The sequence below is a fragment of the Urocitellus parryii genome, chromosome 8, assembly GCF_045843805.1.
Source record: "Urocitellus parryii isolate mUroPar1 chromosome 8, mUroPar1.hap1, whole genome shotgun sequence".
Taxonomy (NCBI): Eukaryota; Metazoa; Chordata; class Mammalia; order Rodentia; family Sciuridae; genus Urocitellus; species Urocitellus parryii.
In genome coordinates this window covers 40,344,773-40,414,413 of record NC_135538.1, presented here as the reverse complement: position 1 = coordinate 40,414,413, position 69,641 = coordinate 40,344,773, and the positions used below count along the sequence as shown (strand labels likewise).

General features: G+C 35.9%; 2 protein-coding genes and 1 pseudogene across 4 annotated transcripts; 2 read left to right on the top strand and 1 right to left on the bottom strand.

The window, feature by feature from the left end:
* The first annotated feature begins 31,923 nt into the window (after positions 1 to 31,923).
* Positions 31,924 to 35,767, top strand: Fabp7 (fatty acid binding protein 7). The gene is made up of 4 exons (XM_026381375.1): positions 31,924 to 32,100; positions 32,555 to 32,727; positions 33,279 to 33,380; positions 35,563 to 35,767. Exons 1-4 carry the CDS (start codon positions 32,028 to 32,030, stop codon positions 35,611 to 35,613), a joined length of 399 nt encoding a protein of 132 aa, XP_026237160.1. The 5' UTR covers positions 31,924 to 32,027; the 3' UTR covers positions 35,614 to 35,767.
* LOC113177023 (small nucleolar RNA U3) lies at positions 34,235 to 34,363 on the bottom strand (annotated as a pseudogene).
* A 2,113-nt stretch (positions 35,768 to 37,880) lies between the features above and the next one.
* Smpdl3a (sphingomyelin phosphodiesterase acid like 3A) lies at positions 37,881 to 56,339 on the top strand. 3 transcript variants are annotated; one of them, XM_077801712.1, is made up of 8 exons: positions 37,881 to 37,928; positions 43,033 to 43,246; positions 44,310 to 44,454; positions 49,013 to 49,109; positions 50,982 to 51,151; positions 51,508 to 51,688; positions 53,270 to 53,394; positions 55,523 to 56,339. In XM_077801712.1, the coding sequence occupies exons 2-8, from the start codon at positions 43,233 to 43,235 to the stop codon at positions 55,838 to 55,840; spliced, it is 1,050 nt and encodes a 349-aa protein (XP_077657838.1). In that variant the 5' UTR covers positions 37,881 to 37,928; positions 43,033 to 43,232; the 3' UTR covers positions 55,841 to 56,339. The 3 variants fall into 3 exon arrangements, with proteins under 3 accessions (XP_077657838.1, XP_077657839.1, XP_077657837.1); XM_077801713.1 differs by having other exon boundaries at positions 37,888 to 37,906; XM_077801711.1 differs by lacking the exon at positions 37,881 to 37,928 and adding an exon at positions 37,936 to 38,174.
* Positions 56,340 to 69,641: the final 13,302 nt, after the last annotated feature.

Genomic DNA, 69,641 nt, shown 5'->3' with positions numbered 1-69,641 from the left:
TGTGAGAATTCCTGAGCTGACACTAGGGGGTGCCCTCACCACATCTCTTACCCACAAAAGTCCAATTTAAGTCAAATTTGCCTGAGGTTTCCAGCTTGTGTGTTTTACTAACTCTGCTACAGGAGTTGGTCAAGATTATTGCAAAAACAAAACAATAACCCCCAAAATGCAGTATTTTCAAACACATCTTTCTGAGAGACAGTTTAGAAATGAAATTAAAATAGAAAGTGTTCTAATCCCTGGCTAGTGTTTTTTGTTTGTTTTGGTTTTGTTTACCCTATATTCTTAGGTACCAAAAGATGGTGTTGTAATACCCTTATTCAGACTATAAGAGCTACGACGACTTTTTCTTCTATTTAACAGAGTGTTTCTTTTTCTGTATAACAGAGCCAACTGGATCCTTTAATAATAATAATAATAATAATAATAATAATAGTAAAAGATAGCTATGTACAAATGTTTTATTCATTAAAGCCAAGTTACAAATAATTAGGAATTCTCTAAAATCTTAACAATTCAAAAAAGGCCTTTGATGTCTTTCAAGTTAAAAGTGTTACTTTCATTCATGACTTTTAAGCTTTGAAAAGTCCCTGAGAGCTTAAACCAAAGTAAATGGTATGTGATTGTGTGGCTTTATTCTTGACTTAATTTAGAAGATCTTCTATTACATTACAGTTTCCCCTTCTGCTTTGGAGAAGGATGGGTCACATAAAAACAGAATGGAGGTCAATTAAGTGATTATTCCCGGTCTTCCAAGGTCAGGAAGGGAAATTGGGAACATTTTTTTTCCCACAAATCTCACTGTATATTGTGTGGGAAAGTTGATGCACAAGGGGTCGCTGCCAAGTAGTTTTGGCAAGGAACTGCTGCTGGTAGGAGGCTCTGGGCACAGCTTCTGGTATCTCTGGAGTCTTTTCCATGGACAAGAAGATCCTTGCTTAGTGACAGGCCACATGTGACAGTGAGGGAAGGGACAGATAATAACAGCTAGCATTTAATATACATTAAAAAACTGTTCCCAGTGTTTTATATTTACTTAATCTATTTAATTCTCACAATAGCCTCATACATTAAAAAACACACCCAGAGAAGTATTTGCCCAAGTTTATTCTAGTAAAAGACAAAGTCAAGTTTCAAAGTGAACCAGGATAGCTTCAAAATCTGTGCTTTCAATCACTAAGCTCCATCATCCCTTCAAATGACAGCAAAAGTGGTCACTATATGCCATAGTGGTTTCGCTGCCAGAAACTATTCTGAGAATTTTACCTATGTTGACTCTTAATTCTCACAACAATCTCATGATGTGGATATTATTATTGTCTCTATTTTAGAGTCAAGGAAACTAGCATGGGTCAGTTAAAAAGTTAAGGAGCTGAGAGTGTGCTTAATTAAAGAGCAAGCTGCTTGCTATTGAAGTCCCCGTGAAGGCTACTGAGCAGGTGCAGACTTCAGCTCTGTTTTCCCCCACCTTGGGTTTCCTTGGGTTTCTCTTACACGTCTATTGATGCCTCTCTCTCCAGGCTTCCTTGAATTGCACTGGCTGTCTTTTAAGGGGTTGTTGCTCCAAGCATGGCAATGAGCTTGGTTTTGGTGACTATTATAGGTAGGATTTCCAAAAAATATAATACTAAATATATACAGAAAACAATACACACTTGACTCTCTCTGCCCTAAGGGCTGCACTTTGAGAAAAGTGCTCCTTTACAACATTCTGGGGGCAGCTTCACAGATGCTTACTTGTGTCCAGAAACCAGCCTGCTCTCCTTGGATATCCTTCCCTCTACCAGTTTTCCTGTGTAGTCACATAACCAAGATGGCCTTGAGTCTCCTTCTCAGGTGTTGTTCCTACTAGATGGTGATTAACAAAAGAACAATCTTACTCTTCTAGTGAGAACATCTGCTTCCCATAGCAATGAAAATTTAGGTGATTCACCAAGAGACAGTGAGGTAGAGGTTGTTTCACCACAGGGCACAGACTGAGGAAGATACCTTACCAGTCACTTTGCTTGTAGCAGAAAATAAGGCCCAATGGCTGGTTGTTCTGTCACCATGTGTAAAAGAAAATTCAAGAAGAACAGTTCTTTTCCATTCACAGGTTCTTTTTTAATACAGTGTTTTCTTTCTCAGAGCTTTAGTTTCTTTATATGTGGATTGAAGTTATTGAAAAAATCTTCCAAATCCAAGTTCAGTCTCTGATTTGTGGGCTCATTTTAAAAATTTGAAGGAATAAAGCTGATTATTAGCAAAAATGGCATATGTACTCTTAACTTGCAAAAAAGTTATATATATATATATATATATATTTTTTTTTTTTTTTCTGTAGTACTTATTTCAGTTTTCTAGCTGAGAGGAGAAAGGGCAAGTTGTGTGCAGGCTCCCCAATTGTATACTCTGCAAATGAGTGATATTTCTCAGCATTCACTGAAGATATTATCAGAATTCCTACTGCAAGTGGTTCTATATGACATTTTAACTTCCTCAGTTTAACTCGATATGTGTCTATTGAGTGCCTTTCTGAAATGGTCCCCATTCTCTCTCTTCATTGTTTCTCCAAGATAGGGAAACAATTACACACTGACACATGTTAGACTTACCTATCTTACATGCATTTTTTCTTTTATTTGTGCATTATAGCTGTACATAATAATTGTGTTCAGTTTGACATAATTATACATGCATGGAATTTAATTTACTACATTTCAGTCCCCAGTTCCCTTCCCTTTCCCTTTGCTACTCCATCCCCATTCTCCTTCTTCTATTCTACTGGCCTTATCTTCCACTCATTCATATGTTTTTAAGTGGTGTTTTATGGATACACATAAAGATGGAATTCACTAGTATATTTACACATGCACATGGTGTAATTTTGAAAAATTAATTCTGCTTTTCCTCCCCTTTCCCATTTCTGTCCCTGCTTAATATTCTACGCCACTGATCTTCCTTCTATCTTTACCTTCCATGCATTTTATACTATGTTTTGCTTGGTAACAAATCTGCCCATTTCAGTGGACAGAGAGCATAGACATTTTCCTCCTTTAATAATTTTAGTCTTAGAAATACTCTTTCTCACCCCATTTACTTCCTAATCGGAGGTTGCTCTGGAGTTACCATCCTTCAAATCTTCTGGTCTTCAAATTTGTGTCTGTTGGGACAAGCCCCGAATGGCTATAGTTAGATTCCTTTGCAGAGATTTCCAGTGGACTATGTTGAAATGCACACATTTTTATTGTGCATCCAGGGTTGGGACCTGCCTATGTTATGGTTAGTCAAGGCCAGAAACACTCTGATTCAGTGTGTATATGAGATCATACACATGAACTTGTGAGTATGTGCCCTATTATGTAACCTGTTGGTCGTGTGCCTTCTTTGGTTGGCAAACAAAGAGCCTAGCGGGAAACATGGAACTGGCTGGGTGCTGAATCTGAAGCTGGAGGCAGAAGGCTGTTGCCACCTCTGAATAAAGCACATCTGCTATCCTAACTGTGCCCGGCATCTTCTTCCACCTGCTAGAATCCTGGAAGCTTTCCTGAGACTGAGTTCCCACAGGACTCAGTCTAAAATATAACAAATGGTCAAAGATAAAAGAAAGGAAGCCATTAATGGCTGCCTTGGTGGAGGCTCTTCTAAAGCCTTGTCGCTTCCTTGAGTGTAGGACCAGCCACAGATGAGATGGGACATGCTGTGAGGTTCTCATGATGACAATGAGACATGCTAAGTGGGGGCATTATTGGGTGTGGTAATCTGGGGGGCGGTCATAGAGGAAGAATAAACATAGGTTTTTAGGGTGAAGAGATGGAAGGAGTGGAGAGTTTCAGATAGGAGGAGAAGCTCAGAAGAGGTAGCAATGTACAAGGTATATTTGTAGAGAAGAGGATGGCTGGCATTTCATTGAAGTGCAGAGAGCAGAGGGAAATCAAGGTTTGAATGAGGTTCAGGATAGATTCTAGAAACGCAAGAAAGGCTGGTTAAGGCATCTGGACCTGATCCTGCAGGCAACAGAAAAGTGAAAATATTTCTACCTTATTCTTTGTCAATAAATGTGAAATGGATGGCAATTTTAAAAAACCAGCCACCTCTGTGAAAGAGAGTTCCACATCAGAGAATAGATGGGAAGCTGTAAGAAAACTTGATTCAAATTAAAAAACAAAACAACAAAACCCATCAATTCATCCAAGTAACTTTGCTCAGATTCACATATTCCCCTCCCAGAGGATTTCATGTGCTTTCAGTATATCTCACTCACCCTAGGAAGTGATCTGCTAACAAAAGCAATCGCTCCCCAGATGAAAGTTTCTTGTTCTCTATTTTTGGTATTGTTTAAGAAATACCACTTCAAATTCCCTCAGCTTTCAGAGAAAGGAGGTACAAGGAAATTAGATTCCAAACCATCGTTGCCTTTACTAAAGATGTCTGCATTTTAATATGCTGGGATAAAACCATGCCCTGGTAACAGAAGTGAGAGGAATTTCTCCATTCATGGAAGGTCTTCTGTGGATTTTTTAAAAAAGAGCAAAACAGTAACCAGATGGTAGTTGACAGGCCAACTCTAAAGGCAAGTGTTTGTTTCCATTTATTTCCTAAGGAAAAGAAAGATAATTAAAAGAAGAGAAGAACAAAATAGAAAAGCAAGAGAAGAAATACTAAAATATATAAAAAGACGTGAATATGAATGGATATTGGAAACTAAGGAGCAAAATTAGTAAATACTTGAAAAATAGAAAATGAGAGGAAATAAAATATAACTGCACAATTTTTCCCAAATGGTTGCCTAGGAAACTTAACTAGGCGTGGTTCTTTCTCTGCTGAATAATTATTAAGGGTCACACTGAATTTAGTTTCTTGGTTCTACCAGTAACAACCAGAAAACAAACAAGTTTTAGGCATAGTAGTTATGAGCACCATATTTTCTATATCATGCTTTTATCAGCAGAAGTGGTCAATTTCAGCAGTTATGAATGTAATAAGAGGGGAATCATAAGATTGAAGCCTAGGAACACAGGCGGGGTGAAACTTTGAAAATCGAGTCAGTCTGAGGTGGCGATTAGTATATGTAATGACAAGTTGTAAATTGTGGGAAAACAGGCTCAAAGTCCATTTGGCAATGTGATTTAAGAATTATAGCTTGCCTGGTATTCTGTTGAAAATCATTTTTCCATGTTAAAGAACTTGGTACACCTGAGGACACTTTGTGTGGTGCCCGATTTTCACATTACACTGCAGTCCTTCATTTGCCACAAGTGTTCAGCCCTGTGGATCCTATTACTACTCTTTTCTTTTTAATTGAACAATTATGAAGTCTGGAATGCATCCAAAAATACCTTCCTGCTCCCATTTGAATTTCTTTTTTTTTCTACTATTCTATTTGCAGAAAAAATGTGAATATAATGTTTCTATGAATAAATTCATTTCTAAAACTTGGTCCCTTTGTGTTTTAGAGTGTATGTGTGTGGTGGGGAATGACTGAGAGGGGACAAGGACCTCAGGTAGCAGGGGTTGTTTTCCAGAATCACTTACACCATCTCTTTTCCTAAAAAAAAAAAAAAGAAAAAAAAGGACTTAAGAGTGTAAGAAGATTGCTGTTGGGTGGGATAATACGTCAGTTAGTCTGTCTGTTTTACTTCGTGTTAAACACAAAGAGGTTTTCTGTTAAGAGAAACCGGAAATGTTATATCCTCTATGATGGGATAGAATGAATCCTAATATTGTAAATATTTATACTTATGGACAAATTGGAAAGGCATAATGTAAAACAACAACAAAAATATCTCTGGCTTTTAGCAAACATTTGGAATTTCCTCCTTGGAATTCATGTTAAACATTCACTCATCTTTACACTGACATTATCTTGTTTCAACTATCAGAAAAAAGAAGCAAAGTCATGGAAGTTCAGGACAGAGCAAGCAGCAAAGCAAATGATTTATTCAATCCTTAGCCATCTGTTTGGATAAAGGTAAAAATCATTTCCAAAACAGAAAAGGCACAGAGAAAGCCAAGAAAATCATGGTGAGTTTTCACTCTGGTTCTATTTATATATCCTACTGATTCTAGGAATAACACTAAGTTCGTATCTCTACATATCTTACATCATTTCAGCATAGTTTATGTATATACATATAAATTTTTTTCTAGATATTATACTGAGCGAAACAACCTACATATTTCAATTCTAAGTTAATCTCACAAAAGAGCAATAAAATGTAATTCAAGAATAATGATTATAATAATGCAAATGATTTTGAAAGTGCCAATAAAATTTGGCATTACAATGTTAATATTTCTTATCTGCTGACTTCCAATTCATGCTCAGAGATTAGAAATTAGCTGAGCCTGTGACCTTGACACTCTTTTTTTTTTAAGAGAGAGAGAGAGAATTTTTTAAAAAATATTTATTCTTTTAGTTTTCAGCGGACACAACATCTTTGTTTGTATGTGTTGCTGAGGATCGAACCTGGGCCACACGCATGCCAAGCGAGCACGGTACCGCTTGAGCCACATCCCCAGCCCAAACTTGACACTCTTAATATGCTATATGTATCAGATGATCTTTCACAATTTTATTCTGACATTGCTCTATAGGTTTCAGTATTTAAGAATTCCTTATATAAAAATGGGGACAATATTTACAATTATATAGACAATATAAGACAACAATTTTTTAAAAAAGCATTAGAATTCAAATTGAAAAATAAGGAACAAATTGACTTGCATTCTGCTGTCATATATAGCAAATTAGAATAAATAAAATAAAATAAAAAGAAAAATAAAGGATAATACTAGAAAACAGTTCAGAAAGAAGAAAAATGTTTGAAAAATAATAAAAATGTGAAAGGAACACAAACTGTGTGTGTGTGTGTGTGTTTGTGTGTGTTTTCTGACTCTTAGCTAAGATGAATATGGTGCAGCAGTTAAGTACATGAGCTCTGGAGGTATACAAATCTAATTGGAAGTGCCATTCAATCACTTACAGGTTACTGGTCCTGGACAAGTCTTTATTCTCCCACTGTAGATTTTGAATAACTATAGCTCCTACTTCATAGGGTTATTAATGAAGATTTAAATGAAATACTGTAATACATAGTGAATAGCAAATATTTAGTTAAATTGTTATAAATTATTACCGCTTATGCAATAGCACAGCTATTTTAATAGGCAATTGAATAAATGTATTGATGAAATATTTAGTAGTATTTTAACATGGTTTTATTTTTAAAAACACAGGTATGAATCTAGCAATTTGAGTTTGGGAACCACAATGAATTAAAAGCTCCTAAATTTTTCCCTCATCAAAGGTTACACACTTTAAAGCTGTTTTGACTAAATATCTCATCCTGTAAGAAGAATGCACATATGTATATACAGTACACACACACATACATATATAGGCATAGTTTTGACTCACTATTTCATTCTATGAGATAAATGTGTATCACATAGGTATATGAATATATAAAAATAAAAATCAAAATGATTCAAAAATTGATGTTTGGTAAAGGGAATGATTTACCCCTATTGTAAATTATGCATCTAATTTTGAAAATATAAACATGATATTCTGTATGTGAAAATTAAGAAATTTATTTAGTTATGTTTTCTGGAGATGCATTAAAGATTTAAAAACTTTTGGGTAATGACCACAAAATTCCTGACTGTATATTTATAAAATATCTAATGCTCATTAGTTTAACTCAAATTCAGTACATTATATGATTTGTCAGCTGGGGATGGAGTTCAGTGGTAAAGCACTTGTATAGCATGTGCAAAGCCCTGTGTTCAATGCCCAGTATGGCAAAATAAATAAATAAATAAATAAGCTTTATAATGTAATAAAATATATAATGTAAACTATACAATGTAAATACATTGAAACCTTCTAAACATCTTCAAATAAAATAACTGAATGATTCCACTACAAAGTTTATTTTTTATTTAAGTATTTTAATATTATAGAACAAATTATTTCAAGTTGAAGTTGTAAGAAGCATATCTTTTAACTAAGAAAACACCTTGTCCATAAGATGAATCATGCACAATGAAGCTACCATATAGTAATAAATCTTTATATAACCAATATTTATATCAATGTCATCTATATGTCCCTTTCTTTAGTATCATGTAGAATTTTTTGACAATTTATTTCTGAATAAAGGATTTCCAATTAATAAGATTTACTAAGCCTAAACTCCATCCTAAGTTTTTAATTTTGGGGGAGAATGATGGCATACCTGTATTTTATTTATTTATTTTTATTATTAGAGCTTAATGATTATACATAGTAATTGGGTTCATTCTGATACATACATAATACATACATAGAAATCAATTTCAGTCCATGATCCTCCCTTTTCCCTCCTGTTCTCTCCCTACCTCCCCTACTCATAGGTTCTTCTACTCTACTAGACTTCCTTTTGTCTATTAATTTATATTTGATTGGTTCTTTATATAATTTTATTCTTCCTTCCCCCTTTCCTTTATTTTACTTTAGTTTCCGAATAGCGGAGAAAACTTTTGATCTTTGAGTTTCTGAGTTTGGCTACTTTCACTTCGCATGGTATTCTCAATTTCCATCCATCTACCAGCAAACAGCATTAACTTCATTCTTTTAATGGCTGAGTAAAACTCCATTCTATACTTATCAAAACAGCAAATCAGTAAAAGACAGACCTTACTTTCTGAATTCTGAAAATATTTTATGATGTTGCCCGTATTTATTAAAGAACAAATGACCGTAATGATAACAATGGAAGGTAAGAAATGATTAGCATCCTCTCATTACATGAATATATATGTGAACGTTTTCATATTATTTAGGGGAAAGAATCATGTCTCTTTTTCTTAAGATCTAATGCTCTATCCTTAGTGAGAAAAGTAAAGCAGGAGGCATCATAATACCAGACATTAAATTATACTCCAGGGCTATAGTAACAAAAACAGCATGGTATTGGCACCAAAACAGACATAAAGATGAACAGAACAGAATAGAAGACACAGAGACAAACTACATACATAAATACAGTTATCTCATATTAGACAAAGGCGCCATAAACATACATTAGAGAAAAGATAGCCACTTCAACAAATGGTGCTGGGAAAACTGGAATAAGATGTACTCCATGTTTGTATAAATATGTCAAGATATACTCTACTGTCATATATAACTACAAAGAACAAATAAAAGATCTAATGTTCTGATCATAGAAGGACTTTTAACCCTAAATATCCATTAACATGACTAAGAGCATATAAGATTCAAGGAATAATTTCTCCATATATAACCTTGCCTATATCCTGAAATGAAAGGCAGCTCTATTTAAATTCTGAAAATGTCTGTAGGTACTTATGTTTACTAATATCATAGATAAGCATTGCTTTGAGTTCAGGGAAGCTTTGAGCAGGAGAGTCATTTATCTCAGATAAAAGACAATTTTGTCAAAGTTTTTATCACAGATAGGAAGAATGCAGTATTTTTTGCATATAAAATATTATTTTCTATAACACCAGGCATATTGGTTCTTTTTCTTTGTCATTTGTGGTTCCAATACTAACCACAAGTCAAAACGGCATTCACAACAGTTGTTCCAAGGAACATTTTATAGTATTAAGCAATTTATATTATTTATATTATAGTATTAAGCAATTTATATTATTTTTAGATGTAACATGAATTGTAATACCAGTTCAACTAGTTGAAAATTGAACCCTAGAGTTGTGAGCAATTTCTAATGTTCTGCTAACTGCTGGGTCAGAAGACAACTCAACAAATTTTGCTACCTCTTTTTCTACCTGGTAATTGAGGTAATTCTTCATCTCTCAGATCCTTCCAAATTTATAAAAGTATTCCGTCTTGAACTTCTACCCTGAACTAAGCCTGGAGAAAAAGGCAGATGAAGGACATTGAGTGAGTCTCCTTAGGGACTCACTAGCTCCCAAACTCTCTGGTTTCCCCCTTCATCTGTCTTCCTTCTCTCATTCCTTTGCTCCAGCCCAGATCTTTTTTTTTCCCTATGGAGTTTACACAATCAGAGCTGGGGAACTGAAATTTTTTTTTTTTAGGTCCATTAGTTATGCCCCTAAATCCCCAAACCAAATGCCTTGGCCTCTATAACTGACAATCTACCACCCATCTCATCTTTCTGCCCCACCCCCACCTCTTGCTTTTCTCTGTTGGCAAGCCTTCCCTGGCAACTTTTCTAATTTGCTAATTTGATACAGAGAAGGCCAAAGAGCACAATCAATGATGTGAATTTCAAAATATTATTTTATTCTAGTAATTCTGATTTCTAAGAAAGAAAACTGAGCTCTCACTGGATGTGTTCATGCCCATCAATCCCTAAAAGAGTCAGAAACAATTTTCTGTACAGAATCTATTGCACAAGATTAGTGACTCCCTCAATCTGGCATGGTTATGTGGTTTGATGAGTGACATTTCCTAGTCCTTCTCCAGGGTGAAGCCACGACAGTGGTTTACAAATGCAATTCATTTAACTGAGGTTGCAGTCATTTTACAGAAACTTTCTCTCCTCTAAGTACTGGTCTAAACTCCTTTTGCTATCCCTCCTTACCTTTCCTGAAGATTTTGGCCATGATGCAGTCAGTAGATCTTTGTGAATAAAACCTAAGGAAATACCTTGCATAAAGGGTGAAGAGTTAGCATTCCTTATATAGAGAGTGCAATACAGCCAATTTCCCAGACTAAAGTTTTAGCCATATCTATTCACTCTATGTGGCTAGTTTTTTTTTTCTTTTCCCCCCATCAACTGCCTAGTTGTAGAAGGTATTTGTTTAATTTAGACTTGTGAGTGTCAGCGGTTCCTCTCTGATTTGTTGGATCCTCTAAACCTGTATGGGTTTGGTTGCTTTTTAGCTGTGGTTTCTTTTTAAGAGCCCAATTAAAAACAAAATTCTGTTTTGAAGAAAGATGCTTATTTAAGGTACAGGCTTAGCAGCTTCTAAACAAAAATTCTCACTGGCTCTACCATTGACTTCAAACTCCCCATCCACAACAAGATCTGTCCCCCAGTATGTACCTAGACTAACAGTATTTATGTCCTGTAGGACAACTGGGGCTCTGTCTTACTGTATTTCTGTGGATAGTTTTTTGGTTTTTTCTTTACAATTCAGAACTTTAAAAATGGGCTTTAAACATAATTTTCACCATTCCTAAGTGTTTTTCATTGATTAAGGGACTGAACCTCTGTGGCAATTCTTTCCTCAGGTAGATTCCCATGTATGTACCCAGAACATTCAGTTAATTTGCTCAGTGGCAGCCTCATCACTCCAGTGGTTTATCTGAAGTTGGTATTGACTTCAGAGTCAGCCTCAACTCCACATTTTCATAGGCAGCTCTTCCATATATGGGGTACCACTGTTAGCCCTCAAGACTCACTTATACAATACATGTAACTTTATTTTTTTAAATTCAAATATCTGCAATTAGGAGACTCACAAAGTGGATTCTACTTTGTCTTGGTCAAGTCTAGATCATTTTAATTCATTCAAGGTTTGTCTATAGCTGATAAATGTATAATGTTTCATATGAAAATCAGACAACTTTTCTCCATCTTCTTCTCTCACAGTTTCCCCTCTTCAGTGACTTCCTTCCTTCCTATTTCAACTGAAGCAGTGTCTCCACTCTTAAGGAACTCCTCCCCTGCACAATAGCTCTCAGACTCTTACCTTCTCCAGGATGTCTCTCTTACATTTATCTTCATTTTCTTCATTTAACCTGAGGCCTTCAAGATCTTAGACTTTTGTAGTTCAAAGGCTCAGGCCTTATCAACTCAAAAGCATTAACTTCTAAATTTCTCCCCCTCCTCTGCTTTTCGGTCATAGCATTGGGCTTCTCTAAATCTAGTTTGAAAAAGGAATTGCCAGACTGAAAATACTTTGGTTAGACAGTACAAGGTACATAACTATTATAGTTTCTTTTCTTTCCTTTTTTTTTTTTTTTTTTTTTTGGTGGTGGTGGGGATTAAATCCAGAGCCTTGGACAGTAATTCTAAGTGTGTGCTCTACTACTGAGCAATGTCCCAGCTCCCATTCCACTTTGATTTACCATGACACTGTGACTACTTCCCATTCCAGGATCTAAGGGAGCCTGGGAGGGTCCAGTGCCACTGCTGAGATCATCACAGCTCTTCCTAAAAATGGGCAATGAAACCATATCTGCAAAGGCTACCAGGGACCAATCATTGACTTCTCCCTAGGAGATGATCATTAGAAATAGTCTTATCACCCCTGATACCCAAGCCTCTTGGATGATCTCTCTTAACTCATATGCTCATCTTCTATGGCTCCAATATAACTCTTTTCCAACCCTATCTTAGTTTGTGCTAATAACAAAATACCTGACACTGAGTAATTTCATAAAGGACAGATTTTTGTTTCTCTTTTTTTATAGTTCTAGAGGCCAAGAAGAGCACCAGCATGTTTGAAGTCTGGTGTAGGCCTATTCCTCACAGGTGGTGCCATCTGGGTGTCCTTACATGGCAGAAAAGTGGAAAGGAGTTGTTACAGTTTAAATATTAGGTATCTTCCAAAAGCTCATGTGTTAGACAATGCAGGGAAGTTGGAGGTGAAATGATTGGGTTACGGGAGTTTTAACCTAATTAGTGCATTAATTCCCTGATAGGGATTAACTGGCAGGTAAAGTGTGGCTGGAGGAGGTGGGTCACTGGGAGGTCCTTAGAGTATATATTTTGTTCTTGGAGAGAGGAGAAGTCTCTTTCTGCTTCCTAGTGCCACGTCCTGAGCTGCTTTCTTCGGCTATACTCTTCCACCATGATGTTCTGCCTCACTTCAGGCATAGAGCAATGAAGTCAGCCATTTGTGGATTGAAACCTCTGAAACTTTGAGCCCCCCAATAAAGTTTTTCTTCTCTAATTGTTCTTGTCAGGTCCTTTGGTTATAGTGGTGAAAAAGCCTACTAAACCAAGAGCAAACCTCTTTCCTCAAGCTCTCTTACAAGGGCCCTAATCCCATTAACTAGGATCCTGCCCTTTTGATCTCCTCTACCTACCCTTCAATACCATCTTAATACCATCACACTGATTATTTTTAAACATACAAATTTTGAGGGATACATTAAAACTATAGCAACTCCCCTAAACTTCACGGTGCCAACTTACAGGAATTAAAAAGCCATCATGAGCAAAACCCTCATATTCTTGATCACTATAACTGTATCACTAAAAGATTCTCATTCCCTGACAATGACTTATTTTCTTTTCGGTTCACTACTTCTATTAGTGTCACTTCTACAGGGCTGTGACTCCCAGAGGTCTCTCATAACTTCACCATCTCTTTGCTGTATCCTATGCCTGTCAATTCCTCACTTCTATTAATGCTTGGCTTATATTCCAGGACTCATTGCTATTAGCCCTCATATATACCAGGAAGTCTTGGCCCTCCCTTCTCCATTATTCTCACCTTATAAAACCAAACTCTAGTAAAATCCATTCTTCTTCCTATTCTGAGCTGTACTTGGATGACTTAAAAACACAAAATTACTTTGGTTGTTTTTGTGTTATTATTTTATATCTTACTACAATGTGACATGAACTATTACATTAAATATATATATATATATATATATATATATATATATATATATGAGTATTTATTTTTATTTATAATCATGATTTTGAAGAGGGACCTGTCGTGAGTGAGCTGTCACCAACATGGACCAGACATGTTTGTGTTTTGCACAAAGGCAGAATTTATTGGATGACAACAAATTCACAGCCTACACCACTTTCATTGGTGCCAGTTTACTGAATATTTGTGAGGCACCTGATAGTCCTAAGTCAGGCAAACACAAGTTCTTTTATTCTAGTCTTAATTTCTAATATTTGTAATATTCAAGTCACACACACTTTAAGCAATGATATATAAACAGGTCACAGAAAGACTAAGAAAGGGTTAAAGCAGCACAGGGTTACAGGATGCTGTGCCAAGAGCACAGGCAGAGAGAGAGTCCCTGGAGGTGGTCAGATAAGGATTTTAACAAACCGGTTCTGCAGAGTTGTCAAAGCACAACATCTGGATGGATGGCTGTGTCACTTTCAGAGTGTCAGCTCACAGTGCCAGCTTGGAGTGGGCTGTGTATGGTCATCACAGGCAGGAGAAACTGCCCTCTGTTGAAGCCTGTGGGGGAAAACGTCAGATGTTCGTTACTGTGTCAATTTTCCTGGTCAAGCCTTGTGATGTCTGATTGATCAGATGATGGGATCAAGATGCCACCATGTAAGTCTCAGAGGGCTCCTGCTTTTATGAGTCTGGAATGAGAGGTTCTTATCTGATGAGATTGTTAAGCTTCTATATTTGCTGTTTGTATAAAGAACTTCTAAGTTATTTATCCATTTGTGCCTTACAGTGGAGGTGGCGTTGGGCAGATGGTGGTTGTTTGCTTGTATAAAGTGTAGAGTCATTCTACCTCTGTGCTTATACTCAAGATGGAATTGTTTACAGCAAGCTTCTGGTTACAAAATGGAATAACTCAGGTTTAGGCACACCCTGAGAGTTGATGTTCTGTACATCAAAGAGTAACTCAAAGCATGACATGGCCTACGGTCCCCAGGATCTCAACACTTTCAATGTCTTATATTTCCTAAATGAAATCCTTTCCTCATTCTTCATTCACTCAAGCATCTTCTCTTCCTTAGTATGCTAATAAAGTTGCTTCCAATTTCAGTGAGAATATAGAAGCAATCAGAACAGGACTTCTTCTCTCTCCCATCAGATCACCTACACACATATCTGTGGCAATATAGTCTGGGCTCTATTCTTATCTAACCCCTTCTACTTACATCCTGGGCCTTATGTTCTCTTGCTCAGTAAGTGCATTATGCTCATTAGCATAACAACATGCTTTCCTATCAACCAACAATAGCAACAAAAAGGCCCCATGACTCCACATAACCTTTCAACCACTGCCTCACTGCCCCAGTTTCTAAGTCCTTGCTTATGACAAAAGTCCTCAAAGGACCTGCCTATACTCACTGTCCACTTTCATTCTCTTTAGTTTCTCTCCAGCCTATTCTTCCAGCCTATGGAAATCACTGTTATCAAGAGGCATCAGTGACATCTCTGGTACTTAACCTGGAGACCCACTCTCTCTTGTCTTACCCAACTCCTCAGGAGCACTTGATAGCTACCCACTCTTACTTCGAGCAATACTTTTTTGGCTTGTCTATATGGCACTAGCTTTGTTTTCATCCTGCCTCACTGGCTTTTCTAAGTCTTTGAATTGCTTCTCTGCAGGTCCAGAGTCACTCCTTGGAATTTAAATTCGTAGATGATCTGAATTCAGTGCCATAGCTTTAAAGTTCAATTATATAGCCAGGCCTGGTGGGGCACACCTGTAATTCCAGGGGCTCAGGAGGCTGAGGCAGAAAGACAAAAAATTGGAAGGTAGCCTCAGCAAATTAAGGAGAACCTGTCTCAAAATAAAGATGTTTGTGGGTCAAGCTTACTGGTAAAGCATCCTAGATTCAACTTCCATGCCATAAAAATAAATAAATAAATACCAGTTATATGCTTCTGGTTGCTACTAAATGTATGTATTATCCATGCTCTTCAATCTGAATTCATTCTCTTATTAACTCTAGATTTCTATGTTCAAAAATCTTCTTCATAACTACCTTTAGTTTCCAAAAGAGAAATACTGATCAATCCCTTCAAACTGTCCCCCCCCCCAGTTTCTTTAATGCTTTGAATAGAATTACAGTGCAATTGACTGTTCCAGCCAAAAAGCTTGTAGTCTTTCTTGACATCCTCCTTTCTCTCACATGGTACAGTGAAGATCAGCATCAAGGTATGCGTGCTGATGCCAGAGAAGATGACTGGGAAGAGATATTGTGATACTAACATGACAACCTTTTTGGCCCTGGCCCTTTCAACTCATTGCTTGTCCTCAGATATTAAATGCAATGCCACAGAGAAGAAGGAGAGGAAGGAAATTCTTGAAACTTAATTTTTCAAAACCTTCAAATTACTTAATAATCATAAATTATATTAGGCTTTCAGAAAAGTAACTAAATAAAATGCTATTAGATAGAAAGGAAATTTGAGTTAGTAATTAAGTTCAGTTCCAGAAAAAAACAAAAATGAACATTATTATATGTAGGCCTGGACTGAAGATTCATACCTACTATCTTTAAGGTTTCTCTCCTTTTCATGAGGCTTATGAGTTTTTGTTCATGACTGGTCCCTTAAGTAGGTGAGGGGGAGAGTTAGGGCTGCACAAATTCCAGTGATCTTGTAAATGATCTAATAGAGCATCAAAGTACTAGTATGTTTATTAAATTTAATTCTATTTAAAATGAGATCCAACTTAATCTTTACTAAGATATATACATGAAAGGGCATGGGTCCTTTGACTCCGGCCTATGTGATACTGTCAATCATGAGATGTCCTTAGGGTAGAGAAAGTGATAGAGAGTGGCAGTCTCATTTTTCATCCCATTTCAGTTCACTGTGACTCATTGCATTGCATGAGGGCCCCATTGGGTGAATTCATATATAAAGTACCTATTTTATTTAAACTTTGTGAAATGAGACCAAAAAAAAAAGTCTAAAAACAGGATGTTGTGGTTTGAAAGTGAAGTGTCCCTCAAAAGCTCACTTAGGAGACAGTGCAAGAACATCCAGAGGTGAACTGATTGTGTTAGGAGAACCTCCACCCAATCAGTGAATTAATCCCCTGATGGGGATTAACTGAGTGGCAACTGAAGGCAGGTAGCATGTGGCTGGTGGAGGTGGGTTATTGGGGCATGCCTTTGGGAGTATATATTTCTGCTCCCTGGTCATCATGTGAGATGCTTCCCTCTGCTATATTCTTCTGCCCTGATGTTCTGCCTCACATTAAGCCTGAAGAAATAGAGCTGACTGTCTTTGGACTGAGACCTCTGAAACCGTGAACCCCCAAATAAACTTTTCCTCCTCTAAAATTGTTCTTGTCAAGTTTGTTTTTTAGTCACAGCAGTGAAAAATCTGACTAAAATAATAGGGTGCAAAACAATGTTAACGTGTGTACAACTTAACAAAGAATGAATACTGATATGTCTTCCCAGTGCAAGGTTTTGTTAGTCACATTATAAAGTATAAATTCAATCAGTATAAATTATTTTAACAAAGAATAACTAAAATTTCACAATACAAGTCATCTTGCATACAAGCATTCTATACAAGTTATCCATTATTTATACCCAGGTTTACTAAAGGTAACTCTCACCCTAAGTGTGAAATTTGGCCTTGAAATAGTATTTAACAACTTTATGAGGCCATCTGCGATGAGCAGAACAATATAATAAAATTTATTTATTAATCTATATTTATCTCATCCTTTTTGTTTTATAATGTTCACATTATGTTAGTATAATATATGCACATAAATTTTAAACAAATATGCATATGTTAGGTGGACATTTTTTAATCTATCATCTGAAACATAAATAATATTTAAAGACCTCTGCTCAATGGAACAGCAATTATCAGAGTTGCTTCTAAATCTTAACAGAAGAAAATGATAGAGCTACACAGGTTCAAAGAAGTTACTTAAATGACAAACTCCCTTGAGACCAACATCAATTTCTTTTCTTGGGTTTTTCCTTTGTAAAGTTACAAAGCAAGGCAACTAGTTTTCATATACTCAGAAATGAGTTCCACACCTTCCCGTGCATTAGTTCATTCACATATACTTATGAAACATATTCTTTATGTACAGTATGACAGTGCAGAGCCCAGAGGTTCCTCTTGGGAGTTTCTAAATCAGGCAACAAGAATTCTTGGCAACAATTCTAAATTGTTCTCAGTATTTGGCCACCATCTGTCCCCACAGGGTTTGCCAACTATGCAAATCAAATTACTGGAAGAGGTTTGTCTTACTAAAAGTTAAAAATCTAGACATGAAAATTAATTCTAGTCAATTTATGACTTAAAAACTTATTTCCAAAGGCTGGAAATGCAACTCAGTAAGAGCACTTTCTTAGTATGTGCAAGACCCTGGGTCAGATCCACAGCACTGCAAAAACAGACACAAAAAAAGCATCAAAAAGACATCCAATTAAAAAAAAATAAAGACCATTTCTCTTCCTCTTTCATTTCTTACCTTTCTCTTTTAATAAAACATTACAAGTTGTCATAAACATTTAATATTAACCAGGACTGAGAGGATATGAGAATGATAATGGCTAACGCATATTGAGTAGTTGCTGTGACACCATTCTAAGTGTTTTATTTGTAATGACTCATTTAGTCCTTACATTTACATTGTATGATGGTCACATCCATTTAAAAAAGACAGTAAAAAACAGAAAAGTTTAACAAAATTAATTTTTATATGGTAAAGAATGCAAAGAGGCAGGATTTAGATCAGGAATTGCTATGCTCTAATACTCTATCGGTGGTTCATGAGGAAGTGTCATCTTTTAAAACTTTTTAAAGATATAATTTATATATTACATAGATTTAGCTTGATATAACTGCAGCCATCTTGAGTTGTAACCACCATAATGGCCTGACGCAGTCCAGCTGCAGCAAAATAACCAGGGGATGACGAGCAACTTGTGTAGGTTGATACAGCAGGAGTGGGAGCCGTTTATTGTAGGACAACAGAGGTATTTATCCATTCCACACAGCTTATCTTAATTAACATAAACTAGATACAACAGTCAACCAATAAGGCATCTCCACACTTAATGGCTCCCTGGAGTTACTTCACAAACCACTCCCTCTGGCAAAATGCCAGGCACCATCCTGACTTGTTTATAGACCCTAACAATGGCCCCTGAGTAATCTTGTTTTTTCCTTCATACTTTCCCAATAAAACGTAAAACCATTAAAGACATAAGTGGGGCTTTATAACCAGATCCTGACTTTAGGGATGTGCCTGACTCTTCCACATTATCGTAAGATAAATAAAATGCATTTGAGCCACTGTTGCTTTTGTTCATAAATCTAACCTCTTCCTGAGCCAAACTGTTAGAATACAGCTGGTCTTATTGCCAAATCAGGAGCATACTTCAGTCAGCAAGTTTCCTGTTCTATCCTGGATCTGATTGCCTCTTTCTTTGGACTCAAAGCACCTTGGGGCCACTCCTCGGGTACTAGGACTGGGTTGTTCAATAACACATATAATAAATGGACTCATTTAAATTGTACAGTTTGGTAGTTTTGACAAATGTATACACCCAGGTATCCAAAAATATCCCCAATCAAATGAAAAGCATTTCTCTCACTCTAAAAGTCCCTTCATGCCCCTTTCAAGAAATAACACTTGAATAATTGACTGTTTTATCATTAGAAGATGTTCTTCTTGGCCACTTCATTGTCCTGAAGTCTACCTTATCTCATAATAATGTGACCACTTCAGCTTTCTTATGATTAGCATTTGCACAGTATATTTTCTATACATTTACTTTTTGGGGGATTGAACACAGGGGCACTTGACCACTGAGCCACATCCCCAGTCCTATTCTGCATTTTATTTAGAGATATGGTCTTACTGAGTTGCTTAGCACTTCCATTATGCTGAGGCTGGCTTTGAACTCATGATCCTCCTGTCTCAGCCTTTAGAGCTGCTGGATTATAATTATGTGCCCCTGTGCCCGGCTCTATACATTTCCTTTTAAGAAATGTGGCTTTAAAGTAAATATCTTATGAACAACTTACTTGGGAATTGTATATGTGTGTTTTTTTAATCTGATATTTTGCTCTTTGTTTTATACTTTATTTCAATCTATCTTTTTTCTTATTTCCTTCTGTTCCTGCCTTCTTTTTAATTAATTTGATTTTTAGCAGTTTTTAGTAACCACTTTTGGCCTATTAGCTATATTTTATTTCATCAGACTCTGAAAAATAAGACTGGGGAATAACTTACATTCATTGTTCAACAGAGCAGGTGTAGTTTTTGGAGATATTTTTAGCTGTACTAAGCAAGCACTCTACCACTGAGCCACATCTCCAGACCTTGAACTGGTCATTTGAAGAACAATTCATCTTTTCTAAGTAGCTTTTTTTTTTTGAGCACAGCATATGTCATAGTTTATTGTAATATTATATTGAATTGATTACATTTATGTGATTTCTAAGCTAAACTTACCTTTATTTACCTGAGAACTCAAATGTTGCTGTTTTAGTTCCATCTCTGCTCCCCAATTCTTTTCAAAGGCTAGACATGTTTTCTATCTCAAAGTAATAATTCAGTAGAATTGTTTTGTTTGCCTTGCCTTAGAATCAGGAGGACAGCAGGTATTTGCTTCTGGAGAAATTAGGCAATGTTTTCTCACAAGGGCACTATTAACATACACAGGGCAAAGATCTCTTTGCTTGTCAGATAGGGTTTCCATGAAGTGAAATTTGAAAACTAACCAAATAATGCAGAAATGCCAGAGTTCTGTGATATTAGAGATAGAAGGAACCTAAGAGAGATGATCCCAAGTAACCTATCATTTCCAAACTGTGAATCAAAAGATTAGGTTATCTAAGGATACATCCTGTGCTTTGAACCTGTCATTAATCATTCAAAATCAAAACAAGAAAATCTTTTCAAAATAGGATTTTAATATAGGGCAGTCAGAGATTACTATATTAATTAATCTAAGTACTAGATTTGAACAGATTTAAGATTAAAAATGCTATTCTCTAGGTTGTGGAGTTTTGCTTCATGTTTTTTTCTGTTTAATTTTTTTTTTTTTTGCAACCCAAGGCTGTCTTGAAGCGAGTAAAAAGGACTGAGAACACAGACTTATATGTACAAAATATTTATTGAAAGAAATGTGAAAGTTTTGAGTACATGGAGCCACAGCTTCATGGTTGCTAAATTGGAAGACTGCATATAATAATGACGGAACGCTTCCTGAAATAATGTATAAATTTTAACTCAATTGTGATCTGCTAAAGTTTTGAAAAGAAGATTTTCAAAAGAAATCTTAAAGAAGGCATTGGCCAATTGTTTACCACCCATTTCCTCTTTGATAAAAAACTGCCTGTTTTCCCCCAATGTTGTAAGTTACAACAACAGTAATTGTGAACATGGTTTAAAAAATGAATCCAAGATTATCCCCTTTGGAAAAGGATGTATCCTATGTGTAAATTGTAAACCACTGCCTGAAAGTCTTTGTCATTGTTTAGAATCTGGACTTGATCCTGAGGATTTTGAAACATGACAGCAAACCTTGATCTCATCTCAAGTGGAAACTAAGCTGCCATGCAATCAGACTTCACTAGAAATACAATTACTGTAGAATAAATTGGGTTACCAAGTTCATTGCCTGATGTGTCTCCTCCTGCACATTGTAATACATGATAAACATTATAATAAGAATCTCAGTGGGTTGATTTTCTCTTTCTCCCTTCCTTCCTTCCTGTTTCTTTTTCCTTGTTGTTTTTATTTTTTTCTTTTTGTTTTGTTTTGTTGGTTGCTAAGGATGGAACCCAGGGCCTTTGTATGCTAGGCAAGTCCTTTACCTCTGACTTACATTCAAGATTTTTCTCTTGAAAATCAATACATCTCCAAATCAATGTATTGATTTTCAAGAGAAAAATCTCTTTTACATTCACATATAATGAAAGGAAGTAACCCACACTTTTTCAAAACCTTTGTAACTGTTCTAGGTTTATTGAGTATCTAAATGCTACAATGGAAAATGTTATGGCCAGTCCACTGATTTTTATAAGATTTTATGTATCTTTTTCTCTGATTGAATGTTTATTGGACTTTTTCCTTATTTTATATATTTATAGTTGCATTTCATTCAATGTGTCCTCTACTTTTTTTCTTTATTTTCTTTTTTGTGTTTGCTAAATATATCCATGAATTTCATTCTGGATTTGATTATTTTCTTACTTTTTTAAAAGTGAACTTGTATGTGTGTGTGTGTATATATATATATATATATATATATATATATATATATATATATATATATAAAACAAAAAAACTAAAAACTAAAAAACCTACTCCAGATTGCTTACTTAAAATGAAAAGTTTTTTTCTCAGAAAGAGAAACAATAAGAGAGGTAAATAGGGAGCCTACATCATGGGAACAAATTTTTACTCCTCACACTTCAGATAGAGCCCTAATATCCAGAGTATACAAAGAACTCAAAAAATTAGACAATAAGATAACAAATAACCCAATCAACAAATGGGCCAAGGACCTGAACAGACACTTCTCAGAGGAGGACATACAATCAATCAACAAGTACATGAAAAAATGCTCACACTCTCTAGCAGTCAGAGAAATGCAAATCAAAACCACCCTAAGATACCATCTCACTCCAGTAAGATTGGCAGCAATTATGAAGTCAAACAACAAGTGCTGGCGAGGATGTGGGGAAAAGGGTACACTTGTACATTGTTGGTGGGACTGCAAACTGGTGCGGCCAATTTGGAAAGCAGTATGGAGATTCCTGGGAAAGCTGGGAATGAAACCACCATTTGACCCAGCTATTGCCCTTCTCGGACTATTCCCTGAAGACCTTAAAAGAGCGTACTACATGCCACATCCATGTTCATAGCAGCACAATTCACAATAGCAAGACTGTGGAACCAACCTAGATGCCCTTCAATAGATGAATGGATAAAAAAAAAATGTGGCATTTATACACCGTGGAGTATTACGCAGCACTAAAAAATGACAAAATCATGGAATTTGCAGGGAAATGGATGTCACTAGAGCAGATTATGCTTAGTGAAGCTAGCCAATCCCTAAAAAACAAATACCAAATGTCTTCTTTGATATAATGAGAGCAACTAAGAACAGAGCAGGGAGGAAGAGCAGAAAGAAAAGATTAACATTAAACAGAGACATGAGGTGGGAGGAAAAGGGAGAGAAAAGGGAAACTGCATGGAAATGGACGGAGACCCTCATTGTTATACAAAATTACATATAAGAGGTTGGAGGGGAATGGGAAAATAAATAAGGAGAGAAATGAATTACAGTAGATGGGGTAGAGAGAGAAGATGGGAGGGGAGAGGACGGGGGGGATAGTAGAGGATAGGAAAGGTAGCAGAATACAACAATAACTAATAGGGCACTATGTAAAAATGTGGATGTGTAACTGATGTGATTCTGCAATCTGTATTTGGGGTAAAAATGGGAGTTCATAACCCACTTGAATCTAATGAATGAAATATGATATGTCAAGAGCTTTGTAATGTTTTGAACAACTAATAAAAAATTAAAATTAAAAAAAATCAAATGTTAAAACTTTAAAATTCTTTGTAGAAAATATGGGTGACTATGTTTTGGACCTTGAGTTGACTGTTTCCTTAAATAAAAACACAACACACATTGACTCTAAAGTAAAACATATCAACACATTTTGACAATATTAAAAGTAACAACTTTTGGTCATTAAAATTGCATTAATGAACATCAAAGTAAATGGAATATATTCATGTCACCTACATTCTACAAGGATTAAGAATAAAAAATAAGAAACAGAATCAACTCATAGAAAAATGGGTATACAGACAGAGATTGCAGAAAGGAAGAAACCAATCAATAAAGAAATGTTGAAGAACATGAAGAAATGTTCACCTCATAAGTGACTAAGAAAATGCAAATCAAGAAAAAAAATTAGATGTCTTTGCATATGCATCTGATTGGACAACATTAAAAAGCTACCAATATTAAGTACTGGGAAAATGTGAATTCATTTTGGAAAAAAAAATTTGACATTACCTTCTAACACTGAGTATCAACCTATAACTCAGCATTTCCATTTCAAGCTATGTACCCAAAAGAAAGTATTGCACATGTAAGTTAATTCCCAGAATATTATGCAACAGTAGTAAATATTTTATAGAAATTTTAAAAACCCCTACATTAGTATAAATATTTAGGAAAATATATCGCTGCATGAAAATTAAATGAAATCAAGAAAATGTTGAACATGAGATTCTAGAAAATGATTACTTTGGGAGGTAGCAGGGAAGTGGATGCAAGAATGTTTTCAGAGCCCCAGGCTTTGTTTTTGGAGAGAGAGTCACATGTATTTATTATACCAATGAAAACAATTAATCATGTAATTTAATAAGTAAATGAAAATTGATATTGTGTGGACAAAAAAGATTATAATATTGACCAAGGAGCATAACTAATCTAACTTTATAGTCCAGGTAATAGCCAGATTGCATAGAATTTTCTTTTAGAGGAGAACCTTTTATTTGGAAACACTTTAAGGACTAGTTGATAATACCAAGATTATGAATTAATATGGGTCAAGGAAATAGAAGATATGACTGTATTACTTGAGCTTGGAAATGAATAGAAATTTAGTAGTAGTAAAAATTATGGAAAAGAGAAAGATGTTACTATTTAAACAGTTTTTGGTATTTTTGCAGTATAAACTTTGTCTTCCTAAAACATTAGAAAAATGTGCCAAAGTCATAAAAGCCTCCTGTCAGTTGTTTTCTCTGGGGAAATGAAGAAAAAAGACAGAGTTCCATATCTTTCTGACATGATACAGAACAGGTTGAGCACATCAGAGTGAGGCAATCATAATCGGAAATTTTTTAGCAGCAGAAATCTGAAAGTGACTCTTGAAAACTCACCTTAGGGAATTTGAAGATATTGTGATGAGGACAAAGGCATCCAAGAGACATGGGAAGGGTTTTCAAATAATGTTATCTGACTTCAATTTCATTTTATAATCTCCAAGACTCAGATGTTTTCCAAAATCCCTTATTTATAATTCATAAATTATATATATTTGTGATATAAATTATCATATATAATTATAGATTCATATCTCATTTTAAGTTTTACTTCTAAAATATGTAAATACACAAAATACATTCTTATATATGTGCCACATAGAAGTTTTTCCTTAACTGATTAATACCTTCTTATAGGTACCAGAGTGGCAGAAGAAAATACATTCAGTGAATGTAACTGAGTTCCAGAAACACCTTAACCTATAATGATTTTTTCATAAAATCCTTCATATTTATCTATGTCTCAGTTTTTCCAAGTGGATTAAAAACTAATACAGTGAACAGAAAATTTTTGAAATGCCATTATTTTCTTAAGAGTCCCATATGTAGACTCACCTTTGACCAAATTGCTTGGTATAAAAGTTTGTAAAGTCATTTAAATATGCTTAAAAACAACAAGAAAGACTCCTTCAACTGCTCTTTTCAGTTTCAAAACTTGCTTTGGAAATGAAAAAGAAATTAAGCTAATGTCCTCATTTTATTTTGTTATTTTTATGTCACTGGAATTTAAAGATATAATACTATGCTTTCTAGTCAGCTAGTGGAGGAAAAAATAATTACAAATTTCAATGACCTGTTTAAAATTTATGATGATATTACTGTTCAAACTATATTGATAGCTGCTCCAATCAATTATCTTTAAAATAATGTATTAAAAATACTAAAACTTTAGCTGGAAAATATTTACATAAGGGTTCTATTTCTTTTGTAAAATGAGTGTGAAAATATCTTACTCATGGACCAGATGAGGATAAGTCTTTCCAATATTGTCAGAAATGTCACCATAAAAATTAATAAAGTGCTGATTAAACTTTGTGAATCCTGCATATCTCCATTATGATTGGAGATAGCCTGGATTGTGGCACAGAGCTTTACATGCTAACATTTGTTTAATCTTAGGAATAGTTATGGGTCATGTTTTTTCTTGCTAAATATCACATGGCTATTTAATGCAGAGGCAACTTTTTGTTAAAAGTTGTGCACTGCATGCCTGTAATCCCGTGACTCGGGAGGCTGAGGCAGGAGGATTGTGAGTTCAAAGCCAGCCTCAGCAATGGCGAGGTGCTAAGCAACTAAGTAAGATCCTGTCTCTAAATAAAATACAAGATAGGGCTGTGGATGAGGCTTAGTGGTTGGGTGCCCCTGAGTTGAATCCCCCAGTACTCAAAGAAAAAAAAATCACACTATTTCTGCAATCATCTGAGGGCCAAAAGACTAGTAGCATCACTAGACTTGTCCACTTTAGTACTTAGCATTAAAGAAATATTAAAATTCAGATTTACTAATATGATTCTGACAATTTGGAAAGGACTAGTTTGCATTAAATGCATTACATATGTAGAATTTTAACCTAAGATTTCCATACAAATTCCTGAGCCCCAGGCAGTCTATATGAAAACCTGTCTGGAAAAATTTAGAATTTGCATAATTATGCCTCTCTACAGGTGTTTCTAATGATCATCCAATTTTAAGTACTACTGCTCTACAACATTTCTGGACATCTAAGACCTCTTTATTTCTTCATTGTCCCCCTTAACAAACATATTTAAAACCTATCCAAATATTTCTAAGTAATGGATGAGTGCAGTTGATTGGCTTGTCTGACCTATGCCCTGCTTCTTTCTAGGTCCTCTCTGCAGAACCACTGAGCAAGCAACATCTCCAAATACCCCAGAGTGATGTAAGTTTTGCCTATCATACATGCTTCTTGTGTAATAGTAGAATGCAACTAAGTGACAGAGAACACATGCAAGACATCCATTTGCTGTTGAACTGGACCCATGTGGTGTGATTTTGAAATCAATATTTCTAAGGGAAATTCCCTTGCTCCCAGATGAGAACTGAAACAGGATATTGCTAAAGCCAGCAGGTGGAGGCACCTTCTCTTGATTCTCCAGCTTACTCAAATAGTTGAGATCACTGTCGTCTTAGCAGGCCAATTTCTTTGGTCATGTTCTGAGTGTGTTTCTAAAAGCTCAGTTTAGCCTAATATCTATTCCTTTCACTGTTCCAATAGCTTTTTAAGCATCTAATTCCCTGTTTTAGGTTCAGTTTCTCTGTTAAAAATAGCAATGGTTTCTTTAATCTTCAATTGATCCTAGGTTAATAACTTCCTTTACTAGATACCTGTCTGGTAAAACAGTGCTTAAAGCTTACTCCAAAGTAAGATTTATGTACCCAGTAAACAGCAGAAATTTCAAGGACTATAAGAAGAAAAAAATATATATAGGTTTTGAAGTTTTAGATTTACAAATCATAACCACTCATAATAAAGACACCAAAAGATCCACTCAAAGGACGGTTTCCACGCAAGCTCCTTGGCATCAGGTTTCCACATATGACACGGCATACAACTCTTCTGTTGCATTAGTAAATTCATCATGCATTTGAATGTTCTCCCAGACTATCTATGTGCTTTCAATTCAAAGAAAAACTCTAAAAATCTCTAAATTCTTAATTTTCTCCCAACAGGAATATGATACAGATGAACACAAAGCTTCGATATCCTGCCTTTGGGTCCTACTGGTTGCAAAGTGAGGAAATGTTTGGATGAAGACTTGGAAAAGAGTACGTGGACAGGAGTTTAAATTCTTACAGTTTGAAAGCTCTGTTTCTCTTTGTTCTATTTGTTGATCGTACTCTATGGACTTCATATTACACTAGACAATGGCTTTGGAAAACACTGGGGAATAGAATTGACACATCCAGGAACTTGTTCTCTTACAAGGAAGAAAGATGTTTAGCTAGTGATTACAAAGAACTTAATTCAAATTGTGATATGTGTAAAAGATGTAACAAACAGCATGGATGACATAACCATAGGATTCAGACTAATCTTCCTGGAGGAAAGCATATTTGAGCTAAACTCTAAAAGACAAGTGGACAATAATGAGAAAGCTAGAGAGAAGAGTTTTCTTGACAGAGTTGTGGCTTATCGATGGTCTGAGGAGGGAAGGTCCTGGAAGTCTATTGTAACAAGACTGGAATAAGAACAGTTCTCACCTGGGATACTTTGTCAGATCTGGAAGCCAACTCCAGCCCTCTTTTACATTTTGTGTTTAAGAAAACATGGAGAATAGAAGATGTAGATAATGGTAGGGAAATAAAGGAAAAGCTGCTGGAAGTGGCAAACAGAAAACGTTTCTCCTAAAATTCTTCTTTTCCAGGGTGTGACACTGGGAGATGCTTTTTTCCCCCATATCTAGTCCACATTTTTTTTTAAAGTATAATACGAGAAGAACTTCACATCACCAAGGGACAGAGAAGCCATTAGTTTTCCCTTCACTTCCTCATACTCATGAAAATTCATCACCATTATTGTATCAACTCCTCCTGGAAATTTGGGATCCTCATCACTCCTGGCAAGAGCTGGCTTAGCTGGTTAATTGTGGGGGTGGGGATGATGAAAAGTGTGCACAGGGCAGACTGGTGAGCCTTAGGGTACGTCTGTAACACTGTATTGGTCTGATGGTTTTATCTGATCTTATCTGTGACCTATAATAGGAGACCATCCTTGTGTTGTCACAATACATTTCTTTGTACAGAGATATTCCATTAGTATTTTATTCAATATAATTTGGTAACAACAACAACAAAAAATTTTTTTTAAAACCCTAAAGCAAGTACTTTGAATGTTATTTAATTAGTCTTGGTGTATACCCTTGGGTTATCTTGCAAGAAATAGTGTCATGGCCTTGGTTGGCTTACTTTGCTCAAGAACAGTATTAAAAATTTATCAGCAATCTGTTTTCTTAAGAAGGAAAAACTGTTAGAAAGAAGGCACAGTCTCACTTGGAGATTTTGCCAACATATCTCACAGCATCTTCTCTCCCTTTGTTCATTCTATTTCACTACTTAAAAACATAAATCTTTATAATAGATTATTTAGAGTCCTTGTTGCCATTAGTTAACACGCAAAGTAAATGGTTTCATGAGAGAGATCCAACCTTTCTCTTCTTAAGCTTGAGGATGCATGAAAGTCATATTAAAACCACACAGTGCTCCCAGGTTTAGTAAACTTGGAAAAAATATTTGTTGAATCCTCCTTAGCACAACAGTCTCCGTTCTTTGACTTTTTCTTCTATTTAAACCCTCAATAATCAGAGCAAATAAGCTTTTATTTGAAAAAAAGATCATTCTTAGGATACTATGTAGTATTTTTTAAAACTAATTTAAATTAGGTTAAAAATGTCAGAGGGGCTGGGGATGTGGCTCAAGCGGTAGCGCACTCGCCTGGCATGCGTGCGGCCTGGGTTCGATCCTCAGCACCACATACCAACAAAGATGTTGTGTCCGCCGAGAACTAAAAAATAAATATTAAAAAAAAATTCTCTCTCTCTCTCTCTCTCTCTCTCTCTCTCTCTCTCCTCTCTCACTCTCTCTTAAAAAAAAATGTCAGTTTAAGGAGTCACAAAATATTCAACTGGCTTTTCCTAAAATTTCTACTATGGACATTGGTATAGCAATTCTTAGTTTGAGAACCTTTTCCATAGAGAATGGTTCACATAGATAATTAGTCTTCTGAATTTTCCCCCCAAAAGACAAAGATGATCTATTAAAAGCATGACTGAGGCTACTGGAGGTCTATGGTTCAAGAGCTCAAATGATGTCAGAGGGTTTGACTGTACAAGCTTTGCTTCCCCTGGGATTGTTCCATTTCAGGCTTTTCATGACTGCTAAAGGCATTTTCAAATCACATCACACGACACCAAGTTCATGTGCCCTCTCAGGTTCAGGGGGTTCCAGTCACTGCTGGAAACTCTGGGCTTCTGACCAGCTTTTCTCATCTGCCCACTCACTGCTGCTCAGGTCTGATGGCATCTGCCCTGTGACCAGGCATGGGGCACTACCTATTGTAGGCAGTGTTTTATCTACAGCATTTATTGCTTTAGGTATATGGTATGTGAGCCACCATTTGGATTCTTACTCTAACTCCTTCAAACATCAGGGGCAGAACTGATATAGACAATCTCATTAATTTTGGTCTTTAACCTGAGAACAGGAAGAATCTATCTGAAGGAGTTTAAGTAACAGAGGGACAAGATCAAATTTAGATTTTTAAAGATAACTTTAATGTGGTAAAATTAACATAAAGTCATTTGTACTTATTTAATATGTATTCTTAATATTTTTTAAAAAATATTTTTCTTTAGTTGTGAATGGGCACAATGACTTCATTCTATTTATTTCTTTTTATGTGGTACTGAGGATTGAACCCAGTGCCTCACACATGCTAGGCAAGTGCTCTACCACTGAGCCACAAATCCAGCCCTATACTTAATATTGTTGACACATCAGTGAAACCATTTTAGCAACCAAACAAATGAAGAAAAATCAAAAGAAAGAAAAATTTTCAAAACACATATCCAATAATTGACATTTACCTAGAATATAGTTACATAAAGAACACTTCAAGTCTGGTGGCAAGAAAACAAACAAACAAACAAAAAAGAATTTAAAATAAGTCAAAGTTTGAATAGTCACTTTGTCAGAGAACATGTACACAAGGCAGAGAAGCACATGAAAAGATTCTCAATACTATTTGTCACCAGGGAGATGTAGATCTGTACTTTAAAAGGTCACTTGGACTCCAATATAGTGAAAGGACTAGAAATCAGGAGTGGCTGCAAAGGACAGTGAAGAGGTTATAGTCATACAACTAAACTAGTGAGAGCCAGTGCTGTTTGAATTAGATGGTGTTTATGGAGATGGAAGGAAAACAACAGAGAAATATTCAAAAAGCAAAAAGAGGTAGACATTGACGTTGAAATCCATCTTGGAGATTAAAGTTTTAGAAATGATGTATATTTTTGGTGTTGTGTAGTTGGGATGATGGTACTATTCACATATGCAGTCCAAATTAGAAGAAGAACAGGTGTGGTGAACGCCTCTGAGCTTCTGGTAAGCACCTTTGAGATAGCAAAGTAGAAGCATATAGCTAGAAATTGGTTATATATGTTCTGAGTATCATCTCTTGTATTTGGTGAGGACAGAAGCAGATACATAGTGGTCTGTGGTTTAAGTGATGTGGGGTGAAGAGCAGGAATTGCTAAGTCAAAATCCTTGAGGGACTGAGAAGGTCATGTTCATCTCTGGTCTACATGTGCAAAGCAGGGAGCATATCCAGGTGAAGAGGAGTTTCAGATACCTCCTCTAACTACTCAATTAGAACTTTTGAATTATTTTGCCATTCTTGGGGTACCCTGAGACAGGACAATCTGAAACCTAATTTCTCCCTGGTTCCTACCGCTCCTCCCTTCATTGCTCATTGCTTCCCCTCATTTATAACTCCTAACATGGACACAGATTATATTTATGTAGATGTGGTCTCAGGAAATCAGAAGGTCCTATAGTGCATGTCGTTTAAGATCTTACTAAATGATCTTCTGTTCGATTCTTCCACTTGGATTCTATAATCTGTTAAAGGAGGGGGAAAAAAGAACCCTCTCTTTATTTCTGTACCTCATTAATGAGTCCTAACCATACTCTTCCTTAGATCACTTTTCTATTCCAGTCTGGTTCTCACATTCTTAGAGGGAACAATGAGATCTTTAAATTCACTCAGTTTGTGTTTCGAAGGGGCCAGATTTGGTTAGCTTCCATTGATACTCAGCATAGTCTTTGAGCAGTACATCCAGGGAAAGCCTTACACCTCCTCCCTGGCCTCTTTTCCCAGTTTGGCATATTCTAGCCTGCATTTTGCTCTGCCTGTAAATATAAGAGAAAATAAAGTATACTATTCAGACTCTTTTGTCTGAAAACTCTGGCATTTCAGTGGTTTTCTGTAAGGGGGGTCCTCATTTGTAACCAGCTTTGCCATTAACGGAAATCAATCTGAATGTCCTATTGTGCATCTTTTTTTCTTTTCTCACAGTTGGAGATTGCCTTTGCCAAGTTTTTTTTTTTTTTTTTCTACTGAACCTGAAAGACCCTCTCTCATCTTCTCTTTCCCCTGCCTCCAGTCCCACTGAAACCCTGCAGAGCTTTTTCAGGCATAAGGGCTGCCCTGTGTCCATTGGGAGGAACTTGACCTACTCTGCTAACCCAGTGGCCTGAGCCAATCACAAAGAGGACTGGAGTCTTCCTTCCCATGCCCTCCCCCTGGAACAGCCTACTGGAAAAAGACACACTGGAAGAGTGAGTTTGCAATTCAATTCATTGGCTTTTTGCCTGCTTATTTTCTAGATAAGAAGGCAGGAGCTGCTGCTGCTGCGGTGCAAAGGGGTCTTCTGAACTGCAGTGGCAGAAAGACCTGAGACCCTCTGTGGCTTAGCTGCTTTCAAAGCTAAAGGAGGAAAGGACAAGAATGGTGGAGGCTTTCTGTGCTACCTGGAAGCTGAAAGACAGTCAGAACTTTGATGAGTACATGAAGGCTCTAGGTAGGTAAAAATAAGACTTGATATTTTCTCCTTTCAACCTGCAGCTTCTGACACTTGCAGATGTCTCTCTTTATCCATCTGGTCAGCATGAGACAGACAGATCACATTACCCTAATTTTACACCAGACTATACATTTTCCACTGAATGGATTTTTTTTTTTTTTTTTTTTTTTTTTAATGTGGCACTTGCCTGCTTTCTTGTCCAGGGCCAAATAACAGAACATTTGATGTTCTGTGGAGGACAGGAAGCTTCTGTGACTTTTTCGGTTTTTCTTCAGCATTCATTTATTACAATTTGTGCCCAGTAGTTGTATGATTAATGGATTAATCATTAATCATATTGTAATGCTACTTATACTTTAGAACCTGGATTTCAGGATTGAAAAGCAGATTTCTGCTTTCTGAGCTATCTTGGAATTGCTGCTGACCATACTGGTTCCTTTTGCTATTTTAGGTGTGGGCTTTGCCACTAGGCAGGTGGGAAATGTGACCAAACCTACAGTGATTATAAGTCAGGAAGGAGACAAAGTGGTGATCAAAACTCTATGCACATTCAAGAACATAGAGATTAGTTTCCACCTGGGAGAAGAGTTTGATGAAATCAGTGCAGATGACAGAAGCTGTAAGGTAAGAGCTGCTGCTTCTCAGTGTGGGGATGGGGACAGGGGTTATAAAAGACAGATTCCCAAAGCCTGTTTGTTTTCTGAAATTGGAAAGTAGAGAATGTTTCAGGAAAAAGGACATCTAAAGTAGCGTTCTGGTGTGCATAGGTTGTATCCTGAACAAGGAGTAACTGCTCACATCGCAAACCTGTTTGTCTAACACATTTTTGACATTTTTATATCAAACTAGTATTTCAGAAAGTATGGAATCAAGTTCATTTGAAAGAAAGACTGTGCTTCATTTCCTCTCTCTGATTGCCTCTGTTCAACTAACTAGTTTGACTCATTCTAAGGTTTTTATTTCTAGCCTGAAGTTTTTGAGTCTAGATGCATGCATTTCAATCAAATTACAAATAGTTAGAGTTTACATAATAATGAGTCTAGAAGTAACAACTAATTGGATAATTAGTCAATGATAATTTATTCAATTATACTTTTTCCTGTCATTTGACTTCTGTGTCAGAAATCTGACTTGTATATCTCTTGCTATACTCTGCATTTTGTTGTTGGTCTCAGTCTGTTGTTAACCTGGATGGAGACAAACTCATTCATGTACAGAAATGGGATGGCAAAGAAACAACTTTAGTCAGAGAAATTAAGGATGGCAAAATGGTTGTGGTAAGTGATAAGTGATAATCCTCCACTTTCCATTTCCACCACCTCTTCCCACCCTTCAGCCTTCCTCTTTTCCTTCCTTTCTTCAGTTTTTCCCTCTCTCTTTTTTCATAACATTATGTCACTACCGAGATTTTCAAACAATGTATTAAACAGGAGAAATGAAAAGATTCTAACTAATTGCTTCCTCAGTTCAGCTTCTTTGATTGAAGACAGTCAATTCTGTGTACCTTAAAAAGCAAAACAAACGTACCCTTGTTTTACCCAGTACTGTGTGTCAAAATAAGAATTTTTATAGGATTACTGTGAACATTTGATCCTCAAATAAAATTTAAACATAAACCAATAATTATGAAAATATATACGGATGATTTATGTTACAAAACATCAAACATGCTGAATCTTGGAAAAGTTACTTAATAATTCCATAATAAATAAGACCTTTAAACATTTTACATTTTAATTTATAAAGATTATAGAAGTCCAGTGTATATGTTTAGTGTCTAATAAAAAACTATAATGAAAAAATTAAAAAATCTCTTTAATTTCTTATGTGAAAACTATTTTGATGTTACTTTTTTTGTTCTTTTTAAAAAATGCATAAGGTGCTTTTTAAATATATATATGTTCAATACTAGGCAGGCATGTAAACATTATACAATAGGAAATAATTTACAAAGAAGTTCCTAATGATAGAGTAGCATCAGAAACTGAGGAAGATGTTATACCTTGATCCAGCTTTTCTCAGTCCTTTTTATGCTAAATAATGGTATTTTGATGATACTGACATATCAAGTTGGTTTATTCCTTTGTATATGTGTATGTGGTGGGGGGGTTGCTTTACATGTCCCTATTAAGCTAATAACAGAAAGGTTTTTTGTTGTTGTTGTTGCTATTTAAGAAAACGGATTGTCTTCCTCTTGGCTACTGTACTCATAGCGGTTCTAGTAACAAACTATAGAAATGATCCTTGAAAGTATAGGCTTCTACATATTCATATTTCTTTACATGCATGGAAGTAAGGGTGAGAAGTATCGGGACAGTTTTTCTAAAATGAAAAAAGATATATGCCCACATTTTCCTGCAATGACCAACAAAAGAAAGGATTCATTTATTCTAAGAAATCCAAACAGAAGTTCTCTTTTATGTTTTTACTACCATTTTTTTTCCCTGACTGTAGAAAGGAGAGACCTCAACTCTGGCACATTTGACTGTCATCAGGCAAGACTGAGTTCAGAAGTGTAGATTAAAAGCAATGGATAACCAGGGCATGCTATAGCTTTGAAAATCAGGTCAATACTCAAAAATTATGAGCACGACATCTTCCCTTCCCAAATTTTATCAAGGTACATTATGGCTTTTCTTTAGGTTGGACTTGACATCAGAGGAGTAGAGTCAATGGTTCACATGATACCCAAATGACCACTTAGGTTTATATAGGCTAAATAAAAAATGACAAAATAATGAGAACATCTGTATAGTCACATTTTCCTGCTGATTTTGGAATGAGGCATTGCAAATACCATTAGTGTAAATGATGGGATTGTCTCACAAAATGATCTAGATATGAATTGAAAACTTCTATGAAAACCTATTATATACATATTATTCACATTTGATGCAGAGAGCCAAGAAAAAAGTGAATACACTCCATTTCTCACCTGGTCTTTTCCCTCTCTTCTTCTCCTCTGTCCCCCCCACCCCCACTTTTCCTCTTTGCTTTTTCTCCTTCCTCCCTTAATAATATTATGTCACTACCAAGGTTCTTTAACAATACATCAGGCAGAAGAAATGAAAGGATCCTAGCTAATTGTTTCCTCTTCTCAGCTTCTTTGATTGCTCCAGTTACCCTGATAACTTAAAACTGAAAGAAGTCTTTTGTTCTGAATTTAGACTGTGAACTCAGTTTTTGGTCCATTTTCATTTTGGAGATGTGAAAAATGTCTACTTGTTATTCACACATTGAAAAATGTCTACTTGTTATTCACACATTAAACATCAAGGTTTCTTTTTGTTTTTTTTTTTTCTTTCTGTTTTAAGAAATTAAGAGTTTTGCAGTATTTCATATTTGTAAATGTCATTATTCTTTTGTGTAGTAGATAAATCATATACATGATGATCTCTAAAAACTCAACTATGAGAGTTCCTGTGTAAAAAATATTTGATTATCCTTTAAATCTTTCAGACTCTTATTTTTGGTGATGTTGTTGCTGTTCGCTACTATGAAAAGGCATAGAAAAGTTCCTGCTCTGGGCTGGAGAAGCTGTGTTATCCTTGCTATTGCAGTAAGCTGATCACTAATTGAAGGTCATCTTTGGTATGAAGGCAGAAAATAGTGACTTAAAAACTTGATACTTCAAGCAACTATCCCAATTTTGATATGTAAATTTATCATGGTTTATAATTTCCATTACAATTTTATCATAATTTTTTTATATAAAGTAGTGAATACATTTTATGATTTCCTTTGGAATGCAAATCAAATTGAAATAAAAATCTTACTCATAAAATTTTGTAGTTTTTAATGTCATTAATCTGTCTAGGAATTGTGTATTGGAGAGTTTTAAATAAATTAACCATTCTTTTTTTTGGAGGGGGGGTGTGGGAGGGAGGCTCCTGGGATTGAACTCAGGAGCATTCAACCACTGAGCCACATCCTTAGCCCTATTTTGTATTTTTTATTCAGAAACAGGGTTTCACTGAGTTGCTTAGCACCTCACTTTTGCCAAGGCTTGCTTTCAACTTGTGATCCTCCTGTCTCGGCCTCCAGAGCCTCTGGGATTATAGGCATGCGCCACTGGGCCTGGCTTGCTTCCTAATTTTTTACAGGGTAGTTGCAAATTCTTTTCCTTCAAGCCAAATTCTTTCATAGTAATCTGTTAATATGCTAATGTCTCTGGTTTCTTGCCGGCTGCTCCCCTACACTTAAGATAGTTAGAGGAAAGGAAAACAAGCCAAGACCAAAGGTAATTTGACCAACAGGCTTGGGAAGAATATTTCTGAAATTCTGTCTCAAAGATATAAACTAGTTTAAAAGCTATTTTGTGAAGCCCAATCATGCCACTGGCAGCCAGTATCCAGAAGATTCTGCTCTTTTTTCACGTTTTCCCTCCCCCAAGTTCACACACATACCTGGGAAATGGAGAAATACAAATATAGGCCTAAGCTTGAGGAGCACTGCCAGGAATGTTGGGACACTATAGCTGCCTGCTTTAGAGTAAATAAGAAAATGAAAGAAAGTAACACTTCTACTTTTTAATTTTAATATCTTTTTAGGGGTGCAAGCATTTTGTAGGTTTCAAAATAGGTAAGACTTATTTTGTGTTTACTAACTGAACTATTTCACAACCAATTTACTTCAAGTACAGTGTGTTGAAAATTGGAGAACATGAGAAAAAAAATCAATATTTTTATAATTTTCCCTTTTCCTATTTTTTTTTAAAGGTATTCTCTCAAATTCACCAGTTTTTTTTTTTTTTTTTTTTTTCCTTTTTCCTGCCCCACTTTCCCTCATACTCCACAGGATGAGAACTGAAAAACTGCAAGGACCATTTTATCTGCCATTGGAAAGCACTGTTTTTTGAATCATCTGGAAGCTGAGGCTGGGTTTAGGCTGCCCTGGCCAAACTTAAAATTGAGGAATGAGGTGCTCTGGTTCCCATTTCAAGCCGGAGACACACTTTCATTAAACTACACAGGATGCAAAACAAGGTTTTCTCTGATGGGAAATAAATACACTGTACAATATTTTTTATGAGGTTAGTAATTCTTATGGTATTTTCCTATCCAAAGAAATTCCATGACTTATAACTATTAGCATTATCTTAGAGAGATCAAGATCCTCATAAATGGTAAGAGAAAGAGCACAGGATATGTGCCTCAACACAGTTGGCAGATTCTGACTTCTTTGCGAAAGTGTCTTAAAAAATTTCTTGGAAGTGTAAAATCAGCTGCCTCTGTTCATTCTTTCCATACATCTCCAGAATTCATACAGCACGATTCAGAGACAATGGTGTCAGTTGTAATACATACATTAATTTCCAACAGAATGGAAAGGTGTTGGGATTGGCCTAAATGGGAAAAAATACATATATACACACATACAATACAACCTGGAGCCTTTGAGCAGTGGTCTTCAAGCATCGCTGACAATTAATTATCACCTGGAAGGCATGTGAAAACAAGCTTTGCTGGGCTCCCCTCCCAGAGTCTCTGATTGGTTAAGTCCGGGTGGGGCCTGGGAATTTGCCTTTCTAATTAGAGTTCTCAGGTGCTACTACTCATCCTGCTGACTCAAAAACTGCACTTTGAGAACTACTGCGCTATCCCAAACTTCTGTTGGCCTAGATTGATCAAAGCACAGTTCAGGGCTCTCTGCAAGGCTTTTGCTAAGCAGCGTCCTCTATTTAGGGCCTGATGGCATTTGAGGAAGATGATGTGTGTGGGGTTGGCCCAAGAGCATTCTTTCCCAGACCAGTCACTGACGCTAAGAAACAGGAAGGCTCATAATCACAACACAGCAGCTGAAGGTCAGGAGACCCGACTCCTTGGGTAAATCTCTATGCACGTGATCGGCTGGGCGTCTACACCCGCGCCTTCTCTGCCTCCTCCCCACCCCCAGGCCTGCCGGTCCCAGTGGAACCGCACGACAGGACAGCCTGAGCCTCCCGGGTCCGCCGCATGCCATGGCGCTGCTGGGCGCCTTCCTCTGCTGCGTGCTGGCCGCCTGGCACGGCCGCACGGGCCTCGGGCTGCCCCTGGCTCCCGCTGGCGGCGGGTGTCCCGCGGCGGCTGTGGGTGAGTCGTCAGGGAGCTGCGGAGGGCGCCGGGCCAAAGGGCTCCGCAAAGTCGGGAAAGTGAGCGCGGCAGCTGAGCGCTGTGCCGAGGCCGGGGCAACGTGGGTCCCGGCCCACCCGAGTCCCGGCCCGACGGCGCGGAGTGGGCCGCGGAGTGGACCGCGGCAGGGCAGGGCGGCCAAAGCCGGAATCAGGTCACCCGCCGGCAACTCGAGGCAGGCGGGGAAAGGTCCGCGCCGGCGGGGGCGCTCCCTCGGGCGCGCTGGGTTCCGCCCGCAGGGCGTTTGTTTACATCCTGCGTCTGGGTGGCCGGGCCCCGGGGAAGGCTGGAAAAGTTAGGGGCTGTTGGGTGTCGGCCACTCCTAGCGTCCCTGGACAGCCCAGAGAGCAGGGGGCCACGCAGAAGTGTCCCTCTCACTTAAGTTGTGTAAGTTTTAGTGGTATCTTCTGTCCTGCTCAGTGAGGCTTTGTCTGCCAGGCACTCAGCCAGAAGGCGACTACCCTCTGGGTGCTGCGCTCCCCCTTCCTTGGTCTACCATAGAAGCGCTTGGCCTTTCATTTCACCAGATGCCCACCAGGCTTCCTGCTGCGGGGCCCGTTTTATTCATTTCCAACCAAGAATGAGGTGCCTGTTATAAGAGGTTTCTCAAAGTGTGGCCCCCAAACAATAGCAGGAGTAGCAGCAGCACCTAAACTTTTTTGAAATGGAAAATGTCAGCGTCACGCCAGACTTCCTGAATCTGAAACTGCAACGCTGAGGCTCAACAGTGTTTAACAAACTTCTTAAGGGGTTCTGATGACGCTATAGCCAGTCTAGACTAAATGAAGGGTGAGAGATTGTACAATGCTTTTTGAGCCTTCAGTTTCAAAAATCCAGGAAACTAACCTCCCTGACTCCCTTTTAAAATAATTGCTGTAGTGGGGGGGGGGCAGGAAGAAAAAAAATAGGTGTTCTGTTTGGGGATTAGCAGTCCCTGAGACTCAGAAGCAGGCTTAGTACTCAGCATTCCGTCTTCCCCCTCTCTCAGTGTCACTCTTGCTTCCTCTTTCCACTCACTTACAGGATTTCAGGAACACTTTGGCTCTCGGGAAAGTGTCTTCTTTTTATCTCAAAGCCAAGTGCTATTGACTCTGCTGTCAGGCAGTTTGAAGAACTGTAAATTGGTTTTTATGATTGACAAATGTTAGTTATAACCAGAAATCGTCCCCAAAATGTTGATGTATGATGATGACTTCTGCTTTTATTATTGCTGGAGTTGTGTTGTGTTATGTTAACTATGTGGCTATATGGGATTTTCAGATAAAATGTCTCAGGTTGAAATTATTGAACCCTACCAATGGTAAACTCACCTTTTGGTTTTAATGATTGATGCCTAGGGTCTCCATGAAAACTTTCTGGATAGGATATGAAGCTTCTCTTCACTTCTTCCTGTTTTGGTAGGGAAGCTGCAGAGGAAGGGAAAGAGGTAAATGGATTCCAGAGGCCAGAGAAGTGTTGACTTAGGGTTTCACTGAGCATGTAGTATTTTACATGTTTTCTACTTGAGGTGACCAAGTGTCCCCCTTTTACCTCTGAGCCCTCAGTACTTAGATACCTCCACAGCTTCTACCATGCCTGTCTCCTGCTTGTTTTGTGTTTGTATGTCTAAATTCCCTGTCTCAGTTTCTGCTCTGCTGGGTCTGTTTGGCCCCAACGCTTTTGATTTAGCAAACTGGGGCCTATTGGTGTATTTAGTAGATAGGAACTAACATTATAAACAATAAATGACCCCATGTCCCAACATCTGAGCTAAGGTTCAGTGGGTTCTTTAGGATAAATGATACTGAAAGACTTGTATGATTTTGAACATTTTTCTAGATAATGTTGAATACACACACACATACCCATACACACATAATTTTTGGATATATTTTTTTTAAGCACTCTGGACTTTGAACCAGGGAACTGGGATTGGTGTGTGCGTGGGCTCTGTCACAGGCCAAGTCCGTGTCTTTAGATAGACATACATACATATACAGACACACAGACACACACACACACACACACATAAACAGCACATTTTAAATACAATTCATTAGGGGTTCCCTAATTAATCCAGAGTTCATTATGCATAAATCTCAGGTTAAGAACTTGTCAGAGTTTTTGGCTTCTATTTAAAGATTTCCTTTAGTCAATCTAAATAATTAGCCCCTCATTTATCTGTCTGGCAATGCCATGTAGTAGAAAGAGCAGTGGAGTCTGGGGAGTTTGGCTCCAGTTCAGCTTTCATTACTGAATCGTCATGTGATCTTGAGTAAATCCCCCAAATTGGCCTTGACCTAAAATGTCATCATATATAAAGAATATTTATTGAGGGTCTCTGTTGGTCAAACATACTCTAGATGCTGGAGGTATATAAACTAGGTACTAGATTACATCGAAAGAATGTTCTCTTACTGCATTTTAAGTCTTGGGTTACACAAATTTAGTAAATTAATTTTCTTGTGGGACTTACTCTTCATAGTATCTCACACATAGATGCCATTGCCTATTTTTCTCTTCGACTGAACACACACAGGGAGGCAGTGCCTGCAGTTCTGAAGGGCAGCAGGAACACTGGGTGGGATTCCGGAATTCATGTGGCAGCTCTGTTGTGTAAGATCTATGTGACTGGATTTAATTTCTATGTACTTTAGTTCCCTATCTGTAAAATGCGGAAGAATAATGGATTAATGTATGTAAAGTATTAAAAAGCATAAACATGTGAGAAACATAATAAGTACTCCCTAATTTTTAACTTACTTGCCAATAGGGAAGTTCAATTTTAAATTAAAGTTTTGGAATTACAAAGTAATAACAGTCAGACTAAAGGTGGTACTTACTAGGTGCCATGCGCCTCCTAAGGGCTTTCCTGCTATGGAGTCACTCAACCCTCACAGCGACACTATTATTATTCCCACTTTACAAATGAAACCAGTTAAGGTCACTCAACCAAATTAGTAGGTGGTGGAGGTTGTGTTGAAAGGCAGGTGATCTGACCTGTGCTTTAGCTCTCCACCACAGCACTTATGTCTTGTGTACAGTTTGCTATTCCTTAATATTCTACAAATAATACAAATACATGTTTACACAAGAGTGAGATGTCCAAGGAAAGGCAGCCTCTAGTATGATTGTGACTGCTTTGTCATCTCTACTTTGTGTACAGGATAAAGCAAATCTAAACTGGAAATATAGGGTAAGGTATTTTCTGCATTATGGAATAAAATCAATTACTCAGCAGATGTTTTCAAATGGTGACTAAGTACTGAGTAATTGACCATAAGGACTATTTTATGTCTATGTTCATCTAGATCTGTTGTCTGGCACTTCTTAGGTGTGAATTTGTGTTATGAAATTATAATAATAACATTGGCAGGAAACAACCAAAAAGATTACTCATACTTTCCATCTTAAAAAAATCAAATTTTCACTTCACTTTTCCAGCTTTGGGCTGTATTAAGTTTTATTATGTTTATATAAATAAAGGCTTACATTCTTTTTTTTTTTTTTTTGCTCTGACACTTCTGTTGTGTTTCTGATATAAATTAATTAGAATCATAGTAAACTCAAAATCCTATGTTCTCATGTGTGTTGAAGATTTGTTTTAGAAGTCATTTTAAAAGCAAATTTAAAAACAATCTGAGGAAAAAGTGCACGGAATATGCTTAGTAAAAAAGTATAGAGATTAAATGAAAGTAAAGGAAATGTTTTCTTTTGCAACTCTGGAAATTAGTTATTGTCCTGAAGGTGTTTGTATTTATCCAAACTGGGGGAAACCATGGCCATTAAAGCTGCCTATTAATCATAGGCAGATTTAAATGTATAATAAAGTGTCAAAAAAAACCTCTCAATGTTAAAGCAAATTAAAAAATAAACATAAGAAAGCAGAAATGAATTTATAATTTAATTATATAGATGCAAGATTGGGGGCCCTTCAAATAAGGGTTCAGACTAACTGTATGTACTTGAGCAAGTTTCTGGTACATGATTTCCTAGGTGATAGAATACTTTTGAGAATGAAATAACTTAGTATATTTAAATTTCTTATCACAGTGCCTAGCACATATTAAATAATAAAATGAGGTAACTACTATGACTATTTGTTTTAGTGTGTCCTTCAAGGAAGTAACCTTTCTTAAGATGTTTTCCAAACAGGCATGTTATCAAATGGATTTGGCTTCTCCCTGAAAACCCAATGGGAACATTGTCTTTAACAACTGCTTCCTGTAATACTATAAATGTTTTGTACAAGTATATAATAGAAGGTGTACCTTTATTAAATAGCTTTTAAGAATCTGTGGGAATTCCCACTTGGGGCATATGACTATGGTTAAAGATTTATGCTCTTTCCTTTAATGTTGAGAAGAAAGTTATATAAAAAATTAACTGAGGAATACCTTTCTTCATTCTGCAGTTAACCTATTCATGTAACTCTGAGAAATCACATATTTCAGTGTCAGTTTTTTTGCAAAATGAATGTAAATAATTTCCCAAACCTTGAATTCTGTAAGGAGACATGCTATTAAGACACAGTATAATATTATCATTGACCTCTCAGAAGGATGTCCCCCAAAATTTCATTAGGCAAATTCTTTGTTAGTAGTTGTGCTAATAAGCTCATTAGTTCTGACATATGTAAGTGGGATATTTATCCTGTGTTCTTTGAATATTCATCTTCTCACAGGAAAGGATTGTATTTAACTTCATGGTATAAGGACATTTAAATTATTAAATCTTTTCTCATCATAGGGAGGGAAAACTGTTTCTAGTATTAATGTAAATATTTGTATGGGAATTCCAAAAGAAAAGTATTTATCAGCATTTCTTTTCTGATCAACAGGACAGTTCTGGCATGTGACTGATTTACACTTAGATCCTAGTTACCACATCACAGATGACCACACCAAAGTGTGCTCTTCATCCAAAGGGGCAAATGCCTCCAACCCTGGTCCTTTTGGAGATGTCCTGTGCGATTCTCCATATCAACTTATTTTGTCAGCATTTGATTTTATTAAGAATTCAGGACAAGAAGCATCTTTCATGATATGGACGGGGTAAGTGAGCATATAAATATCATTAATTCCTTAGTACTTAACTATAGTATCCTAAACTTCATATGAATATTGACGTTTATAAGAATAATAATTGTTTTAAGAACCATTTCAGTTAAAAAATACTAGATCAAATTAGTCAACATTATTAGAGATAAAACTATTTTTGAAGTCCTGTTTTCTTTTTAATAATATATACTTCAGAAGTATGTCAGTGTTGACAAACAGATGATTCCATAAACATCACACCTGCATGAATATTTTAAAGTATTAATTAATGTGATTATTGGTCTTGATTAAATAATCGAGGAAAAAAGGCAACATGGGAGTTAACATGTGATGATAATTTTGTCGTCTCATTTTTCTGCTGGAACAATTAGGTAGTTCCATCCATCATAACAGAATGAAGAGGCCTAGATTTCTAGTACCTTGAATAATCCTTGTAGTGTGTTTGCTTTGTTCTGGGGACTGTTTTAATTAATTTATACATTGCAACTTATTTAATTTTTACAGTAGGTATCATGTATTCCCTTTTTACAGTTAAGACAGTTAAGAAAATGAAGGCACTGAGCATCTAAATACTTGCCCAAGGGTACACATCCAGGCCATTTGGCTCCAGAATGTGTGCTTTACAAATACTACAGTTTTTTTTTTCCCTCTCACATTACGTTTTTGTTATTTTTGTTTTTCTTTTTTAATAGGATTCTCCGTGGGAAGAGATAGGTGATGAGTAGTTTATCCTCTCTCTCTCTCTCTCTCTCTCTCTCTCTCTTTTCTTTTCTTTTCTTTCTTTCTTTCTTTCTTTTTTTTTTTTTTTTGTTGAAATGGGATCTTGCTATATTGCTCAGGCTAGGCTTAAGCTCCTGGCTTACATAATGTTCTTGTTTCAATTTTCTGAGTAGCTTGGATACAGGTGCTTGCCACCTAAAACCTCACCTGACATTAACTCTTTAACTGTAGTCTGCTTTTTAAAAGTGGAAGTCTGCAGTGATAGGTATAGTTGCATAAGTCTCATGACTCTTAACAAAGATGGATTTTGATCTTTACCATTCTTTCTCCTTTTCAGGGATAGTCCACCTCATGTTCCAGTACCTGAGCTCTCAACAGACACTGTTATCAAGGTGATCTCTAATATGACAATGACCATCCAGAGTCTCTTTCCAAATCTCCAAGTTTTTCCTGCCCTGGGCAATCATGACTACTGGCCACAGGTAAGTGTGACATCAATTTCCAGAAATGCTTAGAAAATTTTTCCCATCCCTAGTATCAAAATTATGACAATAGCTAGCTAGGAGTAGGGAGCAGGAATGGGTTTTATGGAAGCAGAATGTATTCTTTGTGATAAACGTCAAAGAAAGCAGGACAAATGCTTTGGGGACTTTAAAAGAATATTTTAAATAATTCATAGAAAGTTATGTCAATAGTGAGTTTTTCAGAAGCAAATTACCCAGTATGTAGATAATTAATTTCTATCTATCTGGTTTGTAGATAATTAACCCCTGTTTTCCTTTACAATATTCTCTAGTTTCTCCATTTTTTGGAATAATTTCTTGTTCATTTGCATTCCCATGGCAGAGTTAGAAAAGAAGATTAATGTTGTCACATATTTGTATTTCTCAGAATTTCTATTAGGCATATAGAGATCTATACTCTGATTGTGATTAAAAACAAAAAACATAGAATGCTATTAACAATCAAAAAGGGAGGTCTAATGTTCAAATCCATTTTATCTAATGAAGATGTGATTCACAACAGAAACCATGTTAGATTATTTATTGCCTGATGTAGCCCTGGCCCCACCACTCAGTGTGGCCATTTGTTAAGGTACCTGTGCATAACAGCTGGGACCCACTTGTGGTTACAAGGTCCTGTTAGAGTATTGTAGAATTGTAGATTTGTGTAGATGTAAGATGTCTCAGAGATTACTGTTTAGTTAAGGGCTTGGCAAACTGGCCTGTGATTTAGATTTGGTTCATTGTATGTATTTTACTGGAACATACTATGTTTCCATTCTTTCTCTCTTTTTAGAAAATTGTCTGTGGTTGCTTTTGTGCTATAATAGCAGAACAGAATGGTTGTCACAGACAACATATTAACCATAAGCCTGGTGGATATACTGTCCTTTCCTTTATAGAAAAGTGTGCTGACCCTGGTCTGGATCAACTCTCCATTTATAGATAAAGAAAACTGAGGCCCAGAAATGTGGAGTTGCTTTTCTGAGTGCTCACAAGCACTTAGTTGCAGATCCCACGATCTGGATCTTTTTATCCCTGTCCAGTGTCTGTTTGGAGCCACATCCTTTCATATATCCCTTGTTCTTGCCAGACTGACACATTCAGCATTTCCTAAATGTGATTTACTTTGTCCACATTTCTCCCTCTACTTAGAATATCTTTTCCATCTGTGTCATTGGATAGCAAGTGGAAGTTTTGATTAATTTAGCTATCTAAACTGAGTAGAGTGATTTTGAAAAGTTGTATTGTTGGACAAACTTTATTTTCAAGTGACTTCTTGGCTTTGGCCTTCAATCTTGAGCTAACAGTATGTGAGTCTTTGTGAACCAGCCTCTCAGCCAGTGGTCAACTTTTATTACTATTGGAATGTTAAAACTACACAGCATAGGAGCTTGAGGACAAATAATGTGCAGGAGCCTGAAGTTACAAACATTGTTTTTATATGCCTTAGGTGACAGGCACACTGGAAAATAGGGAGTTCAGATAATATTCACTAGAATTTAAATCTCTATCGCACCCTGCTTCTAAGAGCTTGACCTTGCATAATTCACATAATATCCCTCATCACTAGGTCACTCATTTGCAATAGGAGAGGGAATACTTGCCTTGCAAAGTTTTTCTGAGAATTAGTGATACATATGAAAAGAAAGCAGCTTACTTCCTGGGACATAAGTGAGGTGGTAGTTTTTGTAGCACTGAGGAGTGGAACAGGATGAAATTTTTTTTCTGACTCTGAAGAATTGTTTCATTTTATCTTTACCTCTGTCTTTCCATTAAGTCAAATTTTAAAATATTTCAAAGTTACAGATACTAACTTATGCAACTTATCCTAATATATGTACAACTAATATAAATTGGGCTGCACACATACCTTAAATAGTTTGTTTGGTTGTTTTTTTTTCACTTTCTAGCTTATTTTTGGGGGGAGGGAGGCAGTTGAACTCAGAGCTCTCTGGTCCCAAGCATGTGCTTTGTCACTGAGCTACACCAACAGATCCTAGCTTATGATTTTATATTTGAAAATAGTTTTTTATAAAACTACCATCTTTCTACTTCACAGTTTTAGAAATATCAAATGTCACATGAAAGCCCCTCAACACATTTTCCCAAAGTCTGACATCTGGGATCTAATTTTGAAGAATATGAAGAATAAATAAATTTGATAACTGTGATTTCTCCATGAATATCCCATAAATCTTCACCATAGCTCCATAAACATGCATGCAGAGATGCATGTCCCACTCATTACATCAGAGGCAGTGGGCAACCCAGGGGTTCCTTCTGTTGCGGTCAGATCGTGGTCCCCATTTACTCCTATGCTGGCAAGACTGGTGGTATCAAGATTATCACTTCCTATTATGCCTTCTTTCTCTGTGGTTAGCAGTCAAAGTCCTATAGGATTGACAAGGTGGCACAGTTCAAGAGACAATTGGACCTATGAGGGATGGTGGGAAGACCTGGGAATTTATCAGCTGTCTTGATACATTATCTAGTTTGTCTGCTCATATTTCTTATATTTAAAATACAAAAATCTAGAGTGATTTTTATATATAGTCAGTCCTATGTAAATATAGCTCTGCATGCTCAGATTAAACCAATTCTCAGAAAATATTTAAAAGAAATACTTTTATACTGAACATGTACATACATTTTTCTTGCCATTATTCACTGGACAGCATAGAATAATGGCTATTTACATGACATTTAGATTGGATTAAATATTATAAGTAGTCTGGATATTATTTAAAATATATATGGGGATGTGTGTAGGTTTTATGCAAATTCTATTCCATTTTATATATAGGACTTGAGCATCCTCAAGATTTTAATATCTTAGGGGAATCCTGAAACCAATCCCCTGTGGATACTGAAGGATGGCTATAATTTTAAGATTATCCACCATCATTCTATACTTTAGCAGTCATCCCAAAATAAACCAATGTCCAATACTTCATGGATTTATATTATTATTAATATCATCATTATTGTTATTACCAATTTCAACTCAGAATGTAGTTTGGCAGAAGCTGTGTGTAATTCTCAGGTAGGTGACCCTGATCTCTTAAACAAACTTAAAATATGCTTTGAAAAATTGTCTCCAGTTAAAACAAATCATTTGATTATTACATGTCCTGAATTAGCATGAAAAATAACCAAGTATTTTGATCAATTTTTGTATTGGTTCATCATATATATATATACACATACATATAACAATAGAGTGTGTTTTGACATAATTATAAATGCATGGAATATAATATGCTCCAATTAAGTCCTCAATACTTACCATCCCTTTCCCCCTCCTTCTACCCACAATTTCCTTTCCTCTACTCTAAATATAAATATAAGTATATATATATATATATATATATATATATATATATATATATACACATACATACAATTTTAGTATTGTGGATATACATAATTGTTTTTTCTAGTATATTCCTATGTGAACATTGGAAAGTTAGGTCAGATTTATTCCATTATTTTCCCCTTATCACATCCCTCCTCCCTCCCTCTCAATCCCCTTCTTCTACTCCCCTGTTGATTCATGTTGACAAGAGACTCCTCTAAGATATAGGTTTATTTAGGCTGTATATTCATGGAAATGATATGAATAAAGAAGAGGGCTCTAGTTTTTCAGATATTTTTAAACATTCGAAATTATTATCCAATTTCACAAATGGTTTATGATGTTTTATTCAGCACTTTTAAAAATTCTTTCTTCTTAGAGTTTATGTCACTATTAATAATATTTCAGGAAAACAAAGGTACTTTATGATGATTTAAGAAAATTGATATAATAAAAAGACACTTGAAGATGAAATGCTTTATATTTTATAAAGTATTATTTTAAAAAATCAAAACATATTGATATAACTTAAATGACCATTAAGATACTTCTTCAAGTCAGAAACATGGTTGTAAATCTTTATTCAGTGAGCTGAGAACCTTCATAGTAGTTGTAGCATTCAGAGGACTTTGTTAAAGTCTTAAATCATGTTTTTCTGGTTCCCACAGCATACTAGACCAGGCCCTGCATGTTCAGGCTCCAACCTGTCTTCAGTATCTGTTTCATGAACACAACTCCCATGTCCATGCTATAGGCCCTGGCCACATGAAAACAGGAGTTTTCTCTGTTTGTAGCACTGCTCTCTGTGCTTCTGGGTCCTTTTCTGAGCCATTTCTTTTGTTTTGGTGGCCTTTCTTGTCAACCTGATGAAATCACCATGCAAAACTGGGTGTGATTGCTCTCTTTGCACTCCTCTCTAACTTGATTAACCCTGCTTCTCTGCTCCCAGGACCTCTGTGGTAGCACAATGTCTCATGGTTGGTTATGTTTGGCTCTCCTCCCCCAACTAAGTTATCAATTTCTTGAAGACATCACCTATCTAGTGTTCAGCCTGTGTCTACAGATGCCTGACACAGTAGTCAACACTCAAGTAATATATAAATTAACTAATCCTTTAAAGCTTAATTAATTAATTAATATATTTGAAGTTTCAATGTGGATCATATTGTTTGTGGCCAGGATCAGCTGCCTATAGTCACCAGTGAAGTGTACAATGCAGTGGCCAACCTCTGGAAACCATGGCTAGATGAAGAAGCTATTAGTACTTTAAGGAAAGGTAAGTGAAAAGTTATCCCCAGTTTACCTACTTTTTTATTCATGTTGTTTAGAATTAAGTCTTGAGTGTTTTCTTGGATGAGCCAAGGATGGTGAGTAGTTAAGTTGTCATGTGATGCAAACCTGTTTATGTTATAGGGAACTCCATCCCTTCTTTTCCACCCTCAATCAGGATGCTCCACGTGAAACAAAAGCTGAACTTCAAATTAGAATGTGAATAAGTATATGTTTTCAATTGGAAAATTGATTGAGAAGAGAGAAAGGATGCTAACGTTTATCCAGCAAGCATATTGTACAATGCTAACAGTTGGCAAAGTGAGAATAACTAAGCTTTTCACATGGACCTTGAGGTGCTTGGAAAAGTCATGTAGAGCAAGTGCCTGGTGAGGACTTCCTGGGTGTTGTCTGAAGGTCCCTTCTCCAGTGGCTCCCAACACACAAGGATGTAAACTCTGATGTTTTCTCAACTTCACTGCAGTGGTGATCTGTGAAACTTAACTTTTAGTCTTTTAAATTTTTGAGACAATTATTAACTTAACAACTGGACTTCTCTCAGTTCAAAGTCTGTCTTTCACTATTTTCTTTAAACCTTTTGCCATTATTTTCTTACTGTTGTTTTTGGTAATGCTCAACCAATTACAGTATGTATGACTTAGAGTCCTGTTATCTTAGAATTAGGCCAGGACCTTATTCATCTGGGGAACGGTATCTAGTCCTATCCTCCCAAACCTGAAACACCCACGGAGAGCTTGTGTATATTGAAAGAAGAGCCATAAAAATAATCAAGATTCCTAAAGAGATGTTCTAGATTATAAAGAAGCTCAGCTCAACACAATGAGAGGAAGGCACAAAAGAGCTGACGTGGAATGCTGGTCCTAAGAAAGAGCCATATGAGTTGTACAATGATATCCACTTCAACCATGATTATGTAACTTCCACTTAAAGATTAGAGTTGAAAATCATAAAAGGCTTTCAGTGAAAGCAAAAGTGATTTGAAGGAACTCAAAGTTTATCATACTAAGAGCCCCAAGTGAGAAGATGACTGCTGTCATCTTCTACTAATAGGAAATAAGGGACAGCTTTTCAAAAACAACCCTGCTACTACCATAGTAAAAATTATAAAGTGTTCTGGCTACAGAGAAAAATAAATTAAAGAAGTAGCAATCAGTCATTGAAAGTTTGAGAGTGGGCAAAGAAAGCTCGCCCAAGCTCTTACTATCTAACTCTGGAAGCACCAATGCAGCAGACCCATGAGGGATGATTCCCAGTAGTTCAGAGGCCTGAATGGGATCAAACTTTTAAGTCTCTCCTCCACTGGGGACTGTAACACCTCTGGTTTATCTGACTTTTTTTTTTTTTTTTTTTAGTAGTCTCTAGCAAGATCTCAGTATATTCGCATTATTTAGATTTATTTATTTTAATTTAGTTTGTTTCTCCATGATTAGCTCCCCCCGCCCTCTGTCATTACCGAGGCACTCCCCACTGATGGTTTTGGTTGTTGTTTTTCATTTCTTCCTCGTGTAGTGTTTTGCTCAAGACGCTTTGCAATGCTGGTTTTCTGGCTGCAAATTCTTTTAGCTTTTCACAATTGTTCATTTTAACTCCTCCATCCTATTCAATCAGGGGTTGAAATATAACTCTTTCTTTTATAAAATTCAGTCTTATTAATTAATGCCCAAACATTTAATTATTTTTTTCATCTGAATATTGGCTGCAATTGTTGTATCCTCAGTATGTATACACTGAGCCTGCCACATACCATGTTTTCAAGAAATGTTTGTTAAATTGATTGTTATTTAAAGAGTGAGAAACAGGTCTAAGCTTCCTGATATATATGCATTTCTAAGATGTATTTTTTAAATTGTTTTTACAGGTGGTTTTTATTCACAGAAAGTCACAAGTAATCCAAACCTTAGGATCATCAGTCTAAACACAAACTTATACTATGGTCCAAATGTCATGACCCTGAACAAGACTGACCCAGCAAATCAATTTGAATGGCTAGAAGATACTCTGAACAGTTCTCAGCAAAATAAGGAAAAGGTAGATCCCATAGACTCAAATCATGGATAAACAGAAGGCTAAATTTGTTTATTTATTGACTTGACCAGACACAGATATTAAGGATGATATTAAAATTTAAAGATTTAAAAAATTAAGATCAAGGTCATAGTTACTATATATTATCAACAGTGTAGTATAAATGAGACAAGTGCAGATGTAGTGAACTTAATAGTTTCATAATTTTCTCTCTCTTTTGTGATAAATAGGAGAGTTGGTATATTTGATTTCTGAATTTTAATTAATATACTTTCAATGTTGGGTATTCAAATATCATTTAGTTATGATAAATGTGCAGAAAGAGTCTCATAAGGCCTTTCATGTATTTCTTTTTCCAGGTGTACATCATTGCACATATTCCAGTAGGATATCTGCCTTTTTCGAGTGGTATCACAGCAATGAGACAATACTACAATGAGAAATTGATAGATATTTTTAGAAGATATAGCAATATCATTGCAGGACAATTCTATGGACATAATCACAAAGACAGCCTTATGGTTCTCTCAGATAAAAAAGGTAGTGTGTCATTCTGTTTGCAGTTTTTTTTTTCTGTAATTTGGTACCAGGAGTTGAACTCAGGTTGGTTAACCACTTAGCCACATCCCAGCCCTTTTTATTTTTTATTTTGAGACAGGGTCTTGCTAAATTGCTTAGGACCTCATTAAGTTGCTGAGGCTGGCTTTGTGATCCTTCTGTTTCAGCCTCTGGAATCATGGGGATTCCAGGTATGCACTACTGTACCTGGCTGCATCTGATCAGTAAAGATACTGGAGTAAAGCAGTGACTATCCAGTAAATTTACTGATTCAGGAACTCAGAATCTTTGATTAAAAAAACCTGTCAGCACTGGCCTTTTGTGAATACCTTTAATGGTTATATGATGAATGTCCAAATCAAAAGACTAGGCCTGTAATTAGATTTCTGCACTATAAGTTCCTATTAGATGCACAGAGCCAGCATCATTTGCTTGATGTCCACATAAAAATACCTGAAATGCTTAGCTCACTCCAATTTTCTTTCAGATACCTGAGTTTAGGAAGATATTACTGTTGTTACTTACCTTAATTTCTTTTTATATGACAAGTTATTTTTTTAACTTGTCATATAAAAAGAAATTGAGGTAAATTTCTCTTTTTCATAATTTAAAAAGCTGAGCACAATTTACACAATGACTTACCTGTAGGTGCTTAACTGCTATTCTTGCTTATTCAGCAGTAAAAGAAAAGGAAAGGAAAGAAGCCCTAGCAGGACACTGAGAGGTAAAACATCAGAGTTTGGATTTTATGCTAGATCGAAGGAAAATCAATGTGCATTTTCTTTCATTATTGGGGAACAATTTTCAAATGTTTACCTCTCATTTAAAATGAGTTAGCTTGGTAAAAATGACTACTTTCTAGCATTTGAGAAAAGTTTTTCACTCAGAAAAAAATTTACTTTTATAACAGATAATCAAACATTGTGACACTTTAGTCAAATTCTTAGTATATAAATAGTGGTATATGGTTTTAGGTATAGGTACAGAATGAACTAGTCCAAAACGTTTTGTGTGTGTTCCTATGATAGACTTGAACATTTTTTATTATGAAAATTTTCAAATATATAAAACAGTAGAGGGAATGATACAACAAACATCTATATTCATGATTTTATCATTCATATTCAACATCTATCAAGATTTTGCTACATTTGCTTTTTATATAAATCTGTACTGCATATATATATATACATATGCATACATACATACATACATGTATGTGTGCATATGTACACTTCAGTGTTTAAAATGAAGTATTGAAAAGTGAAATCAAACATCAGATCTTATGTCAGCCCTATGTATTCCTGAATTCATTATAAAATATATGGAGAATTGATAGAACCATAATTATATAATCATATTATCAACATTAATTCTTTGGTATTGATATTATGAGTTTTTTGCTTTCTTAAAAGTGTCTCTATAATTGTTTCAAGTCAGGATTCATCAATGATCATACATCATTTGACTATTATGTCTGTTAATCTCTTAACCTGGAAGCTATTCCTATTTTTAATATAGTTAAGCTCAATTTAAAAGAAAATTTACATATTTTTTCTCCAGGAAGTCCAGTAAATTCTTTGTTTGTGGCTCCTGCTGTTACACCAGTAAAGGGTGTTTTAGAAAAAGAAACTAATAATCCTGGTGTCCGATTATTTCAGTATAAGCCTTGTGATTATACATTATTGGTAAGTTGGCATGATTTCAGAGTTGACCCCATATTTATGCATGTCTTTGCAATTTTCTTTATTTTAGTTGAATGATTCTCAGCACAGCCTTGTGAGATATATTTTATGCTGCAGTCTATATATATATTAAGTTTGGAATGTCTGTCAGCACTTTCTAAGTGTGGGCTGGTGAGGTTAGTCTTGGGGAACTATATCTGTCTCTCTAAGGACTTCACACTTATTGAAGAGTTCATTGGATAGTGCTTTATTTATGAACTTGGATACAAATTGAAATGTTTTGCTAAGCCATATTAATTACTCTTCCAAAGCATAACTATAAAGAAGAGTGTAGGCTCTGGGATCATATTCTTCTCTTGGGCTATATTACTGAACTTCTCTATGTTCTAGTTTATTTCTCCCTAAAGTGGGAATTAAATATGCCTGAATTTACTGAGTAGCTGTGAGGATTCCAAGAACAAATCTATGTGAAGTACTTAGAGAGATGCTTAACTCATACTAAGTGCTCAATACATGTTTGCATCAAATCTTTGTAAAGAAAAAAATTCAAACTTGACATTAGCCTTTGAGACAAAAGTTCTCTGGAGCATATTCATGACTCTGCTTTAAAACAACATAGCACCAAAAGGCTGGCCATTTAGGTTATAGGTACTTAAGCTTGGGTAACTGCCTCTCTCTACAAATATAATTTGAAAGATTTTTTCACTAGTAAAGCAATTGTTTTTATAATTGCATTTTCCCTAAATTGCCGATGTCTTGGGGGGCACCAGAATCAGGAGGCACCACAGCTTTGTAGGTTCAAACAGCAATTCTTTATTCCCGATCTCACACCAGCCTCCACACACGTTCAGGGGCAATTCCAATATGTCTGATCCCAAATCCTACTCCATGAGGCTTTTTCCAAATCCCATTTTAATCTCACGAGAAATCAACAAGCCTCAGGAACACCCTAATCCCAGCAGCAATAATCTTCAACCTCAACTTCCCTAAAACCCTTAAACCCAAGGACCGGGATACTTCCTCAAACCTGTAGGATACTTCCTCAAACCTGGATCCACCCTGGATCACCTTGAGCAGGGTCATCTTACTAAAGCACACAAGCAAGGTCGCAGCAAATTTCCAAGGCAAGTCCATTTAACATGGGGTACACTGGCAAGGATTACGATGCGTCATACCTACTTGGTAATGGCCCTCAGCACTAAATAAATTAAAATAAGAGATAAGTCTGTTATTCCTTAGAATAACAAGGAAATAGGGCAACAAAAATCTGGTTTCATTCATATATGTTCGATTAAATTGAGAATAAAACAATGGATAAACTAATTGAAAGAAATTCTTTTACAACTGTTAGTTGCTTGCTTTTGGATCTGAACCTCAGATTTATACACATACCCATACATGTCTATGCATGTACATAGATGAATATATATGATATATATATATACAATTTATGTATTATTTGTGTGTGTATACTGATATGCTGACATGGAATGATTCCCCTTAATTTGCATTAATTTTAAAAGTACAAAATATTTCATATAGTACGACTCCATTTTTTTGAGAAGTCAAAATAGACATATATTTTCTAAATATTTATTTTTGTTTTGTACATAAAGAATAGAACAACACTTGTACATTGCAGTGCTGGAAAACATTTAGCTATTGCTTCACTGGGGAAATTAGTGCCTTGATTTGTAGTGTTTGTTGATTTCTAAGATAGAAATACTCCTGTCGTGGACAATTTCAAGCTACCAAAGTGACATTGTCTGACTTTCCAATGTTTCTGAACACTTCAGTCAGCTTTTGTGAGCTAGATCGCGCAGCCTCTAGCACACTACCATACTACACACAGCTGTTAGCAGTAGTCACCTTTGAGTTGTGTGAATTAAATGAAATTAAAAATTTTTATTTTTTACATCTCTCTTTATATTTTGGGTTATTTACTATTATATCCTTTTATAATTTCTAAAATTTAAAAAGTGATGACAGATTTTATTGAGCATTTTCTTTAACACCCATTTTAATGACAACTTTAAAAATGTCACATAAATCTTAATAAGCACTCTTCATATTGTGTAATGCTTCATATGCCATAAAAATGAACCAAGTTTGTTACTGTCTTTAAATTTAGGATATGTTGCAGTATTATCTGAATCTGACAGATGCAAATCTAAAGGGAGATGCCAATTGGAAGCTGGAATATATCCTAACTCAGACCTATGACATTGAGGATTTGCAGCCAAAAAGTTTATATGGATTAGCTAAACAATTTGCAATCCCTGACAGTAAGCAGTTCATAAAATACTACAATTACTTCTTTGTGAATTATGACAGCAGTGTAATTTGTGATAAGAAATGTAAGGCCTTGCAAGTTTGTGCAATTATGAATCTTGATTATGTTTCCTATGTAGATTGCCTTAAGCAATATTATATAAAGTATGGCCACTAGAATTGTACAGTTTGTGTTCATAGAAAATAAAACATTTCTGTTTTTGAAATCAGTTGTGGGAATTGTTATGTAAATTGTTGTGAATTACTGAATGGGCAAACAGAATTATTGTTTTTGCTTTCTTTGTTGTGATTCTCATATGTAGATATCCATAACAACCTAATTTTATTTTATTAAATACATTTAAAGTGCCCATTAATAGAGTGATGTTTGGATGTAAATATCCTTTTTCCAGTTTGTATAATTATATCTAATTTATATTCTTGTTGAAATTGTCATTCATAAAATAAAGCAAATTACTTTTCTGTAAGCATGAAGTGTTTTTAATATGATTTTCAGTTTTAATTCACTTGTTAAAAACTCCTATGTAAATTGAGGTTCAAACTGTTTTACATCTCATGTGTAAACTGATGCAAATATTGTTTTCTACGCACTGTCTACTCTTGGGAAAACACCAGTTTCTCATTAGAGCCATCTCTGCCCAACTTTCTTCATTCTGTGCTTTTGACTTTATGCAATAAACACAAAGCTGGGACTTCATTTGGCTAACAGTAGAGGTGACAGCTCTTTCTGAAACTTCTTGTTGAATAAAATCTGAGACTTGCTCTCATCGTTAATTTCATCAGATGACAAAGTTGTGAGACAGTCCCCCTTAAAGGCGGTACCCCTGGTGGTCCTCTAACTCTGGGAGCCACAATAAACTTTGTAAGAACTGAACCACTGCAAATAATCAGTTGGTCAGTTCTCTTAAGGCCAGCTTGGAAAATGGAATTCTCTATTGCTTGGCAACTTAGTTATAGAGGTAGGCTTCAGAGTTAAATCTCAAAAATAAATGCTAAGAGTCATGTATAAAACGTCTAGGATAGCATTGTTTAAATATAACAATAAACCAAACCTATAAATTATTTAAATATACATCAACAGGAAAATGAATAAATGGAATATGGTTTATTATGGAATATCATAGAGAAGTAAAAATGAATATGGATAGATGTTAAGCATAATGATGTTTTAAAATGGTAAATATAATACATAGTATTACCATTTAGATCAAACTTAAAGTTTGACCTTTAAACTTAAGGTTTTTGCATTTCAAAAACGGGGGGGGGCAAAAATAGCATTTGTGGCTTAGAGATAAGTGAAGTAGACAAAAAGAAATATTACTAAAATAGATATGAAATATAGAATATATGGGCTATGGCAAATGGAAGAGTTGTTTGAAAAGAGATAAATAGGGAGATTTAACTAATGGCTATATAAATAATGCTCTATTTTTCTATATATTAATACCTATTAAAATCATATAATATATAGTATACTCTTTATAAGGAAAGATATAAGTTAAGCCTTTAAACATGATGATCTGGCTCTTCCATGGAGAATGACTTATAGTGAAAGCACCCGAGGGTTGAAGTAGTCTGACTGAGAGGGATCCTTGGACTCAGATGGTGGTAGAGGAGAAGGGTAGCCCAGTTCATGATACATTTTAGAAGGAGAAGCAACAGGATTTGTTGATGAGATGGATGTAAGAGACAAAATAAGAAGATTTTACCTGGAACAACTGGCAGATGGTATATTATGAAGGAGTTGGGATTACTATGAAAGGAGAAGAATGATGAGAAGGGCATGAGGGCAGAACAACAGGTTATCATTGTGTATTACTGCTAGCTGGGACTACCTAAGGGTTCCTCCATCTCATTAAATGTTTTGTCATTACAATTATTTCTATATTGAGGATATTAAAGTTTCTTTAACAAAATAATTGGTATCCTAAGAAAGAAGCCAAACCAACTCAAACTCACTATATTACTTTATTTCTACAATATTTAAAACTTGTTAGGAATAAATATGACTTGCTTATAGAAGTGTCATTTGCCCACCTCCCTGCTGGTACAATGCTAGACAAATGTGTGGACATCTAAGGAAAGGGAAGATAGCACTAATTCAATTACTCATGAGCTATCTATTCTTTTGTGGAAAAAGGATTCCTTTGTATAGAATCCCTTATTTGAATTGCTATTTCTTGGAGCAATTCTGTGCATAAGCATAGTATAGATAAACCACACAGTGGAACCCTGGTAGAAATAATGAAAAGATAAGGAGCATTATCTACTTTATAGATAACGTTTCCCAAGATGTACCTGAAGTTTCTGTTTACAAAATTATCCATATTAAATGCAGCATGATTCAGCATCCTTACTTATTAATAAAGGGAATTTCCTTCTTTAATTTGTATATGCTACTTAATTTTAAAATTGTAAATCATTATAAAACTCTTGTATCTTTTATAGTAAAAATTCAGTCTTGTACATTCTATTCCATACACAAACATTTCCTTTTGAAAGTTTTATGTCCTCAAACTTTAAATACTGGCGACAAAGGAAATGGCTATGCATGTCTACTGACCTATATAACTCATAGGCTGGAGACATCTTTACATACAGGACCAGGAATGGATGTGCTCTGTTGATTTCTGTGGCCCTTTTGCTGCCTCTGTGTAGATTCCTACATCTTCCATCACCACCTCGTATTCCAACTAATTAGAATGGACAGTTTCTAAACACAAATGCAATTACCCGTATCATAGTGTTGTTTTTCGAGTCTAAATGCCTCCATTTCTTCCTCCCCCAAAACTATTTTTTAAAAGCTTTAGTGTATAAGTTACCTTTGTTGTCAAAACTTCCAACTTTTCTCCCTGAGGCTATCAGTTGATCATATGTCCCATTCTCTTTTTCCTTCTTCATTAATTGAGAGAAAAAGGGCTCTGCTTTACTTAAATTTGTATTTTTATTACCTAACATGGTACTTAACAAATAGGTAAGTGTTTTAGTTCTGCAGGACTGCCATACAAAATATCACACTGGGCGGCTTAAACAACATAAATTGATTTTCCCACAGTTCTGGAGGTAGGAGGTCAAGACACCAGCAGGTTTGGTTTCTGGTTTCTGGTGAGGCATTTCTTCCTTGCCTCCTCTCTCAGAGGGCTGCCTTCTCTTGATTTTCTCACTGGGACGTTCCTTTCTGCATCTGGAGAGGGATGGATGGAAAGTTATATACCAGGTGCCCCCTCCACCCCGAAAATCATGTGTAAGACAATGAGAAAATTTAGAGGTGAAATGCCTGGGCTATGATAGTTTTAACCTAATCAGTACATTAATCCTGTGACAGGGATTAACTGGGTGGTAACTGTAGGCAGGTAGGATATGGCTGGAGGAGGTTGTGCCTTTAGGGTATATATTTTGTCCCTGGTGAGCAGAGCTCTCTCTGCTTCCTGATTGCCATGTCCTGAGCCATACTCTTCCACCAGATGTTCTGCTTCACCTCAGGTTCATCGCTGTGGAGATGGTCATCTATGGACTAAGACCTCTGAACCCATGAGCCAAATAAAATTCTCTTCTTTTAAGTGTCTATTCATTTTTTTTTTTTGATCATAGCTTGAAAAAGTTAATTGAAACAGAAAACCTAAAAGTAAACTCTTGTTTCTTTCTCATCTTATAAGGGTACTATTCCTATAAATTTTGGGTCTCACACTTATGACTTCCTTTAATTTTAATCACCTCCTTAACAACCCTATCTCCAAATATTGGAACATTGGGAGTTCGAGCTTCACCATATGAATTTGGACAGGAAGTTTTATAATAGTATTGAATAAATCAAATAATTTTCAGAGATGTTTCTTTCAATTAATTGCTGATACCTGAATTCCCTTACAAATAGATACAATTTATTATTGAGTAGCAGAGTTACAGGTTGAAGATGGACGTTTGGCAGAGGCACTTCTGTGCACTGTGTCCTATTCACACTGAAGTGTAATGATTAATGAGTCAGCTCCTAGGCAACTGAGCCAAAGCACCCTCATTCCAGTCTAGACAGACAGAATGGATTTTGGCATTGGTGGGCTCGAGAAAAGGAAGTGAGAAAAGAGATGGAGATGTTATGAAATAATAAAAGTTGGGCAGTTCACCCCCTCATATTCTGGTGGTAGGGAGGGCTTTGTGACTAGGAGGTGATATGATAAGGAATTGAAATTCAGAGCTTCCAGTCAGAGACATTTGAGACCAGATGTCAGCTGCTCCATGTTTTTCTGATGGCAGCCAAGGTACTTATTTGTCTATAATTGAATTTTTCTCATCAATTAATTGAGGGCTGTAGTATCATCTAACTTATAAAGTTGTGGGAAATAAATGAACACACCCCACTGTCTAGACATAGTAATCATTGTAAAAAGTCATAAGTATTAATATTATTTTTTATATGATCAGATACCTAAAGAAATTAGAGTGTATTTGGCAGAGACACAGAAGAGATCAGAAAAATTGAACCCAGGGGTAGTTAGCCACTGAGCCACATCTGCAGACCTTTTTATTTTTATTTTGAGGCAGGGAATCACTAAGTAGCTTAGAGCCTTGCTAAATTGCCAAGGCTGGACTCGAACTTGGGATCCTCCTGCCTTAGCCTCCTGAGTTGCTGGGATCACAGGTGCTCACCTCACATTTTTCAGAGTTGCTCTGGAGAATATTCAGTTTATATACAAATGAAGCCACAATGATGGTATTTTTATGGCTCAGTTCTCTCTGTGAGTATGTATTGAGTTCCTCTAATATTCCTGGCATTGTCTTTGGTGCTAGGTGGTAGAAATAAGCAAAGAAAGATTTGGGTACTAGCAGAGTTCCCTGGAATGCACATTAGTGTGATGCATGTGTGTGTGTGTGTGTGTGTGTGTGTGTGTGTGTGTGAATGGCTTGGAGTGTATACTGATTGCATTTGAGCCACATTGTACATAATAACAACTGGTTTAATAAATAATATACATTTTTATAGGGCCACATTTATTATAATGGACTGTATTCCTAGAGGACTAACTAGCTGTGATTGTCATGTCACAAAATGAAAACTTCACAAACACTGACAGTTGTAATAGAAAAATGTCCATAATTCTTAAATATTTGGGATGAATGATCAAAAGAAATTAAAATGACTGCTTCATCTGAAACCATGTAATTTTATAAACATGGAGATGGTTATTGCAATGTGGAAGAAAAACCTGTTTCCAACCAGCCTCTGGCAGATTTCATGATTTTTCTGATCAATGTTGAGGGAACTGTGTAATATTTAGAAAAACACTTTTTTTGGGGGGTGTCATGTAACCATTTGCTCTCAGATCACTCAGATCATGAGGGAGCAGGGCTTGAAACAATGAGTAGGGTTCCACAGAGCATTTTGCTAAAGTGCTCGTTTTCCCTCTTCCCTGTTAAGTTCTCAAGATGCTACCAAAAGGTGTTCAAGCACCATAGCAACAACCTGAGGAGGTTTCTAGTCACCTGAAAATTCATTAACCCATATCTTCTCTTCAATTATAGCAAGACTCTTTAGCTGAAATCTGTGTAATTTCTTATTATCTTTTGTTTGGAAAGGGTTGGTGGACATTATCTTAAAATATTGGGTAATAAAACTATTTGACAATTTGAAAGATGACTTTAAAAATTCAAGATGACATTCACTCATTATTTGTATTTTAGTGGTTATTTTTGCTCTCCCAGGAAAAACCCAAATCTTTCATTTGGAGTCTCTATGCTTTAAAAGCTAAACGGGATCCTGTTAATATGTAGACATTTAAGATACTGTTTGTCTTCTTTAGTTGAGGATGATAGGCTGTAGAATATTAAATTGGTATTTCTTTGTTTAGAGGCTGCTGCAGTGTGTTTGTTTATGTTATTCATATGTTCAGTGACTCTTTTATGGAAAAGGGAGGAGTGGATTCACATACTGATCAAGCATTTTCTTAGAGTCTATTATGTATATGGGGGTTCAAAGACAATTGAACTAGGAAACAAAAAGGAAGGCATATATATAAATAGGTAAATAAAAATTATTGCAGTACAGAAATTGTATTGATTTTAATCTCACATTTTGCCCAGTTCTTTGTAGTTTTATTTTGTTTGTCTGTGTTTTTTATTTGTTCATTCATTTATTTAACAGGGTTTCCTTATACTGCCCAAGATTGACCTTGAACTCAAGATCATCTCACCTTAGCCTCCAGAGTAGCTGTGATTACAGACATGACCTCTTTCATTTTAGTTTTGAGTTTCTGGTTCTGACCTTTAACTGAGAGTTTGAACAAGCTTTATCAATGTATTTCAGACTTGTTTTGAATTATTTTAGAAATATAGTAGCCCTGTGAGTCTTAGGTGGATTTTTCTCCTTTTGTTATGTTAGTTGCATATAGTATTTATGGTGGACTTATTCTGTTGGCGAGCTTCCAATGAAGTACACCTACTTCTGGATTTGACCAAGATCAAGGAAAGAGTTTCTTGCTTTATAAAACAGAGGGAGTAATAGAACTTCATAGTCTTGTGAAGATCAGAATCTATTGTAGCAAAGCATATACAACATGCCTGACACATAGTAGATTCTACAAAAATGCATTTAAACCACAAAAGTCACATACTACCCTTTAAGTTCATCATGGTCTACTTGGCTATTGTGGTATCCCCAAGTCAACTTTCTTTGTTCTTTTGTGGTAGAAATGTTAGCAATTGCTAAATTCTTGGATGCCAGGTTAAAGCAAAAGCAAGTTTTGGTCAAATTATACCACAAATACAGGCATTTATTAACTAAATACTTATTTTTAAGAAAACATAGAGAACAATAATAAATTAAATGACAAAAAAAAATTTATACAACTAATTTTATGGTCTTGAGAAGCCCTGATTTTTCTCTCATCTATTGAGATGCTTTGAACACTGCCATAAATGAAAGTTTTTCTGGAGATGATTGCTGAAGTTCTAGAAACAGATATTTCAGTCTTACAGCTCTTTAGATATGCAAAATGTGGACAATGAGGCACCTATCAAAGAGGCAAAATCCAAGGAGTCACCTAAATTCTGTGTTTAAGAGAGGTAATATTATAATTGAATTATTTTAATTGAATGCAAAAATATTACTGTGTACAAAATATCAAAATTTTAAATAAAGGCAGGCTGTTGCTGTTTGATGTCTTGACATTATGGTAAAACAAATGGTCATTCCATGTAGTCAGTGGTTCCTGGCCTTCCAGCATAGATTTATAAGGGTTGAAGATGTCTTGCAATCACTGGATAACACAGTGGGCAACATGGGGCCTGATATGGGTGTTTTTTGAATACCTAGATTGCATGAAGTTTTTCTAGTTGGTTCAGAATATCGGAGAATATTTTTGTAAGTGTAAATAAAGACTGTTTTTATTTACTGAATTTTGACTCTCATATGGTGCTGCTCAAAGCTCTCAGGAATTTGCCTCTGGAGGGAGGACAGGGTAGTCTAAAGTACCATAGCTAAAGGTAAAACTTTTGACCTTCTAATTTCTTCTACTTTGTTCATATATGTTAAGCATTTTAGCCAGCTTTTTTGCCACTGTGACTAAAACACATAACAAGCACAACTGTGGAGAAGGAAACGTTTATTTGAGGGTTCGCAGTTGCAAAGGTCTCAGTTTATAGACAGCAGGCTCCATTCTTTGGGCCTCAAGGTAAGGTGGGACATCATAGTGGAAGTGTGTGGTGGAGGGAAGCAGCTCACATGATAATCAGAAAGCAGAGAGACAGAGATCTCCACTTGCTAGATACAAAGATATACCCCAATGCCCCACCTCCTCTAACCATACCCCTCTGCCTTAAATTACTACTCAATTAATCCCATCAGATGATTAATTCACTGAATGGGTGAAGGCTTTCATAACCCAATAATTTTTCCTCTAGACCTTCTTGTATTGTCTCATACATGAGCTTTTGGGGGACAACTTACGTCAAAACCATAACGTATAGCATGTGTCTCTGTGAAGGAAAACATATATGCATATGCATGCACATTTGAGTATCTGTGTGTGTGTGTGTGTGTGTGTGTGTGTGTGTATATATAATTTCATCATTGAGCATTTCATTGTGCTATTTCATTGAGCATTTCATATATGCTAATCTATAGGCAAATGTTTTCACCAGTGAAAACCCTTTTCTGAGATCCAGGCTGTTAATTAAGAAAAGAGTAATGGCTTTCTGATTAGAACCCACACTGACTGCTTCTGAAAAATGCATTCTTGATAGTGGGTTACCCTAGTGTGTGAAATTTCCATCACAGCAAGTCTTCCCTTCCGCTTGAGCTGTTATGTTATTTTGTCTCTTCTGTCTGGTTGTCTGAGATGCTAAAACATCTGAATTATGAGATATCCCTAATTGTCTACATGCAATAATATTTGGAATCATCCTACTTGTATACATACTTATATATTTACGAAAACTACATATCCCAAAGTTCTACAAATATTTCTCCTACATCGCAGAAGGAGCCACTCATCGGGAATAAAATATATATCCAAAAGGCATGCCAGCAGTAACCTACTTCATCTCGCCACCCCCTACCAACCTACAGTGACCACCCAGTTAATGCATACAAGTGGATTAGGACATTGATTAGGTTGAGGCTCTCATAACCCAATCATTTCACCTCTAAACTTTCTTACATTGCCTCACATATGAGCATCTGGGGGACACTTCATACCTAAACCATAACGACTGTACATTGTGCAGGGTCAGTAATTTTCTTCATATCTAGTCATTAGCTATAATTCTTTCCAGATTCTGACAGCACTGTAACACCAAGTCTTGGTTAATTATTTTCTCCTTTCATTAAATGCTTATGGAATTTCTGTTACACACTAAATGCTGTTGAGTCACTGAAGACAGACAAAAAGTATCCCTGCCTTAATTCAGCTTAAATTCTTGATGTGCCTTATTACCTTATTCTGTGAATTTAGGGAGTAGCAGTAAAAGAGCTACTAGACAGATGTCATAAAACACTTCAGGCCTGTCTTGTGAATTTCAAATATTCGGGATTTCTTAGTTCAATCTATTCTAATATTAATAAATTACTCATTAGGGAAATTCATATCATTAAATAAAACTGTATACTATTTTATGTATTTACTACATGGACTTTTAAAAATTTCCTTTAGTACTTTAATTTTTCAGAAGCATAGTTGTGTGTATAACACATTATTTATAGGCAGAGTTAGCTCAGAAAGATTAAGCAACTGCTCAAAGGAAATATCTAAACTGAAACTCATACCCAAGCTTTCTGACTTCAGATTCAGAATAATTTCTATTATACAGGTCAAATTTGCAGTTTCCAGCACTTTCTATGCTGATGTATAATTCATTAATTCACTAGGCAACGGATAATAACTCTTCTCTTCAAATAATTTCAGTTATATTTTCACAATTGAGCTAGACAATGAATTTTTTTCCTAAGATCGTTTGTTGTTATTTCAAAGCATTGTGTTCAGTATGCATCTTGGCTCTGCCCTGTAGAATATGCCTGTCCTGAGCACTGAGGTCACCACTCTCTTCAGGCTTCACACCTCCCTATGAGGAACCATTCACTTTATTCTTGTTAGTAAGCTGAGCACACAACCAACACTAAGGCTGCATGGTGTTTCTGATCCTGCTTCTAAACTTTTCTTTATATTTTAGTTCCATTTTTTTCCTGACCAAAATATAATTTAGGAATCATTTAAGAAATAGCCTATTCTTTTCCTATTACTTCTGAGTAGGTAAAATGTAACTTTTCAAATATTAGGTAGTTTTTTATAGACTCAATTTTCATAAATTAAATGCATGATTACTTTCAAGTATAGTGCTAGAAAGACTTCTTTTATCTTCTAATAACCTAATATACATTTAATGGTGCTCAATTATTCATTTAGCATGGTCTATTAAACAGCCATTTTGTGCAAGGTGTACAATTAGCTCCAATAAACCTGATCACTCCAATTTATGGGATAGTTTTCAGCTTTATGCACTATTACTAGATTATAGAGGTCCTCTTGAGCATTTGGTATTTAAAAGGCTCCATTCTTTGGACATCCATCCACCAATCCTTTTATTCAGAAAGTAATAATAAATTCTATAAAAAATAAGGATTGTATTGGATAAAATAGAACCATATATAATTCATATGATGCCCCAGAACTGTCTTAGGAAGCATGAATGACTAACTGTTGTACTGTACACACACACACACACACACACACACACACACGCACACAGTGCAACCTCATGATAATAAAGTGTCTTCATTCAAAGACATGAGAATGAGAAAGGAATATCTCAAGCAGTCAATTAAATTGCATGTTTGATAAAATTGCAGTTATTTCTCAATGTATCTAAAGGCATAAAAGTGAGAAATGACACAAGCCCAAATTCTTTTTAAATTTGTACTAATGTAGTTTTCTCAAAAGATACTAATAGGGCTGGGGATGTGGCTCAAGCGGCAGCGCACTCGCCTGGCATGCATGGGGCCCTGGGTTCGATACACCACATAAAAATAAAATAAAGGTATTGTGCCCACTTGAAACGAAAAAATAAATATTAAAAAAGATACTAATAATTCTTAGTGTTTTCAAAACATAGTAATAATTATTTCAAGTAAGTATCACGAATGGATGCTAAAATGATTGGATGACAGTCTTAAGAGGAACAGTATATTGCAGTACCTCTAAATATCTCTCCACAGATTACAAGTTATTTGCAAAAATTAAAATGATGAATTTACAATACAAAAACCTGGTGGTGCCATTTTAACCAAGTATTCATAGTGTCACCAACAAGGTACAAACAGCTTAGCCTCCTTGTTGTGATGTACTACTCCTGCTTAAAATGAATAAACAAACGTACACTTAAAGAAAACAAATTCACTCTGGGGAACATTCTACAATTTAACTGGCCTTTAATCTTCACAAAGGCCAATGTCATGAAAGAAAAAGAAAGACAGACTGAGTCATTATTCTGAATTAAAGAGAATAAACAGAACTGAACAAATAAATATAATGCATAATCCTGAGTTGGGATGAAAAGATTCCATAAAGAATGTTATTGGGATAATTGGTGAAAACTGATAATAAGCTGTTCATTTGTTTATAATTTGTATTTTCTTTAAGTCTATTGAATTTTATAAAAGTAGCCTAGACATAGTATCACACTCATATACATATATAGACTATATGCATCAAATTAAAATAATGTGTTACAAAGTAAAATGTAGAAAATTTAAGAAAAAATACAAGTTAAAAGATATAGCAAAAAAAAAAAAAAGCAGAAAACCTCAGAAACTATTAAAACTACTATGGTTGTTTTTCGGTCTTCTGTGACTTGAAAATAGGAACAAAATTTTTGAGGCTTTCCCTATTTACACTCCTTTTTTTTTTATTATGGCAAACTCTCTAAAATGCCACCCCCTACCAACATTAGTGACATAAGCTCTTTCTTAATTGGGTTAGGTAGCTTATGAAATTTCACACAATATGCAATTTAACTATGCTTTCTTGAAAATTTTCCCTCTTGCTGTACTCTGTCTTCAGGCGAACTATCTCGTTGCTATAAAATAAGGAACCATTGGGTTTCACACAATTTGGTCCCTAGTGCCTTTGTGTAATCTCCTCTCACCCTCCGCATTTTTAGCATTGCTGTCATGAGCCTGCTTAAACCATGGCAACCCTCTGTAACACAGTAAACATGGAAATTAGATGGATCATTCTTCTCTCTTGGCGTGTCATGAGGTAATCGGCTTTCATTACAGGCTTTTTTTTTTTTTTTTTTTTTTTTTTTTGCTGAGGTGATAGGGATTAGATACCATGAGCACAGGGTAGAACATATCTGTTCTCTCAAAAGGCAAGTTCAAGAGCTGCATATGAATTATGCTTTTATTTTTTTTCCACAGCTGTTTTCAATTTCTTTCTGAGCCTTCAAAATGGCTAACTTTGCTTAGCATGGCTTCCTTCCACTTTCAACATCTCTTTAAGACATCTGGGTTCCTCTATGGAAATGATCCACAAGAAAATAGTTCTCTTTTTCCCCCCCAAACATTAATTCAGTAATGAGCATCAAGAAAATATCTGAGTATAAGCTATGTTTCCTTAAGGAAAAGAGATTGTTTCTCTCAGCTTACCATTGAAGTTTGGGAGAGAAGGAAATATAAAGCTTTCCTTTGTGCATGTGGTTATGAACACTTACTGTCTTACACAAAATTAATTAAATACAAGATTTTCAGCATTCTTAAAGTTGTTTTTATTAATTGATAAAAATTGGAGGGCTATAATAAAAGAACTTACCTAGCATTAGGGTATAAAGTATTTTTGTAATAACAGTGACCTACGATTTTCACTTCCTGGTGCTTTTGTGCTGTTCTTAAGTCACAGGAAGAAATGTATTCTTCAGCAACCAGGGCTTTTGTTGGCATGCTTTTCACTGAAGAGTTTGCATGTTTAAGGAAGTCTAAACCAGTCCCACTGTGTCTCTTTGACTATTAAAGTCATTTCACTTGTGTTCCCTTCAGTTGCTTTTTTTGGAGAGGTGAATACTAGGGATTGAACTCAGGGAAACTCCACAACTCAGCCACATCCCCAGCCCTATTTTGTATTTTATTTAGAGACAGGGTCTCACTGAATTGCTTAGTAGCTCCCTGTTGCTGAGGCTGGCTTTGAACTTGAGATCCTCCTGCCTCAGCCTCCCTAGCCACTGTGATTATAGGTATGCACCACCGAGCCCAGCTCAGTTGCATTTTTTTTAAAGAAGCATCTGAACTTATACAGAAGTTTGCATTATTATATTTGGAGGAAGAAAAGTTTGAAAGTCTGCTTTTGATGCAAGTGAATAAATTCTTTCAGGTACAGATAATCATTTAAAAACCTCCTGTGAAATTTGTGATAAGAACCAGTGGCCTTGCCTGAAAGTTCTAGAAATATTTTAATTTTTTTTTTTAATATCTAGCATTATTTTTTCTTTGCCTGATGTAGAGAGAAGGGCTTGATGGAATTCTCAATACTTGTTACCTGATGATAGTAACTAAAGCTTGAGGATGGTGTTGTGTCATGAGGAGGTAATGATAACAAGGACTTTCCAGGTTCTTTCTAACCCATTTATATGCCAAAGAAGCATTTATGACAAGAGCATTGGCAATTCTTTCCTTCTTCCATATTTATAACCACCTTTTCTATCTGTTACCTGCCCATTAATTACTTTTTAACAGTGTCAGTCAATGCAAACTCAGAAACTGAAAAAGTAAAGAGGACTTTACTTGGGGGTCTTTGGAATTGCAATTTGGAAGACTCAATTTCAGAAAGCCATGAATCAGTGTTCCAAGGAAGGCAGGAGAAGTAGGAGATTATATGGGGCATTGAATAATGAGAAGGAGCAGGGCCTTAAGTGTCTGATAGAAGATAAACAGAAAAATATATACACAAAATAGAAATGTCCATAAAAAAGTATCTGACCCATAACCTCTTGATTTGCATCTTGAGCTTCTAGGCATGATGTCAGAAACCTGCAGTCAAGGGATAGAGGTGACAAAACTTCTCATTTCTAGGCAGCAGCTAAATGGTGCACAAATTCTGCCTCCTTAATGGTCTCTCATCTCCATTTTGAAAAGTTCTCTCAGTATTGCTGTCAGGATTTTCCTTCTATTTTCACAGCAGCCGTCTTGGTGATGTCATGGAGGCACCACATCATCTCAAGAGGAGTTCTATGCAACAGGCATGTTGAGAGACAAAGACCACTTTATACCACTTTTATTACAGCATGTTGTTGTAATTGTTCTATTTTATTATTTGTATTATGATGAATTTCTTCCTGTGCCTAAATTATAAATTAAATATTTTTATCATATATATGTATGGGTCCAAAAAATCATAGTACTATCTGCAGTTTCAGATGTCCACTGGGTTCTTGGAAGATAACCTCCTACAAAAAGGAGGACCACTGTAAATTGTAGTCTA

Bases quoted from the DNA above. Each gene is read 5' to 3' on its own strand.
- Fabp7 (XM_026381375.1), top strand. From the start codon at position 32,028: ATGGTGGAGGCTTTCTGTGCTACCTGGAAGCTGAAAGACAGTCAGAAC. The intron at 32,101-32,554 runs GTAGGTAAAAAT...TTGCTATTTTAG, and splicing joins TGAGTACATGAAGGCTCTAG to GTGTGGGCTTTGCCACTAGG. The intron at 33,381-35,562 runs GTAAGTGATAAG...TAAATCTTTCAG, and splicing joins AGGATGGCAAAATGGTTGTG to ACTCTTATTTTTGGTGATGT.
- Smpdl3a (XM_077801711.1), top strand. From the start codon at position 38,063: ATGGCGCTGCTGGGCGCCTTCCTCTGCTGCGTGCTGGCCGCCTGGCAC. The intron at 38,175-43,032 runs GTGAGTCGTCAG...TCTGATCAACAG, and splicing joins GTGTCCCGCGGCGGCTGTGG to GACAGTTCTGGCATGTGACT. The intron at 49,110-50,981 runs GTAAGTGAAAAG...TTGTTTTTACAG, and splicing joins TATTAGTACTTTAAGGAAAG to GTGGTTTTTATTCACAGAAA.